This window comes from Perognathus longimembris, chromosome 28, assembly GCF_023159225.1.
Source record: "Perognathus longimembris pacificus isolate PPM17 chromosome 28, ASM2315922v1, whole genome shotgun sequence".
In the NCBI taxonomy this organism is placed as follows: Eukaryota; Metazoa; Chordata; class Mammalia; order Rodentia; family Heteromyidae; genus Perognathus; species Perognathus longimembris.
Window position 1 is genome coordinate 80,114,477 of NC_063188.1, and position 72,089 is coordinate 80,186,565.

Here is a 72,089-nt window from a genome sequence, read left to right on the forward strand (position 1 = left end):
AGAGAGCCAGAAGTGACACTGTGGCTCAAAGTGGTAGAGCTCAAGTCTTAAGTACAAAGAACTCAGGGACAGTGGTCAGTCCCCTGAGTTCAAGCCCCACAACTGATAAAAAATGAACAAGAGAGAGAAGAGAAGAGGAAAGGAAAGGAAAGGAAAGGAAAGGAAAGGAAAGGAAAGGAAAGGAAAGGAAAGGAAAGGAAAGGAAAGGAAAGGAAAGGAAAGGAAAGGAAAGGAAAGGAAAGGAAAGGAAAGGAAAGGAAAGGAAAGGAAAGGAAAGGAAAGGAAAGGAAAGGAAAGGAAAGGAAAGGAAAGGAAAGGAAAGGAAAGGAAAGGAAAGGAAAGGAAAGGAAAGGAAAGGAAAGGGGATGTGGCTTAGTGGTAGAGTGCTTGTCTAGCATGTGTGAAGCCCTCAAGTGGTAGAGCACTAGCCTTGAGCACAAGGAAGTCAGGGACAGTGCTCAGGCCCTGAGTTCAAGTCCCGGGACTGGCAAAAGAAAAGAAAAGAAAAAATGAAGAAAAACATTTGTATAAATGTGCTTAGATTTTCAGGCTCAGATGTTTCTGAATTGAAACAAGGGTCAAGTCTTCAAATGAAACCAAAACAGTGCTAAGCTTTATCTGTTTTGTGTGAGGATATATTAGTAAATTTCTTAAAATTAACCTGCATGTGTAGTACAAATGAAACTTATGGGACTGCTGTAGATAGAGCAGTATTTGAGGCCTATATGGTACCCTTAATACTAAATGTGACAGCACTGTGGTAAGTACTCAGAATGTTATAAAGCTCTTCTCCCTTGTACAGTTTGTGTCTATGAGAGTAGTGTGTGTGTGTGTGTGTGTGTGTGTGTGTGTGTGTGTATGTGCGTGTGTGTGTTACTCCTGGAGCATGAACTTAGAATCTGAGCACTGTCACTGAGATTTTTTTACTCAAACCTATTTCTCTACCATTTGAGCCACAGCTCTACTTGTGGTATTTAGGTGGTTAATTGGAGATCAGAATCTCATGGACTTCCTTGCCCAGAATGACTTTGAACAGAGATGTTCAGATCTCAGCACCTGACTAGTTAAGAGTAAAGGCATGAACTGCCAGCACCTGGCACAGGAGTGTAATTTTTAAAATGTAACAATACTGAACAAAAGCTCCATTCTCAATATATATTTTAAAATGTATGTCATTTTTTATTATGAATGCAAAATTAACTGTACAGGAATTTCACTGCACATATACTTCATGCAGCCATTACATCTATGCATCCTCCTCTGCTCTGACCTTCCTACCCCTTTCCAGCCACGTTACATATTCCCTAGTAATCTCTCGTCAAATATACACTCAGAGCTGGGTGCAGGTGGCTCAGGCCTGTAATCTTAGCTGATGGATCACAATTCAAAGCCAGCCTGGGCAAAAAGTCTTTGAGACTCTTATATCAACCACCAAAAAAAAAAAACCCCAAACAAACCAGAAGCAGCAGTGTGGCTCAAAGTGGTATAGAGCTAGCCTTGAGCATGAAGAGCTCAGGGACAGTGCCCAGGCCCCTTGTTTAAGCCCCATGACTGACAAAAGAAACTCAGAAAAAAATACAAACAAACACACTCAGGACTTGAGTGGCTGGATGATAATATACTTTTTATTTAAAAGACTTAACTGATATATACATATATAATCCAATATCTGCCCAATTTACTAAACTCCAGTAGACATACATGGGAAATGAGACTGGTGATGGCTATCTCCTGTGCTAGAGATGCCTGAGGTCTGCAAAGTCCACATTCTCACTTCAAATATTTTATGAAGGAGACAAGAACAATGACTGCTACAGATAGAGAATACATGAAAAGAATATTTTTCCCAAAGCCCAGGTGTTTCTGCTTCTAGGCAAATGACTACAAAGTGAAGGTTGAGCAAGAGGGCATTTCCTGACAGAAGATGGGAATAGGCACTCACCCTTTATTCCTCTGAAATTGCAGCCTTCTGTGTCTGGTTCAGCCTACAGCTGTGGTATCTTCCAAATCCAGTTGAATGTTCCCTTTGGACAAGGAGCTGGGAAGAGTAGAGAGCTCATCAGCTACATTTCACCCAAAGACCAGCATTTTAAGTATATGAGATAAGGGGTAACCCAAGATCTGCACTTTTCACCAATATTGCAGAGGTTGCAAGGTATCAAATATTCTTAGGAATATATAAGTCAAACAAAATTTTGCACAGGTTTTCTTTGTGCCCTAAGACTTGATTTGTTTTGGAGAATGATCCATATGCTTCTGAGAAGTAAGTGTATTCTGTTTTTTTCTGGGTGGAATATTCTGTTGATGCCCGTTAACTCTAGTTGATCTATGCAATTGTTTATTTCTGAGATTTCTCTGTTGAGTTTTTGGCATGTTACTTTGTCCAGAGTTGACCGTGGTGTGTTAAAGTCACCAATGGTCAATGAGTTTGGATTTATGTGTGTTTTCAGAGTCAGTAGTGTTTGTTTGATGAAGTTGGGTGCTCCAACATTTGATGTATAGATATTTAAGATGGTTATATACTCCTGTAGAAAAATCCCTTTACTTATACTTAATAACCTTCTTTGTTTAATTTGAAGCCTATTTTTTCTGATATTAAGATTGCAACTCCTTGGGGCTGGGGATATGGCCTAGTGGCAAGAGTGCTTGCCTTGTATACATGAGGCCCTAGGTTCGATTCCCCAGCACCACATATACAGAAAATGGCCAGAAGTGGCGCTGTGGCTCAAGTGGCAGAGTGCTAGCCTTGAGCAAGAAGAAGCCAGGGATAGTGCTCAGGCCCTGACAGGTCCAAGCCCCAGGACTGGCCAAAAAAAAAAAAAAAAAAAAAAAAAGATTGCAACTCCACCCTGTTTATGGTTCTGTTTGAGTGATAGATTCCATTCCAGCCTTTCACTTTCAGTATATGTTTGCATTTTGGGCACCATGTGTCTCTTCGAAACAGCAGAAATATGGATCTTGCTTTATGGTCTAACTTGTCAGTCTATGTCATTTAATTGGAGAGTTAAGTCCATTAATATTGAGAGTTAAGATTGAGAGGTGTTTCTTAGTTCCTCCCATTATATCTATCTTTTTAGAGGCTGTGCCATATCAATTCTTTCTATAATTATCTGGTTCTCTGTTTAGAGGCTATTTCTCTGCCAATATCATGTTCTTGTTGGTGTTCTTGTTGAGTTTTGAATATTTTCTGTAATGCTGATTTTGTGAAAATATAATTCATTTTTCCTTGATGTGTAAGGTTTTTATTTGTCCCTAGGTTATGAATGAGAGCTTAGATGGGTGTATTTGACTTTAGGGCATGGCATATATCATTCCACACTCTGTATACTTTCGTGGTCTCTGCTTAGAAATCTGTGGATATTTTGGTTGTTTTTCCTTTATAAGTGAGTGCTCTCTTCTTCCTGGTAGCTTTAAGAATCCTTCTCTTTGGTTGTGTTGATCCTGTGAGAATTATAATGTGGTGGTGGGATATACTGTTCTCATCTGGTCTGTTAGGAGTGTTAATGGCTTCTTATATCTGGATGAGACTTTCCTTTTTGATAATTTGGAAGTTCTCTGCTAGGATTCTGTTAAATATATTTCCTATTCCATTAACTTCCTTCTCCTACTTCCTCAATACATATTAGCCCTAAATTAGGGTTTCTTATTATATCTTGAAGCTCCTGCAGCATTAAACCACATTTCTTGGTTTTGTTTTCAATATTTGTGTGTTCTTTCTCTATAAAGTTTAAACTATCTTCTATTCTGGAGATTCAATCTTCTGCATCGTCCAATCTGCTATCAAGACTTTCTACCTGTTTTTTATTGTCTTTCCTACTACCTGGTCATTTTTGATGGTTTCCATCTCTCTATTGAAGCTTTATTTTAGATCTTGTATAGATTTCTTTACCTCCTTTATTTGGTTTTTAGTGCTCTCTCAAATCCTGTAGCTGAGTGGCCATACTTTCATTGGACTCCTTTTTCTTCTGTTGGAATTAATTCAGCTCCCTGTTCGTGGATTCCATAAATTCCTGTATTAAACGTTGGTTAGCCTAATTACAATCATACATAGCCAAAGGAAGGCTTTCAATCTTTTCATTTATCATATTTACCAGTAGTTTGTAGAGCATTTTGAGGACTATCCTCTAATTTTTTCATTGACTTCTCTGTTTCCTGTTTCATTTGAGTGGTAGTTGAGGTTCACTGACTTGCCACTTGTCTTGTGTTTCTTCTGCCCATTTGGAAATGAAAGCAAATCCAATAGCACACAAGAATACAATTTTAAGACACAAACCAAACCAGCTCAGATATCTGTAGTTGCTCATACTTCAGAGGTTCACAATCCTAGATAGGTATTTTCAGTCTCTCCTTTTGGGGATATATAAACAGATCCAGTATCACCACAGAACACAGTTTGAAGACAAAAACCAAACCACAAATCTGTAATTGTACCAATATTAAATGTTCAAAATAATAGGAAGTTATTCCCCTATCTCTGCTTTTCTTTGCTAGGGAAAGGGTTTGTGATTCAGGATTGGGGATTATATATAGTTGTAACCAGTGAACAATCCTGTCATGTCACGTGGTTCAAACCAATGTGGTCTGAAAGGTTAACTCCAGGTGCCACTTTCACATGAACAAAATGAATACAGTGTAGCTCAACAACCAACAACTAGGTATCAATGGACTAAGAAGATCCAAAAAGGAGTGGAGGACCAGAAATTAAGAGGCATAAAGAAAAGTACTAGGAGAAAATAAGAGTAAAGTAATGAAGGGAAGGAACAGAAGTAGAATAACTGAGATCTAAATTCAGTGAAAGGAAAAAGAACAAGAAAATGAAAAAATTAGAAAGAAATAAAAACTTTAAAATAATATAGCTATAAAGCATTAATACTAAAATGAAAGGTACTAAGTTTGAGAAATAGAGATAGGAGTAATCAATGTCTGAATTATTTATGTGCACAATGTAGAAGGAGGCCTAATAAACACTGTAGGATATGTATCTAGGAATGAACACAACAACAGTGAAGTAGAAAAAAAGCAAAGTTTAAAAAAAGGAGAAAAAGAAAAAAATGAAAAAGTAGAAAAAAATTAAAATATATGTATAATTAGAAAAAAAGAATTCTTCAATTTATTTGGGTAATCTTGTGTTTTCCTGTGTCCACTATTTCAGCTCTTTTCAACTTTTATATGCCTAATTTAATAGTAGGTTTTTGTGCACATTGCTTTTTATGAATGACAAAGTTATTAAATTGTATTTAATGTAACTTGTTGAATGCTGAATCATTGAAACAATAATTCATTAGATTCAGTAATTTTCATCATTCGTAAAGCTACTGCACTCTCTTTTAGTAAGCTTGAAGTTTTCTTGCTCTTCACAGAATATTCTTCTTAGAGAAGCCAAGTGACTGCCACATCGTAATTAAATGTTCTTTCAACTGTATCAAGTTCAAGTAAGCAGCTTTCCTCAGTGCTCCATGATAATTGTTTAAGAATATACCTCATTGCTTGTCACTTAGATGGAAAACTGACTAGTTAATGAATTAGAGTGAAAACTTGGGCCCTTTTCTCAAGAATACACAATCATTGCTTCTTAACTATATGGATAATTAGGTGTTAGATAAGGAGTTGACATAACACTTGGTAAATCTTATTTTGGGGGCCAATACTGGGTATTCAACTCAGGACCTCATGTGTGCCAGACAGACACTTTTATCACATGACCCACACCTCACCCTATTAAATGAATTGGTAGGCAGTTGAAAGCTGGGTGTAATAGTAGGTGGATACTGTGAAGAGGCAGGTGTGCACTTGAGACAAGAAATCTATAGCTGGCCTGAGACCCTTATCTCAAAAGAAAGAAGATAGAAGAAGGCATTTGATAAGGAGTTTTACAAACACATATGTTTGGGTTGTTGTTGTTGTTTTGCCAGTCCTGGGCCTTGGATTCAGGGCCTGAGCACTGTCCCTGGCTTCTTTTTGCTCAAAGTTAGCACTCTACCACTTGAGCCACAGCTCCACTTCTGGCCGTTTTTTGTATATGTGGTGCTGGGGAATTGAACCCAGGGCTTCATGTATATGAGGCAGGCTCTCTTGCCACTAAGCCATATCCCCAACCCGCTATCAAGTCTCTTGATGGAACCTCTGATTTCTTTGCAGTGATCAATTCTGCCTTACAGTTGTGGGGTCTTTGTGACCCTCCTCCCAGAGTAGTTTAGTAGGAGGGTGGTATGCTTTGCCAGTCTTGCAGGATGGAGGTGGCTGTTTTCTGTAGCTTGGACTCTCTTCTGCGGAGCTTGAGTGTGGGTGGGGATTGTGGCCTGTCTATAATCAGTGTCTTTTCCCAGAGGGGGTAGCTACTGAGACACTCCTTTTGCCCAGCCTTTACCCACTCTCTGCTTTTACAGCCTATCAGTTTTTTAAACTCCTGCAACCAGTCAAGCTACACTTCTGCAGAGGGGTAGTCTGCCCCTGGCCGTATTTACCTAAAGCAAAAAGCCTTCCGCCCCTGAGAAGCATGTCTCCCACCTGGGTAGGGCAACCTTCCCATGGGTGGAGCTGCCTTTCACTGCTCAGATTTCTTTGCTTGATTGAAAAATGGTGCTTCCTTGTTTCTTTGGGTGTGGCTCATTTCACATAGTATAATTTTTTTCCAAGTCCTTCCATTTCCTTACGAATGGGGCAAAGTCATTCTTTCTGACAGAGGCATAGAATTCCATTGTGTATATATATGTACCACATTTTCCTGATCCATTCATCTACTGAGGGGCATCTGGATTGGTTCCATATTTTAGCAATGACAAATTGTGCTGTGATGAATAATCAGTACATGTTTAGGCTAGTAATAGCAGATGATTGTAATAGCCCAATGACTGTACCCTTATGAACACATAAGATGATGCTAAGGGGAATGAACTCCACATTATGGAAACAAGTGTTATAACATTGGTGTAATTATTTTCAACATGCCATGTGAAACCATACCTGTTTTTTCCTCTCATATTCCATTCCTGTGGTTTCACCCCTGCTATTATTGTATCTGATCTTATTACCCTGGATACTATATATACGTGTATTAGAACTAGGAAAGGGAAAGGGAAGTCCAAAATCGAGAGACAGTGGAAAAAAGACAAATGATTCCAAAAACAATACTTATAAAACAATTTGGTATAAACCAACTGTACAACCCATGGTGGGGGGAGGGAAAGGGGGAAGGGGAAGGCAGTAGAAAGATGAAGGAGGAGGTAACAAGTTGAACAAGAAATGTACTCACTGCCTTACATATGAAACCGTGATGCTAAGTGAAATGAACTCCATGTTATGGAGACAATTGTTACATCACAGTTGTAACTACTTTCAACGTCCCATGTGTATCTGTAGCTTCTATTATTGATGATGTTCTTGTATCACCTTCCTGTGGTTGTACCTACACTATCTCTGTAATCTTATCTGAGTATATTGGAAACCATGTATACTGGTATTAGAACTAGGAAATTGAAAGGGAATACCAAAATTGAGAGACACAGGGTAAAAAAAGACAAACAACTACAAAAGCAATACTTCCAAACTGTTTGGTGTAAGTGAACTGAATACCTCAGGGGAGGAAAGGGTAAGGGGGAGGGGGAGAGGGGTATGAGGGACAAGGTAACAAACAGTACAAGAAATGTATCCAATGCCTAACATATGAAACTGTAACCTCTCTGTACATCAGTTTGATAATAAAAATTTGAAAAAAAAAAGAAACTGTAACCCCTCTGTAATTCCCTTCAACAATAAAGAAAAAAATAAACAACAAAAAGCTAACCAGAAGAAAAAAAAGAAAAATGGTGCTTCCAAAACTGATTCTCAGGCTCAAGTTATCTGCTAGCTGCTCTGGCAGAGTCTGTGCCAGTATCAAAGATGGCATTCTTCTACAGTGGTGGAGGAGGGGCTACCATCCAAACTGTGTTCTGTGAGAAGGAGTAAGAATGTCTTTTGTGGGGTACTCATGCTTTCCCTTTGTTTTTCCGGACTGTCTACAATCTGCACCTGTCTTCAGTAAGAAGGCTGAAGGTTTTTGCTCCTAGTCATCTGATGCATGCTGGAGTTGACTGGGAAGCTGCATGAGCTCTGTATTCACTACTTTTATCCTTATTTTATCTGCTGGTGTGGCAGCAGCTATTTTCGCTGTTGCCACTGCCACTGTCACTTGCATGTGCTTAAATCTGGTTTTTTTTTTTTTTCAAATTTTTATTATCAAACTGATGTACAGAGAGGTATACTTCATTCCAGGCTCTCCTTGCTTTCATGGTCTCTGCTGAGAAGTCTGGGGTAATTCTGATTGCTTTTCCTTTATATATGATTGTTTTCTTCTCCCTAACAGCTGTGAGTATTTTTTCCTTGCACTCTACTGAACCTGTTTTGATCACTATATGTCGGTGGGATGTCCTATTCTGGTCTGGTCGGTTTGGGGTTCTAAATGCTTCTTGTATCTGTATAGGCCTTTCCTTCTGAATATTTGGGAAGTTCTCAGCTAATATTTTGTTAAATAGGTTGCCTATCCCATTAACCTCTTTCTCCAAGTTTTCCTCAATACCTATTATCCTTAAATTGGGTTTCCTGATCGTGTCTTGAATCTCCTGTAGCGATCTGTTTTGTTGATTGGACTGGATTTGTATTGATTTTTGATCTTTCTCCATAGAATCTAAGGAATCTTCAGCTCCTGAGATTCGATCCTCTGCTTCAGTTAGTCGGGACTGTAGGCTAGCTACTTGATTTCAAATCTCTTTTCCTTCTGACTGGTCTTTCCTGATGATTTCCATGTCATTTCTTAGGTCTTGTATGGACTTCTTTACTTCATTAACTTCATTACTTTGGTTTTGAGTCTTGTCTCTTAAATCTTTAAGCTGGTTAGCTATCTTTTCATTTGACTCTTGAAGTTCATTTATCTTTCTATTTGTGGATGCCATGAAATTCTCCATTAATTTTTGCTTTGCCTCCTCATGCTCTAGAATAATTGACTGAAGAGATTCAAATTTTTCATTTATCATGTTTATCAGTAGACTTTGTAGAGCATTTTGGGGGTTATCTTCTATGTCTTTGATTGACTGCTCTGCTTCCTGCTTATTTTGAGTGGGGGATAAGACTTCATTGTTTGCCATCTTTCTTGTGTTCCTTCTGCCCATTTGGACTGGGAATGCCAATCTACAAGCACCTATGAGCACCGTTTAAGACCCAAAGCAGCCCCTACCAAGCACTGTTGTGTAAATTTTACAAGTTCACAGTTAAATACAGATACCCTGTATAGCTGTCTATAAAATTAGATTTGGTGTTCCTAAAGAATACAATTTCAATATAGCAACCGATCCTGGGCCCTGTAATCAGTAGTTACTTATTTGCTGTTACAACCCTATAAGCAATTCTTGTTTTCATATTAAGTTCTTTTAGGACTGGCTTTCTCTATGAACCCCTTTGATTTACTCAGATTAAGCTGGGAGACCCTCTGTCCAATAACCAGGAGTCAATGGAAACTGGAGGTCCAGGCAGTAAGTCAGGAGGGTAAGTTGGAGGTTGTAAAGAGAATAGAGTAAAATGTATTGGGGAGGGGCGTGGTTTTGGTTTAGTTTCAGTGACGTGGAAATGTGGAGAAGAGTAGAATCAGTAGAAAGAACAAGGTTAAAATGATTGACAATGGAGAGTTAGCAGAAAAGAGTGGAGGTGTTATTCATAGGAAAGTAATTTTTAGAGAAAGAGAATGCAAAGAGAGAAATAAAGTAAAGATAGTGGAAGACAGATGCACAAAACAGAGAAAAATTATTTTAAAAAGAAAAAAGAAATAAAAAGGAAAAAAAACAGAAAAGGAACAACCCAAACAAACAGCAAAGAAAAAAAAACTTGATAAAACAAACAGGTAAAAATGGAAAACAAAACAAACAACAACAAAAAAAACAACGACGACGTTTCAGAAGTGAAAAAAAAATGGAGTCCTCCTTGTTTGGGTGGTCTTTCCCCAGTCTCTGGTTTCCTCGCGATGGTCTGCAGTCTATTTTGCTGCTTGGCTGTTTTTGACTTGATTTCAGTTTGCAGGGGGTGGATCTGTTCTGATCCTTCACCTGTGTTGGTGCAATCCTGGGTCTCTGTGGTTTGCACAGCTTGCTGGCAGTCCTTGGTGTCCTCTGTAGATGGGGACTTGAGGAGTCTCAGGAACCGTAGCTCCTCTGTCTGCTGTGGGGCCGCTGCCTTTAAAGCCTGGCTATGGATAGGCTGTGGACTCAGCAGGGTGGGGCGCCTCTGGCCTGTTTTATCCAACTGAGAGTTGCTTGCCTGGGGGAGGCTATTCGCTCCTGGGCAGGGCGGCCTCCTTGGTGGAGGTGGCTATGGAGTGCAGCTCTGGTTCAGGCTGGGAATTGGGCTTCCTCTGTGACGGGACTGTTTAACTTTCTCAGGAACTGTTTGTTTCCCTGTCTGGTGTTTCCGTGCCACCAGGAGCTGCTTGCTGCATTCGCTTTAAATTTAGAAATTCCAGCGGGCAGGACGGGGCACCTCTGGCTGAGCCGTGGCCCAGGACACACCTCCCACCTGGGCAGGGGACGTTCTCCTGGGCGGAGCTGGCTCTCACTGGTCGGTCCCACTTGCCCTTTTCAAAGATGGCAACTTTGACCTCACTTTCCCCAGGCCTGCTTTAGTTCCAATCTGGTCTGACCCAATGCCAGTGGCAAAGATGGCACTTTGCTCTGGTGGTGGGGGAAGGGCTGCCTTCCAGAAGCTGCTCTGTGGGCGCGAGTGGGAATATCTTTCGTGGGGTACTCACGCTTTCTTTGCGATTTCAGGTTGTCCGTGCTCAGCCACCGTCTGGAGTATTTCTCCCTGGTCTACTCTGTGTGCTTTAGCTGCGCGGCTTGCAGGTTGCTGTGCCGGGCCCTGTGCCTGCGCCGGCACTGGCTCTGCGGTGGGACACTGCCTGGAGCTCAAATCTATGTTTTCAGATGAGCAAAGTCGATTTTTCCTTCCTGGCCAGAATCCCTGTACTGTTAGAACTTACTCTGGCTGTCTTTCTAGGCGTAAAAGTCTTAAATCTGTTTTCTTAAGCAGGCTTCCTAAATATATCCTCTCTGGACACAATCTCTGTGGATTATGAGTTACTTGGTGCGACCTTCTAGCTGTGGACTTTTTGCTTGAAAACTAAAACTAGTTTCTTGGCAAGAGCTCAATTACACCCCAGCTGCATAACTACCATCTTCCTCCTGAATCCTGAAAAACTAATTTCTTTGGCTGTCCTCAAACCACAGTCCTAAAAGTCTTTACCTCCAAGGGTAACTATGATCACAGGAATAAGCACAGCAGGGGAAAAATCAGGTTCAAACCATAGAGGCCCTAAGGAATCATAAATCCATAATGTCACATGAGAAATATTCAAAAATATGATGAATTTGCTGATGCACACCTGTTAATCCCCAAATCAAGAAGGCAGAGGATGAGGTATACAGAGTTCAAGGCATACCTGGGCTGAAATAAAAGCTTGTTTTAAAAACAAGAAATGGAAGCTGGACCCTGGGGGTTCATTCTTTTAACCTTACTTTTCAGGAGGTTGAGATCTGAGGACTACCATTTAAAGCCAGCCTTGGCAGGAAAGACAATGCGACTCTTCCCACCAAGCAAATGCTCAGATTAAGTTAGCCTTGTGTCAAAGAAACTCAGGGACAGCAGTCAAACTATGAGTTCAAGCGCCAGGGCTCAAAATAATGAGAATATATAAATTCACTTATACAACTTGATTATTTCTATTTTTCTTTTTAGGAATCTGTGCCTCTATTTGCTGTTTCATTATGAAAGTTTTATTTCTGGAAAATATTACATATGTACATAAAACAAAAATACAGATATTGATTTTTTTTGGTGGGGGGGTCAGTCCTGGGCCTTGGACTCAGGGCCTGTGCACTGTTCCTGGCTTCTTTTTGCTCAAGGCTAGCACTCTGCCACTTGAGCCACAGCACCACTTCTGGCCATTTTCTGTATATGTGTTGCTGAGGAATCGAACCCAGGGCTTCATATATACAAGGCAAGCACTCTTGCCACTAGGCCATATTCCCAGCCCCCAGATATTAATTTTTTTTAAAAAGATCTTCCCATTCCATTTTGAAGCTACATCTGGGTGGAAGAATTGTACTCCTCTTTTAAGGTGATGTTAATCTTAATTCAGATGAGAGACACATTGGCACCAAGGAGCCTGAGATATTTTACTAATTCACTGGCTGCCATTTTAAGGCAAGAGTCAGTCTGAATGCCAATTTTTACCATGTATGAATGGAGGTATATACTAGATATCTGCTTAAATCATTAGATAGCATGGAAGGAATCATGACTGCTTAAGCCTGGATCCCACAGCAGAAGGAGGTAGCCACATGAAGCACTTCAAACCTACTCCCAAAGATACACTTGTCAACCCCCACATACCAACTTGTGAAGATCACCAAAACACCAACACTCGGGGTGGGGGGAGTAGCAAATGGATAGGAGGAAGTTCCCTCAACCTCAATGGTACCAGAGGATAGCTCCTCTCTGGACAAGACCTCTGGCAGTCCCAATGGTGATTTATAGAAAATGCAGGTAAGGACCCACCACCACATTAACCCCATTCCTCTCCCTTTAGGAAGAATTCAGAAGGTCAGATTTGTACACTGTGTGCCATCAGTTACTCCTGCCATTCACACTCCCAATTAGAGAAAGGAAACAATCCTACAGAAGGAGAGGAAAATAGATGCTTTAGGGTTCTTACTGATGAGCCAGCACTTAACCACTCTACCTACACCCCTAATCCTTTTAGGTTGTATTATACTTTGAATAAGTTCTCACTATTTCCTCTAGCAGCCTTGGGCTTCTAGTCCAGTGAAAGGCACAAAAGCATATTGTACATGTGTGTCTTTCCATGTCTATGACTCTACTCTTTATGGGTAATTTATCCAGGAATTCTACTCTCACTTGTCTTTCCTCCTTTTGGTGTTTGTTTTATTACTTGGACCCAGCCTCCAGCTCAACACCCCTTTTCTGGAGAGGATGAGGCCATGCCATAGCCTGGACTAGCCTCAGACAAACATCAACCCATGGCAACATTGATCCCCAAATAGCTAGGATAAGGTGAATGGTCACCATAGCCATTGAAAACACCAGTTGAACACGAGGCCCTATTGAAACATAATGCCACCCTGTCACTACCTACTCAATAGTGAATAGACACTTCAGTTTTCTTTAAATGATTATACCAGGTGAAATCAGAATCTTCAGTCCTCTCTTAGAGGCTGAAGCCTAGTAGAGGAACCTCCTTCCTCATCTCAGAGTTCACTAGCTGAGATTCAGCAAAAAATAAATTTAAATGAAAAACCCACAGTGGCAACCAAGAGATGGGCCATACTTTTCTTCTACTCTTGTCTGGCAGCCTCATGCACCAGCAACCTGAAGCCCCAACTATACCAGCCTGAAGCAGGAGATGTATTCTGCACAACTGGTGACATCAGTCAAAGTTCAGAAAAGAATATTTCATCCTTGAACCCAGGAAACCAACAAGCCAAGGAAGCCATAGTTAGCACTTTCAACCTGTTCCCTAACTTCCTCTTATCATTCCTTCTTTGCCAAGAATTTGATACTATACCTTGCTAAGCTTCAGATATCTAGGCAGCTATTTTATCTACTCCTATACTGGCAGTGGAGATGTCCTGATTGGTTATGACCTCTAGTGCCTCCAGAAGGTGTCAGGAGACAATGTATGAGGAAGCATACCACCAAAATCCTAACATTACCACCCCCCATCATCCCTTGCTACACACCATGCTGACACTGCATAGAATTTAAAAGTCTGTATTTTCACATAATTGGGTAGCTTAACTCATGACTCTAACCCTACAAATTGGAATGATGAAACACAGAACAGATCAAAGAAAAATGAATTTTAAAGGACAAATGGGGTATTCTGGTTTGCCATTACACAAAACTATATAAGTAGAGCATTTACAGTTTGGGTAGGGTTTCACTAAGGTCTCACATTTATTTCTAATCAACACTAGGTTTCCATTATAGGAAGAAGAAAATCAGTACACCAGGCTACACTGGTTTTGTGCTGGTCCTAGGATGTGGATTAAAGAATTCATCTTCTCTTGCCTGGGTTTCTCTTTTTGGGGAGACAGGTGGGACTACCTTCTCTCATGTGGGCTATGGCACCAATACTTTAGCCAGTGTTTTGTTTGTTTGTTTTTATAATCTTAAGCCATGGTAAATTTCCCATACCCTGTCCTCAGACAAAGACCCACCAAAAACTACGTTTGATCTGCATTAGGTAAACTAGTAGAAACAGACTACCACATCATTTTATACCAAGAGGCCCTACTGATGCATACTGCCACACTTACACAACAAAATCTATAGGAATAGAGACATTAGCCCTCTTCATGAAGCTGTAAGCAGGTGGATGAAACATGTTCCTCCTCTCAGGGTACGTTAGCTGAGATTACGAGGGGAGGTCTAGTAGCATCAAGGGCCTTGGGGCATACTTTCCTCTTTCTATGACACCAATGAAGAGTGAGGGTTGCATTTGGATCAGGCAGGAATTAGAGTCACTCTGCCCAATAATCCACATTACCTGACCCAGGATCATGCAAAAGAAGTAACTAGAGTTAGCACTGAAAATCTGCAGAAATAACTGGGCACAGCTGGCTCAAAACTGCAATCCTAGCTACTCAATAGGTACAGATCTGAGTATGCAGGAAAATGTCAGTGAGAATCTTTCTACAATTAAATTCCAGAGAATGAGAAAGTGGAGCAGGGGTGTAAAGTGGTAGAGCTTTAGCCTGGAGGTAAAAAGTGTAAGAACAACACCTAGGCCCTAAGTTCAAGACCCATGACCAAACAAAACCCTGAACTAAAAGGGGTTCTTGTCATCAAATTTTATCTATCTGATGGCAACTACCAAGGGCCACCTGAGGACCAGATCAGTGGATACAGCAAGGACGTGAATAGCCAGTTGGCAATGTGGTCCACACTAGTACTGCCAGGGGTGACCTCGGATGACTTTATGGCCTTAGTGTTCCTAGACAACGGCATCTGTGGGTGGATGGCCAAGGAGAAGCAGTATCCATGCAATGTCTCTACTCACTGCCTTCCCTTGCCCCACATCTTCCCTCCTTTTAGGGTGTATTCGCTGAGGTGAACCAGGGTCCCCACACAGCCTAGCTACATCCCTTCCCCTCCACTGCCTGACGGCTCCATCCAAGGGTAAGTCTCACCCCAATGGCACCAGGCTGAGGGGAGAGATGTATTCTCCCTACTGCTGGCATCGGGGGATCCCCTGACAGGAAACCGACAGCCTGCTTGCCCCACAGCATGAGAATGGAGTCACCATCACCACTGTAACCCCGCTCCCAAAGAACCACTTGTCACCCCCTCTTCTCTCCCTGCCCGCATCTTCAAAGGACCCGTGGAACCGACAGGCAGCAAACAGCCAGGCAGCAATTTTCTCAGCCCCGGGACAGCCCAGGACCACCATGAAGACCTTTAGGACCTCCAGTGGCTCCGCCCTTGCCTGCGCACTATGCCAGCCAGGGTCATGACCCCACGCACACACACACACACATTGTCCTAACCCTGTGGACAATGTAGATGCCCCGATTGACACACAGTCTTCCAGCACCAACTCCTGCCACTCAGCCTACCATGCACAGTGAGGGACAAATCACACACAGGAGGAGGCAGAGAAATGTGGGGTTGATATTTGGCCGGGAGATTTGGGGTATTTACTCACAACCCAGCACTGCACCAGTGGAGACACACCCATATCCTTTCATGTTTCCTTAATATTTCTATAATAGCTGATAATTAATGCTGTGCCACCTTCTGCTTCCCTTTGAGCAAGAGTTGCTCCATCATGTCAAGCCATTGTGTATGTGCTGTGCGGGATTGGGGGCTCCAATACAGGGCATTTGCTGTCTTCCTATTAGCAGACGTTGTTGTAACTTGGCCCAAGTAAGCAATGCACACCACCTCTATTTTCAAAAGACTACATCCAGACCCCGTATTTGCCTGGCCTCGCCCCAAACAAGCAATTACACACACACACACACACACACACACACACACACACACACACACACCTGTGGCCCCCTATTAGCTAAGCTAAAATGAGTAAGCATCACAGGCACCAAAATAACCATTTTGACAATACAGGCAATATTAAAATACACTGCTACTCTGTCACCACAAATTAATTTCACCCAGAGCCTTCTGTCCCCATGTGGAGCTGCAGCCAGGTGAAGGAACTGCATTTTGCCTCTCAGGCTGCATTTGCTGAGTTTTTCAGCTTGGAGTTCCCATGGCAACACGTACCTAGGCTCATACCTCATCCCTCACTGGCTGGTGGTATCACTTCAGGGAGAGGGTACCCAAATACAAAAGGGAACAGAATGAGAGGGATTTTTCACAACCACTGGCACCCTTAGATAATGAAAGAAGGCTCCATATTGCCTGACTCTGGACTTAATAGCATAAGAGCAGATACAACTTCCATTCTGCTCCCAAGCATGCTGTGGTCTTCCCCTTCCTCATCACCTGGTGGCACCACCAATAAACTGAGGACAGAATCTCTGGATCCTGCCACTGGCACACAGCTAGGAGGCTATTTCATGCTGCCAACTCAGAACTTGTGTGTGAACAAGGCTAATAGTGCTCAAAGAAGGTATCTGTACACTTTTCTGGTGGTGGTTCAAACCACAAAACATGGCCTTGCTCTCCCAAAGTGTTTTGGTGCCCTAAAATTCAAGTAGTCAACTAGAAGCAACACATGCCCCTCATCTTCCCAATTAGGGCAAGAAACTAAATGCAGAGAGGAAGACAGGAAGAACTTAGTGTGACATTTTGTAGGAGTATGTGTGTGTCAGTGTGTTGTTAAATTTGTACTCATAAACTCACCCTTTACCCTACATGCCAGCCATTTGTCTAGAATTATATTTTTAATGAGGTATCACAATTTTCCCTAGGCTATCTGGACCTTTCAATACAGCAAGAGGAGCTCCACCAGACCCAGATGCTTGGTGTTTCTGGGCTGGTACTAGGACTTAGATACAGGCATTCACCCCACTGTAAATTAATTTCTGGATTTTGGGGTCATTCTATTCCTTGATTTATGCCATTGGTACTCACAGACAATCTAGCAGGAGATTGAGGACATGACAACTTTTTAAGTGGGCATAGATAAAAGCAAGGTTCACCCAGCTTGGCCTTTAATCACAAAATAGCTAGCATACCAGGATTGGGCATCATAGCCATAAGAAATACCACGTGAACAACACAGGCTTTACTGAATCAAAATGCCACCTGACCACTACATAATCAGGAGGTACTAGAGACTGGATGCCTTTTGGTAAATTCAGCTTGGTGCAAGAAACATGTTCCTCTCAGATGCATTAGCTGAGATCAAGTGGAGCCTGCTGGCCTGGGGAATACTTTCCTCCTGAACTGACTGGCCTCCACATTCAATAACAAGTTGGAACCACAATTATACCAGGCAGGAAGGACAAGCATATTATGACCAACTATTGGCATCAGTTAACAGCTAGAGAGGAACTCAGAAGGCTTTATCTAAAGAACCCACAACAGAAACAGGTGGACACAGGTGGGACTTTAAGCCTGCTCCCAAACATCAATTTTCATTCCACTCATCTTTACCTGGTGGCCTCATTATAAGAACTGAGAATCAGAATTGTGGACCAGGTCACAAGACAAAACACTAGGTTGCAAATCCCTCTGCCCATTGTGGTACTCCTGTGCATTTTGGACTTACAAATCCCTCAGCCAGCATCAGCAGACACTACAGGTGAGAGCCCACACACAAACTCAGCCTTCCCCTGCCCCTATGGAGTCTTTAGTGGTCTGGGTTTTCCCATAGTGCATATGCAGTGACATTGGTCCTCCACTTCCAACTTAGGCTTTTCACAGTAAGTAGGACAGGGAGAAATATGGTATTTCATAGTGGAGGGAGAAAGAAATATTTCCATTTCTATTCTTAAGCCAGGATTGTACCACTGGACCTATACCACAGTTCATTTTAGGTGGAGTTATATTTTGAATAAGGTCTCAGAATTTTTTGCTCCATCAATTGTTGCTTCCAATCGAGCACAACATGCAACACCACTCTGGCATCCATTGTGTTTCTATGTGTTGGTGTGTGTATCTGTGCATGTGTAAGTGGGGAGATTATCAGATTCTTTCTTAGGGATTAATGCAATTGAATCTTGTTTTCTTGCTCTTGGGGAACACTTTGTCACCTTATTCAAACCTCTAATTTAATCAATTGTTTTTTTCATTGAGATTGATGTCATTCCAACTCCCTCCATGGGCTGTGTTCATATTATGAGTCTCTGATTTTGTTCCCTGATGATCTAGCATAACAAAATTGCACCTCTATACCTAGAAAAAACATATTTTGACAACAGTGGTGCTACAGAACAATGATACCAATGTGTCATCAAACATTAAATGGGGTCCCTAGACTACAGGCACCATTCCTAGCTGTAAGCATGCAGAAAACTGTAATGGGGAACCTGGCCTCTTCTCATAGGACTCACTAGCTGAGATTGAATGCAGAATCCTGTTACAGAAAGAAGCCAGGAGAAATATTTCCTTCTGCACTGCTTGATGGCATCATTCAACAGGAAGGTTGAACCAGAGTACACAGGTGTACACTACTAGTTATTGTCATGAAGACTTACTCAAAGAATATTACAGCCTGCCCCATCCCACACCCAACACCACAGCAGAATCAAATAGGTAGATTTGGAACTTTAAAACTGTCATCTACCACATTCCTACCTGGAGGAACTATGACAAACAAGATTTAGACTGCGGAACTCTAACACCGAAGCCATTGGTTAGGATTCTGTTTTCTCTGCTAGAATGGTGCCAGAAGAAACTCATGTGTGGTTGGGATCTTAATTATCTACTGATGCAATACTTAAGGGTAATACTTCCATCCATATTGCTCTTAGGCAGAGTGCTCAATACCCAGACTATGACCCAGTGTGCCCTAACACTCAAAGTCCACTGTCCTCGCAATGAGAGTGATGAAACACATGTAGACTGGATAGCACAGAAAATTCAAAGGTTTTTCTCTTATCATTGGGAGGTGGCAGGAGGCCTTGTGTATGTTGAATTTATGTGCAGGCAGAGTACCATTGGAGTTTTATTCCTAGACATTTTTGGTTTACTTATACTTTGAATAAAGCTGATTGCCTTTCTATAGGCCAAGCCTTACATTTCCCAGGATTCATGAGCTTGTAGTATCTAGATTCCAATACTCAGTGCAGGAATAAGTCACTACAGACACTTTTGAATGTTGACAGAGTTTTGCTTACCTTGGTAAAGAAAAACAATTTGCCTTAATTTTTTCACTTGGGTTGGAGGAAAGTTTTGGTAATGAGAAATAATTTTCACTCAAGACATTTTGCAAACAATCAACTGTATTTAGATAGCAATGTCAGAGGCAAGAAGTAAAGTTTGAGGCCAGATTGGCTACCTAGCTAATTTAGACTAGCAAATGCTGCTGGTGAACCTATTTTTTAAAAAAAAGAAAACTAAACCTGAAATTAAAAAAAAAACAGAACAGCAAAACCAGTAAGAGGGATATGACTCAGGGGTACATATTTGCCTAGCATTTGTAAGGATATGATTTTTGATACCCAGAAACTCTAAGCAAGTAAAACCTCAAAAGATCCCCAAAAATATTACTGTATTTTGTGTACACACATATACAAATCAACAAAAAATTTAAGATATTCCTTCAACGATGAATTAAAAGGCAAGTGGTTTGGTTAAGTCAGGAACACAATACTGCCTAACATTTAAAGAAACTTGGTGTCGAAAGAGAGGATATATATCAAAGAAGCAAGTGTTCTCTGAAAATAAAAGCTGCTACAAAAATACTTTATTATATTTGTTCAAAGTAACCAGTGTTATTGAAATAAAAGCAGTATCTCAACAAAACCTTCTATACTGCAGTCACAACCAACTTATAAACTTTATTTTATTATAAGGAAGTTATTGTTTCACAACTTTAATTCCAGTGTAAGACTCAAATTATACATACCTAATAACATATAGATAGAGATACAAATGTATACATACATGTACACATGTATATATAAACATATCAGATGATTACCTAGCTTCATCTTGTGGAGAAGAAGTCCAAGTTATTATCTCTTCATAAAAAGCAATTACAATCTGAGGGCATCTCACATTAGCCTCTTTTGCTGGCACCAACTAAACTTCATCTGAATCTTTCCACTTCATCATAAACATCAATCCTCCACTACTTTGTTCAGCACCAATTATCTGTTCAGGTCCTCGACCCCTAGCAAAGCCCCTTGTGTTTTCACCTGCATTTCTTTGTTCATTTGATGTGCTACCATCAGACAAACTAGCATTGTGAGAATTTAGAAAAGTCTCAATTAAGTCTGGACAATGTATATTTTTTTCTACTTCCCAGGTATTATCAGTATCTGAATATCCCTTCCATTTCAAGAGATATTCTACCTTGCCCTCTACTACACGTCGGCCCACTACTTTCTCCACAGCAAATAGTTTAGCCTCTGCCTTTGGACATTTTATATGCTTGCCATATGGTGTCAGTCTTCTTTTTGGTAGTATCCTTTTCTTGGGAGCCATTTTGAATTACAGATGTGAAGAGCTATTATTAACCAAGTCAAATGCTGTGGGTCCCAATCCTGCAGTGACTCTGGCCCACGGGCCTCAAGCTCCAGATACTCTCAAGTGGATACACTTTAATATTTTCTAGTAAGTCCTGGAAAAACAAAAAAAAAGTCTGATTCAAATGGGAACCTTCCTAAATCAGAATGCCTTCAGAATTGAAACTGTACATCAGTGTGCCATCTTCCTTTGCTTCACTTTCGCCTGTTAGAAATAGAAAAACTAATCACACCAGAAAAGCACTCCACAGCGTCAAAAGCTAAACTGTCATTCTAAACAAAACCACAAAAGTAGGTCAGGCAAGACTGAAAAATATACCTACCAAGAAAAATCAAAAGCAACTTAGGAAAACTAAGATTAAAAACAAAACCTCCTGAGGAAAAAATTTGCATAGACTGTGGAAAGGTTTCACCATGTCCCAAAAGAAATGTACTCATTACCTGGCTTATGAAATGGTAAGCCCTCTGTACAATACATTTACAATTACAACAAAAATATCTAATAAAGTGACAAACAACTCCCCACAGTAACTACAGAGAAATACTCACGATTACCTAAAGAGGAACATTGATTTAAATTGTACCATATGTCTCCTCTGAATGCAGAAAAATCTGGAAGGTAGTGGTATATATTACCAAGAGTAAAGTAAAGAGCTGTCAACACTGAATTCCAGTTTCAGGGAAAATACCCTTCAGGAATTGTGGAGAAATAAAGACAGACTTGGATAACAGAACATTTAGGATCATTTCACAAACAGATGTAGCAATACTGAGGAAGTTCTACTTATGAAAAGGAAACAATGTCATAAGTAGGCTTTGGACTTTAGAAAACACCCAAGAAATATGTGAAAATCATGGTGAATGAAATAGACACATCTTTCCTTGTGCAATTTTAAACCATGTTCAAAGGAAAGATGGTAATGTCTGATACTGGGTTCCATCTATATAAAAGAAATTGATGAGAAATTTATATTCTCAGAGCTAGATGTGTGGATAAGGGCATATTAACAACTGCTACAAAACACAAACCTCTGAGCTCAAATTTTAGTATAACTAAAACCAATCACATTGCCAAAGTAGGAGGATTAAAGAACAACCTAAATGAAAATAAGTTCTCTACATGTTAGTACCAAAAATCTTGATAAGAAAGCCAGGTGCATGTGACTCACTCTTGTCACCAGAAAATTCATAGGCAAAGAGGATTTGTCTCTGGTCTTGATGGGTCAGGAAGGGGAGGACCCTTGTTCCACTCTCAGGATACATTATTTGAAGTTCAGAGGTGGGGCCCAGTAGAACCCAGAGACCAAGACTATACTTTCCTCCTCCTATGACACCAAGCAACAGCAAGAGGGAATGTCAATTGTAAGAGACCGGAAGTAAGGTTATTTGCCCCAACTGCAGGCATTAGTGGATACCCAGAGAAGATTTCAGATCACCTGAGCCAGGACCCTGATGCAAAACAAAGATCCACAGGTAGCACTTAAAACCTGCTCCCAAAAAAGCACTTGTCATCTCATCTCCCCTACCTGATGGCAACTTCAAAGGACAACCTGAGGACCAGACCTGTGGACTCAGCAAAGTGGCAAACAGCCAGGTGGCAATGTGGACTGCACCAGTACTTCCAGAGGAATCCTCGGGAGCCGTTAGGGCTTTTGGGCCCCCAGCCAGCGTCGTCTGTGGATGATGAAGTTGGAGAATCAGCGTCCACCCAAGGTCTCTATACCCAGACCTCACACACACACACACACACACACACACACACACACACACACACACACACACAACACACATCTTCCCTCTTCTCAGGGTGCATTTGGTAAGGTTACCCAGGGTCCTCATGTGGCCTAGTGACATCCTTTCACACTCCACTGCCCAGAAGCTCCATCCAAGAGCAAGCTGTACCCCAATGGCACCAGGTGGAGGGGGGAGATGTATTCTCCCTATTGCTGGCATCCTGGGATCCCCTGACAGGAACCCCATGGCCTGCCCCATAGCACAAGAAGGGAGTAACCCTCACCACTCTAACGTCGCTCCCAAAGAACAACTTGTCAACCCTGTTCTGTCCCTGCCCGCGTCTTCAAAGGACCCACTGAAGATCAGTCCTCTGGAGCCCCTTAAGTGGCAAACAGCCAGGATTCAATTCCCTTAGTGTCAGGACTTCCAGTGGCCACCACAATGATTGTTAGGACCTCTGGTGCCCCTTCAATGCCTATGCATCATGCCGAGTAGGCTCTTGACCCCAGGCACACATTTCCTCTTAGCCGTGTAGACAATCTAGATGCCCAGATTGACACAGAGTGTACCAGCACCCACTCCTGACACTGACGATACCATGCACAATGAGGGCCCATTTACACACAGGAGGAGGCAAAGAAATGAGGGTTTGACATGGGGCTGGGAGATATTCAGGTGTGTACTCACAACCCGGCACTGCACAGGTGGAGACACACCCCTGTCCTGTGTTTCCTTTATGTCTTCCAATTACCCCTGTACCAGCTTATGTTTTTCTTTCAGCGAGAGTCATACCACCATGCCAAACCACTCTTTGTGTGCTACACTGGTACGGGGACTCTGATTCAGGGTTTCACCAATTCAGCGCTGCTTTCTTCTTTCTAATTGGCACTATTATATCTTGTGACATGAAAACAATACACAGAAGCAGTTTGTTCAAAAGAGTGATTCCAGACCAATATTTGTATGGCTTTCCCAGCCCATGGCAACACCTATGTCAAAGTATTAAGTAGGATAAAAGGATTGGGTACCACAGCTTCTAGATTCACCACTTTAGCAAACCCAGACCATGATAAAATGCAATACTTCTCTGTCAACAATTAATTCTGGCTACAGACTTCTGTCTCCATTTGGTGATGAAGCTCAGTGAATGAACTGCATTCTTCCTCTCATGATGTGTTTGTTGCAATTCTGGGCAGGGGGGGGGGGCATGGCAACAAGTGTCCTGTGCTCATAATTGCCTCCTTCACTGACTGGCAGCTTTACCTTAGGGGGTGCAGTAGCCCCAAAGGCACCAGACAGAAGAGGGAGGGATATTTTGTACAACTACTGGCACACTTAGATAACCAGAGAAGATTCCACATTGTCTGATCCTGGACGCCAGAGCAGAAGCTAGTAGCCATAGTTGGCACCTGCATCCTTCTCCCAAACTTGCACTCATCATCCCCTTACTTTCCACATGGTGGCACCACCAACAGACCCAGGAAATGGCTTCTGGAAAACAGCAAAGAGGCAATTTCCTCTCCTGTCTCATTGCCAACTCAATACCTGTGTGTGGCTGCCAATTCTAGTGCTCAATGCAGGCACCTGCAGACAGTGCAGGTGGCTGCTCACATCCCAAACCACCACTCTAGCACAGAAGCTACAGCACACTGTCCTCATGTTAAATTATAATTTGAATAAACTAATCAACACTTCCCTTAGACCAATTTATGCTTCCACCCTAGCACAAAGGACCCTGCCACTCTGACACCTTTTGTGTTTGAGTTGCCTGTGTGTTCAGGTGTTTGTGAGTGTGCATGGGTGTATATGTATTTGGGGGGATATGAGACTAGGATTTATGGATTAATTCAATTACATTTAACTTTCTTGCTTTTGGGGGGAAATCTGTTACCTGAACCAAATCTCCAGTTAAAAGACCTGTTTGTTTTTTGTTTGGGGGGGGGTGAAATCTATTACCTGGACCAAATCTCCAGTTAAAAGACCTGCTTATTGGGCTGGGGATATGGCCTAGTGGCAAGAGTGCCTGCCTCGTATACATGAAGCCCTGGGTTCGATTCCTCAGTACCACATATACAGAAAACGGCCAGAAGTGGCGCTGTGGCTTAAGTGGCAGAGTGCTAGCTTTGAGCAAAAAGAAGCCAGGGACAGTGCTCAGGCCCTGAGTCCAAGCCCCAGGACTGGCCAAGAAAAAAAAAAAGACCTGCTAATTTGTTGAGATTGATGCTAGCACAAATTTTCCTGAGAAGTTCACAAACTGAGTCTCTGATTTTGTTCCATGAATAGCTAAGCTAATGAGAATGAAACACCATAACTAGCGGAAATCTTTTTTTTTTTTTTTGACAATACAGGCCGTACAGAACAGTAATGGCAACATCAAAAGTTAAATAGGCTCACAAGTCTTTCAGCAACTTTCCTGACTGCTTCTAGCAAGGGAGTAGTTGTGGAGAATCTTTTTTTTTTTTTTTTTTTTGTACTTGGGCTGTCTCTCTAGGAGTAAAAGTTTCTCTGGAGTGCTAAAACTGGGATGTAGGAGGGAGCTTAGCTAGGGCTCTGCTGCTCCTCCACCATCTTCCCGGAAGTCAAAAAAGCCATTTTAACATGATATCTCCACACATCTATCCTAATGACTATATGGTGAGAATATAAAATATTGAGAAACATGTGACTCTCATTACATGCTAGTAGGAATACAAAATGGCAAAGATAGTATGGAAAAGTCTGGCAATTTCTTTTCTTTTTTTTTCCTCAAATTTTTATTATCAAACTGACGTACAGAGAGGTTACAGTATCATACGTTGGGCATTGGATACATTTCTTGTCTTTAGCTTTCAATTCTTGCATATCTTTTCCTCTTTCTTCTTTCATTGTTTCTTGCTATTTCTTTCTTTTTCTCTGTTTTTCTGTTTCTCTATCTCTGTCTCTCTCTCTTCCTCCCTCTCTTTTTTCTTTTTTCTTTTTTTATCTTTGCCATTCCTTCCTTCTTTCCTCCTTTCCCTTCCCTCCCTCCCTCCCTCCCTCCCTCCCTCCCTCCCTCCCTCTCTCTCTCTCTCCTCTCTCTTCTCTTTCTTTCTTTCTTTCTTTCTTTCTTTCTTTCTTTCTTTCTTTTCTTTCTTTCTTTCTTTCTTTCTTTCTTTCTTTCTTTCTTTCTCACTCTTCCTGGAGCTTGAACTCAGGTTCTGAGCTCTTCCCTGAACTTTTCAGTCCAATCATATAACTTTACAATCCAAATTATGCTATTGGAAAGAAGAGAGTCACAGGGGCACTCAAACTGTAATCCTCAGATATCAGCTTCCATAACAGTAAAGATTACACACCGGAGACAACAGGAACCCAGCTTTACTCTCCTCTCTCTCTCTCTCCTCTCTCTCTCTCTCTCTCTCTCTCTCTCCCTCTCTCTCTCTCTCTCTCTCCTCTCTCTCTTTATTGTGGTGTTGTGGTGTAGCTAGTAGGGCTTGAAATCAGGCCTCATGCACTCTCTCAGGTATTTTTTTCTCTGATAAGTGATTTTCTATCACCTGAGTCATGCCTCCAATTCCTGGCAATTTTGTTTAACATTGAAAATATACTCTTCAGCGAAGTGTCAGTGGCTCAGGCCATAATCCTAGTCACTCATTAGACTGAGGTCGGAGGATCGAGGTTCAAAACCAGCATGTTCAGAAAATTATCCATGAGACTCTTACCTCAAATAAACTAATAAAAGTCAGAAGTGGCATTGTGGTTCAATTATAGAGCACTAGAGAAACTATTCTTAACCAGTATGAGGTTCACAGACATCACCCAGGCCCTAGCCTTCAAGCCCCAGTATTGGCAATAAATAAATAAATAAATACATACATACATACATACATACATATATATATATATATATATTTCACAGAAAACCCTAAACTTATAATTAATGTCTGCTCAGCAGTTGCAATACTGGATATTTATGGGTATTTACCAAGAGAAAGTAAATTTATGTTAAATGGAAAATTCTTCGAATATTTACACTCCTTTTTCTTATTTATTTTTGAAGTACTGGGGCTTAGTGCTTCAACTATATCTTAGCTATGCACTTACACAGGCTTTCCTACAAGTGAGTCAAAAACTCAAGTCCTTTGTGCTGAAACTGTTTTCTTTTGTTTGTTGTTGTTGTGGTTGTTGTTAGTAGTAGTGGTGGTGGTACCAGTCCACGGGTATGATCTCAGGACCTCAAATTGTCCCTGAGTTGTTCTGCTCAATTCTAGTGTTCTACCATGTGAGCCATAACTCCCCTTTCATACCTTAGTGGTTAATTGGAAACATGAGGGTGTCATGGACTTCCCTGCCCAGGTTGTCTTCATACTGCCATCCTCAGCAATGAAACTCCTTTGTTGTTAGGATTGCAGGCATTAACCACCGGGTGTGCCTCTGCTGCAGATTTTCCTGTCCAAGGGCGCACTTGTGCTGTGATGATCACATTTTAAGACTTCCTAACCTACTTAGAATAACAGGAGTGTACCACCAGGTGGCAGCTCTCAGTTGAGTTCTCTAAAAATGTTTCTGTACTCGCTGGCCTTGAACCATAATTCACCACATCTCAGCTTTCCAAGTAGCAATGATAATACATATAAGCCACAGGCATCATGCTAGAAGTTTTATTTTGCTTTTGTGTATGTGCATGCCTGGGAATGTGTGTGCATGTGCTGCTAGGTTTGTGAATTTGTGTGGTTGTACACATATGACCTTAAATTATCACTCAGCTTTCTTGGCTGGCACTCTATCACTTGAACTATGCCTCTAGTCTGCCTTTTATTTTGGCAGTTAATTGGCGATAGGATTCTTGAAGACTTTTCTGCCCCAGCAAACTTCCAAGCTCTGTCCTCCATATCTCAACCTCCTGAGTAGTTAAGATTATAGGCATGGACTACCAGCACCTAGCTCATTTCATTAGTGGATTAAAATGTGGAGCATATTTGAGAATCAGTAGCTCATACCTACAATCCTAGTTATTTCCCTAAGAAATATTTCTGAGACTCCCAGTTCAAAGCCAGCTGCAAATTTAAATCCATGAGACTCTTATTTCCATCCAACAAGCAACAAATCTGAAGTGGGGCTTTGGCTCAAGTGGTAGAGGACTTTCCTGAGCAAAATGGTAAGGGACAGTATCATACTACTGAGTTCAAGCTTCAGTACTAGCAAAGTAAAATAAAATGGAAACAATCTAATGTGCTTTAATGGGTAGTTGAACTGGCACATCCATACTATAAAATTTTACTTAACAGTAAAAACATATGAACTGATGTACTTCTGCAAACCTCAAACAGATATTGCTCAGTGAGTAAAAGAATATCCAAAAAGTAAGATTTCAATTTTCTAATATTCCCAAATGAAAATATTACAGAGATGGGGAACATGTTGGGGTTGCCAGGTGACTGTGACAATAATTGTGGCAAGAATGATTGTGGTAGAGAATCTACACATGCAGGAAAATTGCATAGAACTATGTACTCAGTTCCAGATAGGAGTGCATGAATTCTAAATAAGTGCTGTGGTTTGTACTAATGTCACACTCTTGGGTTTGTTATTGTATTCTAAACTATATATGATTTTTTGAGGAAAACTAGGTGAAGGCTACATGAGACCCCTCTGTACTATACTACTATTTTTTTTTTACAATTACCTACAAAATAAATATAATGAAGTGAGGGAAGTCACTTAGAACTCACATATTAGCATATTGTGAAATGGAACTACATCTTTAATATGGAAAATAGGCAAAATACAAAAGAGTCTAATGATATCATGAAACTGTTAATGATATCGAGTGTATGTGAGATCTTCACAATAGCATCAGCTACATTCACAAACCCCTCCATTTCTCTTTGTCTGTCCCTGCTGGAAGCAAATATTCTTTTCTGATAAAGAAAGGAACTCCAGAATGCCTTATTATATTTGATGCAAAAAATATCCAAAGTATTACAAATACTACTCCAAAACCAACACATCAAATTTATTTTATTAGAATTTAGTTATTCTTTCAAATATTGATGCAAAACACAAGACTAAGATTGTACATAAATGTTTAAATGAATATATAATATGCAAATGCACACATATATTATATATATATATATGAATAATTACTCTTTCATTTTGAGGGCCAATAGAGCCTCCGTTCATAAAAAGCAGTTACAAGTTGAGGGCAGTTATCATTAGCCTCTTTTGCCAGAACCAACTCAATTTTAGAAGAATTTTTCCACTTCATGAAGAACATCATTTCTTCATTATGGTCTGAAACACCAAGTATTCGTTCAGGCTCAAGACCCCTAGCAAAACCACTTGGATTTCCACCAGCATCTCTTTTAACATTTGCTGTGCTATCATTAGATTCACTGCCAGATGAACTCACTCCTTGAGAATTTATAAAAGCCCTGATTAAGTCAGGACAATCTAAACTTTCTTCTGGTTCCCAGGTATTAACAGCATCTGAATATCCCTTCCATTTCATGAGATATTCTACCTTGCCAGCTACTACACGCCGGCCCACTATTTTCTCAACTTCAAATACCTCAATCTCTGCTTCTTCAATTTGTTCACAATTTCTAGTCTGTTTCTTTCTTCTTTTTGGAAGTGTGGTTTCCTTGGAGGCCATCTTTTAATTGCAGATTTGAGGAGCTATTACTAACCACTTCAGAAACTCAGGTCTTGATTCTGCAGCAACTCTGGATAGTGAGCCTTAAGCTCCAGTCGACTCCGATGGAGATATTTGTTAAGTTTTTATGGTAAGTACTGAGAAAAGAAAAAACAAATACCAATCTGAATACATTGTGAAACATTCTAAATCATCATGCCTACTAGTTCTGAAAGAAATGTCCATATCTATGGCATGTTCCTCAGCTTTTAGCTGGGTTCTAGTAATAGACAAACAAAGCAGAACAGACAAGCACTGACAGGGCATAAATGCTGAATTGTCATTGGAACCACAACCACAAAGGCCAGGCAAATCTTAAAAATATCCATTACAAGACACACCATAAGCAACCTATGAAAATAAAAATTTTTAAAAATTCTAATAGCATTTAGAGAGAAATATATTACCTACAAAGGAACACTGAATTAAATGCTAGCATAGCACATTTCTCTTATGAAACCAGAAAAGTCTGCAAGGCAATGGTATGTTTTACAAGTATAAATTACTGTCAACTCTGAATTCCAGGGTCAAGAAAAATATGCTTCTGCAATTGTGGGAAATAAAGACATACTCAGATGACAAAAAAATTAGGAAGTCTTCTCTAGGAGATGAAACAATAATGAGCATCTAAAGGAAGCTCTCCATACAAACATGAAGCAATAGCAGAAGGAGTCTTCAAACTCATAAAAGAAAACCATGAAATATGTAAAATTCAGGGTGACTATAATAGACACGCATTTCCTTTTTCAGTGTTAAATCAGATTGAATTGTTGAAGGAAAAGTTGTAATACTATCTGATATTGGGTTTTATGTATAGAAAAGAAATAGATGAGAAATGTATATTCCAAGAGCTGTACCTGGGGATGAAAGATAGAACAACTGTCTAGCAAACACCAAGTGCTGAGTTCAAATATCAGTACAACCAAAATATAATACATTCTACTTGTAGGAGAATAAAAACCTACCTATATGAAAATAATTCCCTCCACTTTAGTTGAAGTAAAAAATAATGACAAGAGTAGAGTAGGACTAATTAGCTACATATATTTTCATAGCTAGAATGACTATGAACTAAACTGTACAAAGTGTACTGAAAATGCCTAAGTCCAAGTATTTGATCACCCCACAGAAAGGCAAAAAGGAAAACAGGAGTGAGAAACAGAGAAACTGGCAGAAAACAAAAATATAAACTATTATACTTAATATAATTTTCCCCAAGTCTTTCCGTTTTCTTACAAATGGGGCAATGCCATTCTTTCTAAGGGAAGCATAGAATTCCATTGTGTATATATACCACTTTTTCTTGAGCTCTTTGTCCCCTAAGAGACATCTGAAGTGATTCCATATCTTAAATCTGGAAAACAATACTGCAGTGAACATGGTTGTGCAAAGCAAAGTAAGCCAAACCCAAAGAAACATAGGTTGCACGTTTTCCCTCATTTGTAATAGTTACAATGTTACTATAAATGGACAAATAAGCCCAATGGATAGTAAAAGACATTGAACTGTTGATGTTTCTATTTTCTGTTTTATTTTTACCTTTTGTTGCTGTTGTTGATTTCTGTACACTTTGTCTTGTAAGTAAACTTATCTGATTTGGGGAGGGAAGAGAAACACAGATATGGTGGAACAAAGGATGAACTAATACAGTAGTGATATTTACTAGACACGATACTGGAAATGAAATATACAAATGGGGTGAGGGTGTCGGGAGGAAAAACTGGGAGAAAATGAGGGAGTGAGTGGAACTTTCCAAATATAAATGTTCTCATTACCTGACTTATGGAACTGTAACCCCTATTTCATCACATTTACAATACAAATTTTAAAAATGAAACAAAAAAATAGTATGTTCAAACCTGAAAGAAAAAAATATTAGACTTCTCAGGTGCAAGTGGTTCATGCCTTTAAACTTGTGACTGAGATTGTGGGTCTTAGTCTGTGGTCAGCCCAGAAATAAGAGTTCTAGATTCCATTCTCAAAACACCTAATAAATATTAGGGCAGGTAGAGTGGTTCAAGTGCTAAATGAAGCATCAGCCAAGCAAACATAAAGTTCTGTATTCAAACCCAGTACTACCAAAAAAATACTATACCTAAGCCCAATAATTATGTTCAAGTAAAATGGTGAAAATACATGCATGTAAAGTTATTCACAAAAGATTTTTTTTTTTTTTTTTTTTTTTGCCAGTACTCAAGGTCTGAGCATTGTCCTTGGCTTCTTTTTGCTCAAGGCTAGCACTCTGCCACTTGAGCCACAGCACCACTTCTGGCCATTTTCTATATATGTGGTGCTGAGGAATCAAACCTAGGGCTTTACATATATGAGGCAAGCACTCTTGCCACTAGGTCTTATTCCCAGCCCTCACAAAAGATTTTTAAGCCCCTGCAAGACTGGTTGTCTTCCATTTGAGCCATCCTCGTAGTTCATAAAATAAATTCTTTTAAAATAGTAATATATACTGTCTCCAAGAAACTTACCTCAGGACTAATAGCACAGTGAAGGAAAGAATTGAAAGGCAGAGAACAATATATTATACAATCCAGGATTTGCAAAAACAGGACTGGCTACTGTTTTTATTAATATCAGATTTCCAAGAGGTTTCAAACAGCTGAGCCATCTAGGATATGAGATTTCTCCAGCAACAAATCCTAACAACAAAAGTGAAATGTTGTTTATCAGAGAAGCTTGCTAGAAATTCAGAACTGGTCACATGGAAACATTTGCTTAGCACCTGACAAAATGTCAGACTCCTAGGAGGAAACCACAGCATAGACACACTGTATGTACAAATGGCTTGAACTCAGATTAACAGTATTATAAATCCTAGTCAGATTTTATGGGAACATTCTTTAAATCTAAGTTACACACCCATCCAGAGATTTGCTTTGCCATGAGGCCTTTCTAAGTCAAGCTGTCAGGTCTGCTGGGTTAACTCTTTTCTGTTCGGTTGGAAATCAGGAGACTTCTTATCCCATGATTAACCACATTTATGCAAACAAATTATGCAGAGTGAGCCACTCTGACTAGTACTACCAATGGTGAAACTCCTAAAATCAAGTTCCTAAATGTTCACAGAAGCTTTGCTCTCTTAGTTTGCATAAGTTTTATAGTATTTTGTGACTTCAGAATTATCCTAACTCCAATACCAAAGACAAAACTGTACATATTTATCTTTCATCAACTTTCACACAATATCTGCAACAAAATATTAGTAGTAAACAATCTGTCAAGGTCTGAAACTCAATTTTACTATTTCTACACAGATTGTATTGCAATCTGTGCAAAACAGATCAAAAAGTCAGTTTAGTCAATTCAATATTCTACACGTTAAGGAAATTACATGTGATAAAACTCAGCCTTCACTTATAATTTTAACAACTCTCAGGAAACTATGCATAGAGGATTCCTTTCTCAAGTTAAGAGACCCTACTAGAAAAGCTATAGTTAGAGTTGAAAACTTGAGTGAGAGTAAGCAAAGGGTGCCCTGTCTTATTTAAGGAGGTGAAGAACTATCTTCCCACTAATAAATACTATATACACACATCCCAGGAAGCATGTAGACAGGGGGTTCACACAGACTCCACAGGCTGCTGAATGACAGTGACAGTTTGGGACCCTGGTAATTGCTTGAATATGTAGCCCTGTCATTTGGAGCCTGCTGAGCTTGAACCTTCCAGTCTATCTTGTTGGGTTTATGAGTGGAAGGAAGATCAGACGTGGTTCCACCTTTTGACCTAAGCCAAGTCAGTCCTCTTCTTACAAGCTTCCCAGACTTATCTACAGCAATAATTACTAATTGGTCCACTAGGAATGGCTAGTGGTGGAAGGTGACTGCCTGGCAGGGAACTCTCCTAATATGGCTGAGCTGCAGCTGCTTCCAAACTCAAGGCCCCTCTTCCATCCTCCTCCACCCTTGCTACTTCCTCATACATATTACACACCTCTGGGCTTTTTCATTTGGGCCTATAGAGGTGGAGCAAAAATTTGAAAATAAATTTCTGCCTAAAGAACTAATAATATGTGCTAGCTCTAAATGTTTCCCGTATATCCCTTTAATGAATTTATGTACAGTGAGTTTTCCCAAAGAAAGCATTAGGCTAAAGATCAAGTTTCCGTTTGGCTAAATCCAGAAGTGATTGTGAATTTTCTGAAGTTTATCCAACTCTGCTGAGTGACTTTAAGGTTTGCCTTTTATCTTCTCTTTTTTTTATTTGTGTCAGTGGTGCCTGAAATCAGAGCCTCAGTCTCTACCTTAGGTTATGCTCAAGAAGGAAATATAACACTTGAACCCTGCCTCCAAATCCAAAATTTCCAAATCTTGAATGGCTAAAATATACATATATGTATTCATATATATAAACATGTGACCACATATATGTATAAATATGTATATACATAAGTAAATATTTTATATGCATATATTTTATAAAAGTATGTGAAAATATAAATATTTATCACATGTATGTGATGAGATGTGACCTACAATATGTATATAAAACTGAATTTCACACAGCCTTATTTCTATGACCGGCTGCCTATCTCAGGAATTCATGTTTGACATTCTTCCTTGTCACATTTTAAAATTGGCAATGTCTGGCTCATTCCCAAGAGCTTTGGCTGTCTCACTTTCCATTATCAGATTTCTTGAGCATCACAGTAATTTTTATCGAATGGTGATCCCACATTTACAGTCTACTAAAGAAGAGCAGCTAAATTATTCTCAGAAGATAAAATCTGGTATACCTCCCATTTCAAAAATACTGTGTTTCAAGATGGGTGTCTCTGGCTCAATCCTATAATCTTAGCTATTCAGGTGGCAGATGTAAGGTCTGCAGTTTGAAACTAACCCTGGGTAGGAAATGCTATGGGACTCTTATCTCCAATTAATATCCCCAAAAAGCTCAAAGTGGAGCTGTGGATCAATTGCCAGAGACCAAGCCTTTAGCAAAAGTGCTCATGGATAGGCCCCAGGCCTGGAGCTCAAGCTCTACTCACCCACAAAAAAAGTTTGCTATGACTGTGATAGTTATTCATATGCTAATTGAAATGGACTTACTTCATATTTGATATTTGAGTTGAAATTCTGAGAGATAGTTTTATTTAAATTATACTGTGTCTTCCAATGTGTTTGCTTGTTTGTTTGATTTTTGCAAGTCCTAGGGGTATGTACTCAGGGCCTGAGCACTGCCCATGCCTTCTTTTTACTCAAGGCTAGCACTACCTCTTGAGCCACAGCTCTACTTCTGGCTTTTTCTGTGTATGTGGTGCTGAGGAATCTAACCCAGGGCTTCATGCATGCAAGGCAAGCACTTTACCACTAAGCCATATTCCAAGACCCTCTTCCATTGTTTTTTTTAAACCCTGCAGCTAATATTATTCTGGTAAAGAAAAAGGAAATGAAAAAATATTTGCCTTATGATTGGAGCAAAGGAAGGGTGCTTTCTAGTACTGCTAAACAAAAGCCTATTTAAATCTAAGAGACTTCCAATTCAAGGTTTCCTTTGTGTATAACAGTCACATTTCTCTTTAAGGGATTATCTGCTAAGATTAAGCATCTTTCTTCTCAGCATTTAAAAAAGAAATAACTGTGCCATACATTTCAGATTATGTACATGTTCCTTATTTTTAAGTTAATATCAAATCTACCAAATCTACTTCCTCCTCTCTTAGCCCATAATGAATGCAGAAGTATTGAAAGTGTAGGTTTTGTTTTATAAATGGCACAGATAGTTTTTACTTGTGCTTATAAATGTTCTATGTGTATATTAGGAATATTTGGAGCAATAGGAAGAAAAGAACTCATAGCATAGTAATAAAATGACTTCTTATTTGATAATTCTTGGTGTCAACAATTTGTTCTCTCAGAAGTTATTTTAATGGCTCTCTTATAGAAAAAGAAAGGACTCGTGTACACATTAAAGAGCATTTTTTTATTTTTTGATTATTTATTTGTTGTGAGCCAGACCTAGGGCTTGAATTCAAGATCTGAGCTCTGTCCCTGACCTATTTTGCTCAAGACTACCACTCTACCACTTGAGGCACAGCTCCAATTCTGGCCATTTTGTGATTCATTGGAGATCAGAATTTCATAGAGTTTCTTGCCTGGACTGGTTTGGAGTCATACTCAGATCTTAGCCTCTTGAGTACTCAGGATTACAGGTGTGAGCCACTGCCACCCAGTTAACACATTAAAGTTTGATAGGCTCATCCTACACTGTTAGGTCTCCAAGCTCTAGGATCAAGCTTTCTTCAAAACCCATTCTAGAAAATAGTTTATGTTTTAAAATAGAACACTGAAAAAGCTAACGTTCCTGTGAAGTTCAGCAGGCCTAGGGCCTACACAGTCCATATTCTAATTGTGAATCCTCCTGTATGAAGTTGGATAATCAGTGCTAGAGAAAGAGATAAAATGGAAAGAATTTTTTTTGATGAAATCTGGGTGCTTCTAGGCATGATTACTACAAAGGGAAGACTGAGCAAGATGGCATTTCCAGACAAAAGGTGAAAACAGTCACTCTTTATTCCTCTGAAAGTTTTACCTTCCATGACTGTGGGTCAGCCTATTGCTATGGAATCTTCCCAATCCAGTTGAATGTTCTGTTTGGGCAAGGAGCTTGAGAGAACAGAACTCCTCAGCTGTCTTTCCCCTGAAGACCAGCATTATCAGTGCCTGTAAGTATGTGAGATATGGGGTACCCCAGTGTCTGCACTCTTCACCATGACTACAGAGGGAGCAAGGTATCAAATGCTCTTGGAGTGTACCTAAATCAGGACGTTAGAAAGCCTACAGTTGTTAAATATAAAATCGTTGAAGTTGAATAAACAGATCAATGTTAGGTAAAATGCAACTAAAAGACCAGGAGATTCTTACAGCCAAATAACTGGAAGGGGGTTGTGGCTCCAAGAGAAAAGAGGCCACCTTCAGTGAAAAAGCAAGTGTGAGCTCAAGGCTATAAGTTCAAGCCCCCAGTACTACTAGCACATACAATAAATAAGAGTGGAACAGTAGGACAACTACAGAAAAGAACAGAGATAGCATGTGGGATTAATTTTGCCTAAGAACTAATGAGAATATGAGTCAGAAACCAAACATGTGCCTGTAGGAGGCAACTTGGGGTCAGAACTGGGAATGACAAAAATGAAAGCTTCCAAAACCACCAGGGCAAAAGAAATGGGAATGGAACTTTTTACCTATTATAGAATGGTGGTTTTTCAACTGGGTAGGTAGATCACCTTTTGAAATGAAACAGAAAAAGTAGTGGGAAAGCAAAAGAGAAAGCACTCTCAGTGGGTAGGAAAAGAATCACAGGAATAGTTCTCCAAATACTATTTGGAACCAAATTAAAGACAAGAAAGAATTATTATCCTCTCTTCAAGGACAGCTGGCATGATTTGACCATTGGCCTAATACTTAGGCTGGCCTTGGGGCCCAGGGTGGAAGTTTCCTTGCTGACCAAAGGAGTTGAGGGAGAAGTCTACCTTGGTTAAGGGACTGAAGCAACAACACATAGCAAGTCATCTGGCACAACCTTCATGCATGCATTCCCATGTGCATTCCTCTTTCTTTTCTCTCAGGAGAGTGCTATCTGTGTCCATGCCACCTACACATCAGATGGAGGCTTCTAAATCTTGTCAAGGTCCTTCAGTGTTTTATTTTTGTGTTGTATGCTAGTACCTGGAAGCTGATTTTGAACTCAGGCCCACACAATTGTTAGGCTTTATCACTCATTGACTAGTGCTCTACCAATAGAGTCATACCACAAGACCTGCTTTTACTAGTTAAATGCAGATGGAAATTTCTTCCCCCTGCTGGCTTGAAACCTCTATTCTCCTGGTTCAGCCTCCTGAGTAGCTAAGAATACAGTTGTGAATTATTGGTCCCTGATTGATAGATGAATATTTTCCCTGTAGCATTTTTCACAGTGAATTACCCATGTTCTTCAAAATGCCCTTCCTATCTAAATGGTTGGTAATAATGAAAGCAGTGACCCACCATTAATGAATTCACTAATTACTGCTTCTTACAGCATGTTCTATGACACACTCAGCTTTCCTACTTCTTTGAGGCTAGGACACAAGAGACCAGCTACACATTCTCAACTCCCTTATTCCTCCCTTTACCTCATGTGACATTATGGTATAATATCCAATCTTGCCTCCTCTACTTTATCTCTATGCTTTGTCCTTCTATACATTTTTTGTGTGTGCTGATGATGGAGCTTGAACTGAGAGCCTAGATGTTGGTCCTAAGGATTTTTTAATGGTAGCAATCTATCACATTAGTCACAGTTCCATTTATGGCCTTTTGCTGGTTAATTGGAAATAAGTGTCTCATGGACTTTTCTGCCTGCCCATGATAGTTTCAAATGGTGATCCTGAGACCAGAGCCTACTGAGTAGCTAGTATTTAAGGCCTCCACTACATACTCACAGCCTACATATTCATTTTATTTATTTTAAACACATTTTCATTTCAAACGTGTAATAAGCATTCATTATAATCACTGAACTAAGAAATCAGCATAATTTGTGCCTGACAAGGTGCACAAAATCCATCATGTTTTCTTTTGACAGAGAGCATGGAGACTTCAATAAATAACACGTTCACTCATCTAGCACCACAAATCCAGATTTGGGAACTCCAAAGAGATGGAAGAAATATTGGAAGGCGTGAGCATGTTGGAAACATAAGGATTGGTTTGCTCTTTTTTCCTCCCTCTTTTCCTTCTTTCCTTCCTTCATTCCTTCGTTTGTTCGTTCGTTCCTTCCTTCCTTCCTTCCTTCCTTCCTTCCTTCCTTTCTTCCTTCCTTTCTTCCTCACCTCAAGGCTATTGCCATGCCACCTGAGCCACAGCTCCATTTCTGGATTGTTTGGTGGTTAAGCGGACAGAAGAGTCTCAAGGATTTTTTTTTCTGCCCAGGCTGGCTTTGAAGCACCATCCTTAGAGTTTAGCCTCCTAAATAGCTCAGATATACCAGTGAGTCACCATTCTCAGCACTAAGGAATATTTTAAAGTAATGGTCCCAATTTTGTTCTGGGGCACTGCTGGATCTAGCTTAGGAAAATGGAGCTGTTTCTCTACCATTCGTCCTCCCCTTTTTGTAGCCTTAGCATCCATTCTAGGTCCCACTAGCCCTTCTTCTATCATGCTACTGAGTTGAGGGATTTTCTACTTACTTCCTCCTTAGCATCTTCCATTGCATGGTAAAGAGTACCCATGAGCAGAGCAGTCTTCAGGGGTTGTTCCATTATCACTACTCTTCAATCATCTTGTGACACTTTCTTTGTTGGAACTTTCAAGTAAATGAAATGTCTCCCTAGCTACATCATCAGCTTTCTGGATAATCTAGATGACAAACCTCTTCATTTTGAACAAAGAAGAATCACTATGTTAAAGATAAAAAATATGAAAGATGCCAAGCACTGGTGGCTCATGTTTTTAATCCCTGCTATGCAGGAGCCTGAGATCTGAGGATTTCATCTCAAAAGCCAACCAAGACATGAAAGTCCATGAGCCTCATATCTCCAATTGACCACCAAAAAGCAGGAATTAGATTTGTGGCTGAACAGGCAGAGCATAGTCCTGAACTAAACAAGCTCAGGGACAGCATTGAGGCCCTGAGTTCAAGCCCCAGGACAGGAACAAAGAAAAAATACACAAAAAGTGGAATAGGGAGCTGGGGTGTAGATTAGTGAGAGGATGCATGTTTATAATATAAAGACCTCAAAAACCTAAAGTAGAGAGAGAGATTATGGTGGGGGGGAGACAAGAAGAGACAGAAGAAGAAGAGGGAAGTCAGGGGGAGGTGGCAATGGAAGAGATAGGAGAAAAGAAATGAAAGGAGAAGGCTATGGAAGAAGAGGAGGAAAAAAGAAAGAGAAAACAGAAAAGGGTAGGAAGAGAGGAGAGAAGAAGAAGAAGGAAAATGAATAGGGAAGACAAAAAGAGAAGATGGAAAAAAAATAGGAGCTTGAAAGTAAGAAAGGAGGAGGGAGGGAGCTAAAAAGCCTACTTTTATAGCAACTGAATGCCTTGTACTTTTGCCCAAAAGAACATATCCTACATTGATTGCTACCTCAGAACATTGAGTTGTCAACAGATATTTAGTTATTTACAGAACACAAACTTCTCTTTTAGCAATTTGGCCTCCTGATTTCTGGATAGGATATAATCCATGAAATCTGATTGATGTTTCTGTTCATTTCCATGTCTGGTATTCCTTTTCCAAATGCCTGCTCAAAGCTTTAAATTCTGGAAATCTTCCAGGATTAGTCAGGGCAGAGCGAGAAACACTAAGGGTGAATCTGGGAAGTATCACACATTAGGTTGGCTGAAGTCTGCTACTACAAACCACCTATCAATGCTTCTACCAGTGATCTAATGACTAGTTTCCTTATCTGCTCTCAAATCACCATGTGCATTCTAGAAAAAACTACTAGCCCCGTGATACCTCTCCTTTAATTATGTAAAATCTGGAACGGTTGTAAGTTTTTTGGCTTTGGTGTGTGTGTGTATGCACACACACACACGCATGCACAATCTGTTGCTCTAACTAGGCTTCCATGCTCACCTGACACTCTACTACTTGAGCCATAACTCCAGCCTGAACTATTTCTTCTGAATAAGATGTAGAATCAGGAGCACTTTTTTGGCTGGTTAGGATCAGACAATACTGCCAAATCTCAGCCAACTCTGTAGGTAGGATGACAGGTATGAGTCATTCAGACTTGCCTCTGAAGTCTTTCTTTTCTATGTCTTACTTTTCCAAATGAGCACAAAGTTTTTGTGGACTTATAGCAAGACTTCCCTAGCCACCTCATTTTGTCTTCAGGCAAATAAGTGATTGGATTAATGCAAAGATAAACCTGTTGGAAGGGACTCCACTACCCTTATGACACAGAATGCTGAGCCTGTACTGAACACTGAGGGAGGGAGTTGGAAGGGAGTAGAGGATATTCACCTGAGGCCAGAAAATGAGCAACATGCTGGTCATTCTACATTGCAATCTCTGCAGCTCTGCAGTGTCTTCAAAGTGCAAGGCTCCTATTATCTTCCTGCTCTGTCCTCTTTTTTTATTCCTCAGAAGGCTAAGCATAGAGCTCCCCTATGACCTAGCAGCCCCACTTTTGGGCATCTACCCAAAAGACCACAAACAAGAACACACTAAAGCCACCAACACAACAATGATCATAGCAGCACAATTTGTCATCACTAAAATACAGAACCAACCCAAATGCTCCTCAGTAGATGAATGGATCAGGAAAATGTGGTACATATACACAATGGAATTTTATGCCTCTATCAGAAAGAATGGCATTGCCCCATTCGTAAGGAAATGGAAGGACTCGGAAAAAATTATACTAAGTGAAGTGAGCCAGACCCAAAGAAACATGGACTCTATAGTCTCCCTCATAGGGAATAATTAGCATAGGTTTAGGCTGCTCTGTCCTCTTAAACCTGTGTTCTCTTCGTGCTGCTAAGGTAGCTCTCTGCTCACTACTAACTGTGATGCAGGTCAATAGACAAATGCCTGACATGTGTGCCCAATACAGTAACTGTCTTAGATTCCAGTAGCAGAACATTCTCACATCTTATAAGCCAGAGCTAGGTCAAGTTGGTATCCTCATTTCAAGGGAGGCTAGAAGGTGAGCCTCATAACTACGGAAGTTGAAAATTTGAGGCTGTAATGGAAAAGACAGGAAGAATGATACCAGGCAAGCAACTCTTATTAATTCCAACATAAAGCTTACAACCTGTTCAGTTTACAAATCCCCTCAGACAAGTATCAAACATCAGGGCTTCAGGATAGAGAGCACCCGCTGTCCCACATACATGTGTACCCCATTCTTATTTGCCCTGCAGATGTCTACTGTAGATCAACATTCAATGAAGATTCTTGGTCTCTGCATCCCTGCTTCTGCCTATCTCCACAGGACAAAGTAGGTTCCCTAGAAAAGCATTAAGGAATAGCAAGATTGATTATGTGTTGCAGTTGTAGATATAGTCTTCCGGAGATAGGAGAGGAAAAAAAGAAATCAGTAGTTGAAATTCATTTCTATCTGAAAATATCTCTCTCTCTCCCTCTCTTCTCTCTCTCTCTCTCTCTCTCTCTCTCTCTCTCTCTCTCTCTCTCTCTCTCTCTCTCTCTCTCTCTCTCTCTCTCTTTCTTTCTCTCCCTCTCTCAAAGTCTCAAGGACTTTGCTGGCCAAACTGGCTTTGAATCTGCATTCTCAGATCTCACCCTCCTGAATAGATGGGATTACAACTATGGAACACTAATAGTACTTGGTAAGCCTAGCTTTTTAGTTGCTATTGGAAGTGGAGGCTCACAGATTTTTCTGCCTGGGCTTACTTTGAACCTCAAATCTCCAGCTCTCAGCCACAGGAGTATCTAGGGTTTCTTTTCATTTTATGTCCCACACATCATACACTGGGTGCTGAACTTGCAATCTCAAGCTCAATAAGATCAGATAACAAAAGAAAACACAATAAAACAAAACCAATGAAAACTCTCTTTGGGTCCAAAACAATGAGAAACTAGAGAGGAAAACAGAACTGAAAAGAGAAATCCTGTTGCTTCTTCTTGATGCTTTTCCATTTTTTCAATAACAAGAAAGGAACTTAGAGACAGGCATGCTACAAGTAAGGACAGGTATCTGGTACTATTTGCTATACTGTGTTTCCCAAGTTACTCTCTAATTTCCCCAGGTTAGCTTAGAGAATCTCTCCCAATATGCAGTTCTGCATTGTTCCATTTTATATTGTGATAAGATCTGAAAAACTAATTTTTTTGCATGACCTCAAACCACATTCCTTGGGATTTTCAACTAAACTAAAGAGTAGCTATTATAACAGAAGTAAGTCAATCAGTTAAAAATAATGAAGCTAAAAACCATGCAGGCCCTAAGGAAGCATAAACCATAATGTCAACAGAGATTAAGGGTGGTATAGAAACTTGCATTTCCTTTGGACCCTGTATTCAGGTAGAAGAACTGTTCTCCTCTATTCCTCTATTAGTTTCAAATGAGAATCCCAGTGGCTTGAAACAGCCTAGATAATATTTTCCTAAAACACTGGCTGCCATCATCAGCCAAGAGCCAGCCTGAACCCTAATAACAACATGCATGAGAGGAGGTATATACTGCACAACTGCTCAAATCATTAGATAGCACAGGAGTAATCCAGACTTCCTGATACCAGACAACACAGCAGAAGCAGAGAGCCACCCTTAGCACTTAAAATCTTCTCCCAAAGACACCCCAATGATACCAGAAGATAGCTCATGCTTGGTAAAGACCTCTGGCACTCCCAGTGGTGGTCTACAGAAAATGCATGCAGGTTCACACCATCCCCAACACAAACCCTATTGCCATAATAGGAAGAGTAAAGACTGTACCCAGACTACCATCTGTGACAGGAATTCTGGTGCTTTAGGCTGCATTCTCATGAGCTTGCACTGGACCTACACTCCAATTCCTTGTAGGTTGCATTACGGTTTGAATAAGGCCTGACAATTTTCCCTAGGTAGCCTTTGGGCATACTGTCTAGAGAGAGACAGAACACATTGTATGTGTGTGTGTGTGTGTGTGTGTGTGTGTGTGTGTGTGTGTGTGTGTCTATTTGTCTGTGTCTGTGTTTCTACAGGTCATGGGTAGTGTAGCCAGGTCTTTCTTAACTACCACTTGTCTTTTGTCCCCTTTGGTGGTTGTACTATCACTTGGGCCAGATCTCCAGTGCCACAGCCACTTTTCTGGAGTGGCTGAGGCTATGTCAATATGTGCTTTCATTATCCTCAAACAAACATCAACCCACTACAACTTTGCTCCACAATTAGCTAGGATAACAAAAGTGGGTTACAATAACCACCAGAAGCACCATTTCAACACCAAAGGCCCCATTGAAGCATAATGCCACCCTGTCACTACCTACTCAGCATTCTTCAATAATGCCATCTCGCTTCCATAGAATAGGAGAAACTAGAATCTTTGGTCCTCTTTTGAAGGCTGAAGCCTTGTGGAGGAACCTAATTTCTGATTTCAGAATTCATTAGCTGAGATTCAGAAGAAAATACTAGACCCAGTGTCACCAAGAAACCTGTGGCCATACTTTTCTCCTCCACTACTTGGCAGCTCCATGCATGATCAAACTGAAGCCGCAGCCTCACCAGACTGGTGATGTATTCTGCCCTAATGCTGACATCAGTAGAAACTTGAGGAGGAATACTATTCACCTGATCCCAGGACCCCACAGAAGATCAAGGAAGCCACAGTTAGCACTTAAACCTTCCCACCAAGAAGCACTCACTCCACTCTTTTTTGTTTGGTGGCACCATCAACAAACCAATCTAAGAACTGAAGTGGTAGACATGTACATCATGCAAACTGCTAGATGACAAATTGTTCTGCCCTATAATGCCAGTGACCTGGTGAGTGGTTAGGGCCACTAGCGCCCCCAGCAGGTATCAGGAGACTCTGCAGGAGGAGGCTTCAGCAGCATCATCCATACCCCCAACCCCTCCCGCCTAGACACTTACCTTCTCCACACTGCAGAGAATTTATAACTCAGGATTTTCAAACAATTTGTGAGCAGGAATTCCTGTCTGTCTGCCTACCAATTAAAATGAAGGACTACACAACAGGACGGGGAGCAAAGAGTTTTGGGGTTTTGGTTTGGGGTTTTGATTTGTTTGTTTGGAGGATATTTTTTTACAGGGGAAGGGGGTGTATTTAGTTTTGTACCAACTGAGACCTATACTAATAAGGCTATATCCACAGGACTTTACTGTTTGGATATAGTTTAAACAAGGTCTTATAGTTCTACCTTAGAAAAGTTGAGCTCCCAGTGTCAGGAGAGGAGAACCAGTACACCAGGTCATATTGGGTGTGTGCTGGTCCTGGATTGTGGATTCAGGGGTTCACCCACTCTCACCAGGTTTTTCAGGTTTTTTTTTTTTTTTTTTTTGCCAGTCCTGGGGCTTAGACTCAGGGCCTGAGCACTGTCCCTGGCTTCTTTTTGCTCAAGGCTAGCACTCTGCCACTTGAGCCACAGCGCCACTTCTGGCCATTTTCTGTATATGTGGTGCTGGGGAATCGAACCCAGGGCCTCATGTATATGAGGCAGGCACTCTTGCCACTAGGCCATATCCCCAGCCCCAGGGTTTTTTTTTTTTTGTTTGTTTTTTGGCCAGTCCTGGGCCTTGGACTCAGGGCCTGAGCACTGTCCCTGGCTTCTTCCCGCTCAAGGCTAGCACTCTGCCACTTGAGCCACAGCGCCACTTCTGGCCGTTTTCTGTATATGTGGTGCTGGGGAATCGAACCTAGGGCCTCGTGTATCTGAGGCAGGCACTCTTGCCACTAGGCTATATCCCCAGCCCCCCAGGTTTTTTTTTAAAGGAGGAATTATATCAATTGTGGTGTGCCACCAGAACCTAGGGCAGTTTTTGTTGTTGTCGTTGTTATTTAACGCTAAAGGCATGCTAAATTTTGCCAAGCCTGCATAGCCTTGAATAAAGATGCACCAACAACCACATTTGCTACCTGATCAGCTAACATAAGAAGCCACCACAGCTACCAAAAGCATTATTTTGATACTCAGGCCCTACTGAAACGTAATCCACCTTGACACAGCAAAGGATCATGTTCCCCCTCTCAGGGTATCTTAGCTGAAATTCAGATGAGAGGCCCAATAGCACCAGGGGGTATGGCACATACTTCCCTCCTTCTATGAAACCAAATAAGAGTGAGGGGAAATGGCAATTGGAACGGGCAGGAAATACAGACTTATTGTGCCTAACAGCTGGTACTAATGGATTACCAAAAAAGGACCCAGATCACCTGACCAAGGACCCCCACAGCAAAAGAAGTAACCACAGTTAACATATAAAACCGGTTCCCAAAGATGTACTTGTCATCTCGTCTTCCCTACCTGATAGTGACTTCAAAGAACCAGACTTGTGGATTCTGATAGACAGCAAACAGCCAGGCGGCAATGTGATCTGTGCCACTACTGCCAGGGGAGACCTCGGGAGCCCTTAGGGCTTTTGCACCCCAGGCCAGCTGCTTCTGTGGACGACAAAGATAGAGAATCTGCATCCATACACTGACTGCTCTCCGACCCAGACATGCATCTTCCCTCCTCTCGGGGTGCATTCAGTGAGAGGCCCTGTGCCTCCACGCATCCCAGGGCCATCCTTTTCCTTCCACTGCTGACCGCTCCGTCCAAGAGCCAGCCTCACCCCAATGGCACCCGGCTGAGGGGCGAGAAGTATTCTCCCTACTGCTGGCATCCGGGGATCCCTTGACACGAACCCGACGGCCTGCCCCGCAGCACGAGAAAGGAGTCACCCTCACCACTGTAACCCTGCTCCCAAAGAACCACTTGTCACCCCTGTTCTCTTCCTGCCCACATCTTCAAAGACCCACTGAAGATCAGACCTGTGGAGCCGACACGCGGCAAACAGCCAGGCGGCAATTTCCTCAGCGCTGGGATTGCTCGCGGCCACTACGCCGACGGTTAGAGCGTCTAGTGTTCCAGCCTGCGCCTGCGCACTATGCAGGCAAGAATACCGTCCCCAGGCTCACACATGCGCCCTCCAGACCCTGTGGACGATCTAGATCCCCGGATTGACACACATTCTTCCCACACTAACTCCTGCCACTCACCCTACCAGGCACCAATTACACCTGTGCTGCCTTCTGCTTCTGTATGAGCAAGAGTCAGAGTACTATGCCAAGCCGCTCTATGTGTGCCACGCTGGTGTGGGGACTTGAATGCTGGGATTTGCCACCTCAGCTTTGATGTCTTCCTATTAGAGGCTGTTGTTGTAACTTGGCCAACACAACCAGTATATACAATAGTTTTATTTGATAAACTGAATCCTGACCATATATCTGCATGGCTTTGTCCCCAAAACACAAATACACACACGCACACACCTGTACTACACCAATACAACACTGTTCAGTCCATACCAAAATATGATGCCACTATATCACCACTAATTACTTCTGGCTAGAGCCTTCTGTCACCACTTAGTGGCTGCAGCCAGGTGGAGGAGCCCCCTACTTCCTGTCAGGCTGCACAATCTAAAATTCATCAGGGAGACTTCATGGCACCAAGCAGCCTGAACTCATATTTTCCTCCCTCTCTGGATGGTGGACAGAGTGGAAAACACAAATGAACCAAGCATGAAGGGCAGAGGTATTTTTCACAACCACTGTCATGTTTAGATAATCAGAGAAGAATTGAGATTGTCTAAGCCTAAAACCAACAGCAGAAGCTGGTAGCCACAGTTAGAAATAGCATTCAGCTCCCAAACATGTACTGGTCTTCTCCTTCCTCTTTAGATGGTGGCACAACCGGGATTGAATCTCTAGACCCTGCCTCTGGCACACAGCTAGGGAGCCTATTTCTTGCTGCCAACTTAAAGCTTGGGAGGTGATATGATGTGTAGCACTTAAAGTACACATCTGCAGACCATGTAAGTGGCATTTCAAACTACTCACCATTGCCCTGTCTTTACACAACATTTAGATGCTCTAAGATTCAAGTAGTTGTCCAGCAGCAATCCCTGCCCCATATCTTCCCAGTTAGGGTGAGGTACCAAATAGGGAGAAGAAGACAGGGAGTACTGACTGTGGCTTTTTGCTGGTGGGTGTGCATCAGAGTATTGTTTAGATTTGTGCTCAAAACTGATCTTGTACATATACCCTGGTCATTTGCATTGCATTATATTTTGAATGAATTCTCACAATTTTCCCTAGGCTACCTGGAGCTTTGAGTCTAGCAAGAGGAGCTCCACTAGACCCAGAGGCATGACATGTCATTGCTAGTCCTGGGACTTGGATTCAAGGATTCACCCACTCTAGCACAGATTTCTTGCTTTGGGAACTATTCTATTTCTTGATCCGTGCTAACAGTACTCAGCCAATTTTGGGGGGAGACTGAGTCCATGCCAACATTTTACTTGGACATAAGTAAAAGCAAGACTCAACTCCATTGGCCTTTACTTGCAAATTAATTAGGATACCAGTATTGGGCTCCGAAGCCAGGAGAAATACCATGTGAACAACACTGCCCCATACTGTATCAAAATGCCACCTAACCAGCACATCCTCAGGAGGTTCTCAAGACTTTAGTTGCCTTTTGGTGTATCAGCCCAGTGTAGAAACCATGCTCCTTTTTGGTGCATTAGTTGAGATCAAGTGGTATCCACTGTACTGGAAAATACTTCTTCAACTCCACAATCAAAACCAAGATGGAACTACAACTGCGCCAGGCAGGAGGGACAGGGATATTCTGATCAACTACTGGCATCAGTGGAAACCTATAGAGAAACACAGAAGGCCTTAGAAATCCACAGCAGATGCAGGTGGCCACATTTAGACTTTAACCCTGCTCCCCCAAAGCAGTTGTCATCCCACTCATCTCTACCTGGTGGCCTCAACATGAAAAGTCCTGAAGAACAGACTTGCAGACAAAGTGACAGGACAAAATACTAGGAGGCAATTCCCTCTGCCATAGTGGTGCCAGAAGAGATCTCCTGTGTGTTTTGGACTTAAGAATCCCCCAGCTGGCATCAGCAGACACTGTACGTGAAAGCTCACACCCCCACCCAGCTTTGCCCTGCCCCTACAGAGTCTTTAATAGCCTGCATTTTCCCACAGTGCACAAGCAGTGTCATTGGTCCTTACCTTCCAAAGTAGGCTCTTCACAGTAGTACAGGGAGAATATAATATTATTTCCATCTCTATTTATAAGCCAGCATTATAGCACTGAAGCTACACTACCATTCATTTTTAGTGGAGTCATGTTTTGAATAAGGTCTCATAATTTTTCCCACCATCAGTTATTGCTTCCAATCAAGCACAGCATGCACCACCACTCTGGCACCCTGGCATCCACTGTGTTTGTATGTGTTGGAGTGTATGTCTGTGCATATGTCGGTGGTGTAATAGGACTTGAAAATTTCACCATATTAGAGTTTACTCTTAGCTTCTATAACTCCATTTCATTTCTGTGATTCTGTCTCAGAGGGCTGCACTGCCACCTGTGAGACTAGTCCCTCATAGTTTGACATTTAAAGATATATGTAGCCTTTGCTCCTTTCTCATTCTAGACAGCAACCATAGTAATGAGTTGTGGAAATGATCATAATAATGAGTTATAGAAATGATTATATTAGTGGTTATAGAAATGCCATGGTAACTGTCAGGTTGCCCCACTTATGAATGCTTGCAGCATAGTTTTAGTCTTCTCATGTTTGCTTAGAATATTGTTTTAGCTTGTGTACCCTCATGCTTGGCTTGCACCTGCAGGAAAGAACCATTAATTACTTTCCTCCCCTGAGCAAATAAAAGGGGCGGGCTTTCTGCTTTAAAAGGGACCATGAGAACAGACTGGGCACTGCACTTTCTTGTGGGCACCCTGACTGTCCAGTGCAGTCCCAGACAGTAATAAAAATTTACTTTGGTTATACTATGTGTCTGCATGTTCTTCCCTGGTGATCATCCCTTCGATAATTTGTAGGCCCCAGCAAGATTCCAGGAGACAAGACCCCAGACCCTAAACCCCAGGTTGTCTCCATAGGGAACCATGCACCAGGGAGATAGATTGAGTAGATTCCTAGGGGAGGGACCCCCAGAAATGGTACAGGTCCCCAGAAACTGCACTTCTCTCCTCCTTGCTTCTTTAGAGGCCCCTGAGGCTTCCACTCCAAATTATTTTTTTAGCATTGTAGAAAGTTGCTTGTTCGTGGAGACCTCCAGAGGTAAGTTTGTGTGAGGTACCCTCTTGTATAGGACATTGTGGAGAGCCTGGACACAGCTGTCAATCCAGTGTCCTAAGGCCATATGAGCTGTCCTTTGTAACTGACCCAAGTATTGGTCAGGATTCTCTAGCTTGATTCCTGGTGTGTGTGTGTGTGTGTGTGTGTGTGTGTGTGTGTGTGTGTGTGTGTGTGTTGGCCACCTAATGTGTGTTCTATTATTGTTTCTGTTAGTGTTTGTCTTGTTTGTGTCAGCTGTTTTAAAACTCCTTTAAAGTGTATGCTTTTATTTCACAGGCAAATAGAAATTAATTGAAAGTGCCATCAATATGGTGGACTCCCCAGGAGGAGGCTGCCTTGGTAGGGAAAGTGAGATGTGCTCTGAAGGAAGTTCTGGTGTGCTGAGTGGGAGTGGCCTCAGCTTAAAACCCTTTGGTTTTTGTGTTTATCTTGTTGTAAAAATTAGTACCAGCTTAAAATGTGGATCTTTGTTTCCCATGTCTTTATTTTCCATTCGAATATCTCTGGGGGAATAAAAATGTCAGCCTTTAGCTGGGCCTGGTGGTGAGCCTGCTTTGCCCCTCTCAGTGGCAGTTGCAGGTGGTAGGCAGAGATGAAGTAATTGTTTTTTGCTAGCAATCTGTCTGAGACTGCAGCCTGCTCAGTGGAGAGAGTTTAACTACAGGTAATACCCTCCCTTCCTCCAACAGAAGATATTCTAAAGGTTAATTGGTATGCTAATAATGTGCCCTGATAAGCAAACAAGCTCTTGAAAAAATGAGTTTGGGGGAATGTTGACGTGGTTTATTAATTTGTTAACAAAGTTTTGTCTTAAATAATGGTCATCTGCAAGAGTAAGACTGGCAAAAATCTCTTGTCATTAAACTTCCTAAAGATATATGGCCGATGTTAATTTTTGTGCACATTATGATCTTTGGGCACAAAAGTGTGTGTGTGAACATGTTCAAGATAGAAATGTCAGTATGTGGGAAATAATGGATGAGTTTATATTAAAACCCCAAAATACTGTTGTAAAAGCATCCTTTAATTTCCAAGTTAGAAAAAAAACCTGGTATTTTAATGCATAAAATGTTTAATCTGTAATCAAGAGTTATCTGACTTAACAAAATGTAAATTTTTGAAGACTTGGAACTTATTTCCCTCCACTTAAAATTTGGGGCTATGTATCAGAAAATCTGTGTATGAAGGTTTATTACTGTTAAAGACATCACCCACCAACTCCTCTTAAGATCAAGAGACACCAGAAGGAAAAATCACCTAAACCCAGGGAAATAGAGCATCAGATCTGGCAGCCTGGGAAGTGGCCCTAGTACCAGATTCTGGTGATGATGCCAGAACCAGATCTTCCTACCAAGCCCCCCAGAAGAGAGGGAATGGGCAAAGTAGTTGGGCTTTGAGCAAAAAAAAAACAACAACAAACAAAAACAGGTTGGCTGGTGGTGCCAGATGGGAGATCTATTCTCTCAACAGCTCCAAGGGGAATAACAATTGATGACTCAAATCCACCATACTCCCACACTATGTCTCCAGAGCAGAGATTACTGATCACTTCCTTCTCAAGTCATTATAGGCCCTCCAGTTCACTCAGAAGGCTATTCACCAGGCAATCAGAGGAAAAGAAAGCAAGGCTGCCTTTGAGCCAATCCACAAGTTCCAACCAGGGGATTGATGTCAGTGAAAAGAGTTCCTGCTAGGACTTTGGAACCAACCTAGAGAGGATATTATCCAAGGGCCTTGAAGGTAGCTGCTGTTCCTTCCTGGATCCACCACACACACACACCTGAAGAAAGTGGCAGACAACAGGTAAAAATGGACAGTAACCCAAATGTCCAATCCACTAAAGATAAGACTGCAATGGGTCCATTAACTGTTACATTTGTTCTATGGATTCTTTTCCTCCCTAGTGGACAGGTAGCATATAACAAACACCATCCCAAACATGGGAGTAGCAACTCAGAAAGATGGGATGGGAGATTCATTGCAAATGCAACAAACCAAAGAGATTATTATTGAGCTCCCGAGACCACCTGGTTAGCATGCACAAATGGATTAACTAAGTACATAACATCTAATTTATTAAAAAGCCAAGCATGGGGAGCTCTCTGTGCATTGGCTCAAGCCATTCCTCAAGTATACATCTATAGTGGGGAAAGAAGACGAACCCATATTAACCTAGATGAGGGACTTGTTAGAACTCAAAGGGCCATCCAAATCCTCCTTCCCCTTTTGGTAGAGGAACAGGAATTTCTGGATCAGCTGCAGTTGGGATATCTGCATTAGTTATAAGACATAAAAAATTTAGAGAACTAAGTACTCAAATAGATACGGATTTAGGACCTTTAGAAATGTCCCTTTCCCAAATAGAGAGCCAAGTAGGGTCTTTCAAAACTGCTGAGGACTGAACCTTGTCTTCATGAAACAAGGAGGCCTTTGCATGTCCCTAGGGGAGACTTGTTGCTTTCCTGCTAATCAGTCAGGAATTAACAGAGAAAGCCTTGTCCTAGTTAGAAATAACTTAAGGGCGAGAGAGAAAAGAAGACATAATTCTGACTATTGGTATCAGTCCCTGTTTACCTGGTCTACCTGACTTATGACCTTAATCATAGCCCTAGCAGGCCCTTTGGCGCTCTTGCAACTAGCCTTAATAGCAGGACCGTGTTTGGTTAACTGCCTTACCAATTATACTAGAGAAAGTAAATGCACTAAAGCTAATCATCATAAGAACTATAATCACTTGCCCCAGTGTGACTCCACAATTTGAATCAGTCACATAGAACCAGTGGGGAATGTAATAGGGCTTGCAAAATTTCATCATTTTAGAGTTTACTCTTAGCTTCTATAACTCCATTTCATTTCTGTGATTCCATATCAGAGGGCTGCACTGTAACCTGTGAGACTATTTCCTCATAGTTTGACATTTAAAGATATATGTGGCCTTTGTTCCTTTCTCTTTCCAGATATCAACCATAGTAATGAGTTTGGGAACAACTATAGTAATGAGTTATAGTAGTAGTTATAGAAATGTCACGGTAACTGTCAGGTTGCCCCATTTATGAATGCTTGCAGAATTGTTTTAGTCTTCTCATGTTTGCTATAATACTGTTTTAGCTTGTGTACCCTCATGCTTGGCTTGCACCTGCAGGAAAGAATTATTAGTTACTTTCCTCCTCTGAGTAAATAGGGGGGGTTGGGTTTCTGCCTTACAAGCAGCTATGAGAACAGACTGGGAACTGCACTTTGGGGGGGCACCTCAACTCTCCAGTTTAATGCAGGTAATGAAGACTTTCTTTTGCTTGTACTCTGTGTCTGCATGGTCTTCCATGATGGTCTTCCCTTCAACAGGGGGAGATTATAAGACTGTTTGAGGGATTGATGCAATTGAATCTTGATTTCTTGCTCTTGGGGGCCAAGTTTTCATGTTCTCCATACCTCAAATTCAATCACCCGCTTTTTTGTTGATATTGGTGTCAATCCAACTGCCTTCATGAGCCATGTTCACGTTACGAGTCTCAGATTCTGTTTCCTGCGGATCTAGCATAACAAAATTGAACCTCAATTCCTAGCATAAAACATATTTTTTCAACACAGGTGCTACAGAACAATGATACCAATGTTTAATCAAACATTAAATGGGGTCCCTAGATTACAGGCACCATTCCTGGCTGTAAGCATGCAGAAAACTCTGATGGAGAACCTGGCCTCCTCTCGTAGGAATCACTAGCTGAGATTGAATGCAAAATCCCAGTGACATAGCAGCAGGAGAAATATTTTCCTTATGCACTGCTTGATGGTATCATTCAACAGGGAGGCTGAACCAGAGTACACAGGTGTACACTACTAGCTATTGTCATCAACACTTACTCAAAGAATATCGCAGCATACCTCACTGCACAGCAAACAATACAGCAGATTCAAATAGACAGATTTAGCACTTTAAAACTGTCATCTACCACATTCCTACCTGGAGGAATTATGACAAACAAGATTTAGACTGCGGAACTCTAACACCGAGGCCATTGGTTACGATTCTATTTTCTCTACTAGAGTGGTGCCAGAAGAAACTCACATGTAGTTAAGATCTTAATTATCTACTGATGCGGAAGCTAGGGATTGCTCTTAGGCAGAGTGCTCAATAGCCCAGACTATAACCCAGTGTGCCCTAACAATCGAAGTCCACTGTTCTCTCAATGAGAGTGATGAAACACATGTAGACTGGATAGCACAGAAAATTCAAAGGTTTGTCTCTTATTGTTGGGGTGGTGGTGGCAGGGAGGCTTTGTGTATGTAGAATTCATGTGCAGTCAGACTAATGATGGAGTTATATTCCTAGACATTTTTGTTTTATTTATACTTTGAATGAAGCTGATTGCCTTTCTATAGGCCAAGCCTTGCATCTCCCAGGATTCATGAGCTTGAAGTATCTAGATTCCAATATTCAGTATAGGAATAAGTCACTACAGACACTTTTCAATGTTGACATAGTTTTGCTTACCTTGGTAAAGAAAAACAATTTGTCTTAATTTTTTCACTTGGGTTGAAGGAAGTTTTTGGTAATGAGAAATAATTTTCATTCATTACATTTTGCAAACAACCTATTGTAATTAGATATCAATGTCGGAGGCAAGAAGAAGTAAAGTTTGAGGCCAGCTTGGCTACCTAGCAAGTTTAGATCAACAAATGTTGCTAGTGAACCCATTAAAATACTAAAATTGAAATTTAAAAAAGACACAGAAAAACCAGGAGTGATATTACTCAGGGGTATATGTTTACCTAGCATTTTTTTCAAGTTACATAAGAGATTTATTAGTAAAATATTTCTACATGTCAAGTAATGTCTGATTTTGGTACCTAGCAACTCTAAGCAAGTAAAATCTCAAAAGTATCACTGTGTTTTATGTACACACACAGATAAATAAACAAAAAAATCAGGATAGCCCTAAAACAATGCAGTAAAAGACAAGTAGTTATGATTAAGTCGTGACACAATACTGCCTGCCATTTAAAGAAACCTTTTTTTCAAGGAGTGGAAATATATCATGGAAGAAAACATGTTTTTCTGAAAGGCAAGCTACTACCAAAAGCCTTTATTATATTTGTTCAAAGTAGCCAGTTGTGTTGATGCAAAAGCAGTATCTCAATAAAACCTTTGATACTGCATACAGAAACAACATATCAAACTTTACATTATTATAAGGAAGTTATAGTTTCACAAATTTAATTCCAATGTAAGACTCAGATTATACATACTTAATAACACACACATATATACATATCTATACATACATGTACACTTGTATATATGAACAAATCAGATGATTACTGAACTTCATCTTCTGGAGAAGAATTCCAAATTATTATTATCTCTTCCTAAAAAGCAATTACCATCTGAGGGCATATCACATTAGCCTCTTTTGCTGGTACCAACTCAGCTTCATCTGAATCTTTCCACCTCATCATAAACATCAATCCTCCACTACTTTGTTCAGCACCAATTATTTGTTCAGGCCTTTGACCCCTAGGAAAGATCTGCATCTCTTTGCACATTTGATGTGCTACCATGAGATAAATTTAGAAAGTCTTGATTAAGTCTGGACAATGTAAATTTTCTTCTGCTTCCCAGGTATTATCAGCATCTGAATATCCCTTCCATTTCAAGAGATATTCTACCTTTCCTTCTACTACATGTTGATCCACTACTTTCTCCACAGCAAATAGTTTAGCCTCTGCCTTTGGATATTTTATATGCTTGCCATATGGTGTCAATCTTCTTTTTGGTAGTATCCTTTTCTTGGGAGCCATTTTGAATTACAGATGTGAAGAGCTATTATTAACCAAGTCAAATGCTGTGGGTCCCAATCCTGCAGTGCCTCTGGCCCATGGGCCTCAAGCTCCAGATACTGTCAAGTGGACACTCTTCAATATTTTCTAGTAAGCCCTGGAAAAACAAAAAACACAAGTCTGATCCAAATGGGAACCTTCCTAAATCAGAATGCCTTCAGAACTAAAAACTGTACATCAGTGTGCCATCTTCTTTAGCTTCAATTTGGCTTGATAGAAATAGAAAAGCTAGGGGCTGGGGATATAGCCTAGTGGCAAGAGTGCCTGCCTCAGATACACGAGGCCCTAGGTTCGATTCCCCAGCACCACATATAAAGAAAACGGCCAGAAGCGGCGCTGTGGCTCAAGTGGCAGAGTGCTAGCCTTGAGCGGGAAGAAGCCAGGGACAGTGCTTAGGCCCTGAGTCCAAGGCCCAGGACTGGCCAAAAAAAAAAAAAAAAAAGAAATAGAAAAGCTAAGCAGGCCAGACAAATACTCCATAATGTTAAAAGCTAAATTATCATTCTAAACAAAACCACAAAAATAGGTCAAACAACTCCCCAAAATTATACGTACCAGGAAACATCAAAAGCAACTTCTGGAAACTTAGACTAAAAAGAAAACTTCCTAAGGAAAAAAACTTGGATACATTTTGGGAAGGTTTGACCATGTCCAAAAAGAAATATACTCATTACCTGGCTTATGAAAGGGTAATCCTTCTGTACAATACTTTTACAATTACAAAAAAAATCTAATAAAGTGACAAAAACTCCCCACAGCAACTACTGATAAATACTTGCAATTGCCTAAAGAGGATCATTGATTTAAATGGTAGCATATGTCTTCTCTGAATTCAGAAAAGTCTGGAAAGTAGTGATACCTATTACTGAGAGTAAAGATCTTTCAACTCTGAATTTCCTGAAGGAAAATATCCTTCAGGAATTGTAGAGAAATAAAGACATACTTGGATAACAGAACATTTAGAAACATTTCACTAACAGATGTACCAATATTGAGGAAGTTCTCCATATGAAAAGGAAACATTGTGATAAATAGGCTTTGAACTTTAGAAAACACCCAAGAAATATGTGAAAATCAGGGTGTGTGAGAACCAATGTAGCCCTTCAGAGCTCCTAGAAACAATAGGGCTTGTAAAATTTCACTCTTAGAGTTTACTCTTTTCTTCTATAACTCAATTTTGGTGACTCCAATGCTAGAGGGCTGTAGCCTCACCCGTGAGACTAGTTCCTCATAGTTTGACATTTAAAAATATATGTTGTCCTTGTTCCTCTCTGTATCTAAGTAGTAACCATAGTAACAGATTGTAAAAGTGATCATCATAATACAGAAATAATCATAGTAGTAGTTATAGAAATGCCATGGCGACTGTCAGGTTGGTCTACTTATGATTGAGTACAGGTTTTAGGCCCCTCATGCTTGATTATTTGGTATTATGGAAACATGTTAACAATTGTTAAAATAAAGTTATTAGATCAGCCTGACCAAAAATTTCTGCTTCTGTAAATGGCTTGCTTAACCTGTTTGTGATTTGCTTTACCCCCTGCGTTGACCCCCTGCAGCTGTGCTAAGCAACCACCTGCTATAGAAAGTGTAGCATCTACCTTTAAAAACCCAGCTCTTTTGGGTAGATGCCAAAAAGTGGGGCTGCTGGGTCATAGGGGAGCTCTTACTTTCAACATGTGATGTGAAACTGTAGCTTCTATTATTGATGACCCTCTTGTACCCCCTTCCTGTGGTTGTACCTGCACTATCTCTGTACTTTATCTGAGTACATTGGAAACCGTGTATACTGGTATTAGAACTAGGAAAATGAAAGGGAATACCAACATCGAGAGACACAGGGTAAAAAGACAAACGACTACAAAAGCAATACTTCCAAAACTGTTTGATGTAAATCAATTGAACAACTCATGGGGAGAAAGGGAAAGGGGAGGGGATAGGGGGGAATGAGGGAGGAAGTAACAAACAGTACAAGAAATGTATCCAGTGCCTAACGTATGAAACTGTAACCTCTCTGTACATGTTAGACAATAAATTTTTTTTAGAAAACAGCCCTGTGGAGGCTCATTGCTGTTCCTTACCATCCTGATGGTGGAGAGCAGATGCTGTACACAGCTTAATAAAGTTTCCTACCCCAATTGAATGAATGCTGTTGATTTGACTGTCATGAGTTCAAGTTCTGGGTGACCAGGAAAATGCAGGTGAATAAAATAGATATAACTTTCCTTGTGCAATTTTAAATGTTGTTCGGTGGTCGAAGGAAAGACCTCTGATGTTGGGTTCCATCTATATAAAAGAAATCAATGAGAAAATTATATCCCAAGAGCGATGTGTAGATAAAGGCATTCAACTGACTGCAAAATACAAATCTCTGAGCACAAATCTCAGAAAAACTAAAACTATTCACGTTGCCAAAGTAGGAGGATAAAAGAACAACCTAAATGACAATAAGTTCTCTACATGTTAGTAGATACCAGAAATCTTGATAACAAAGCCAGCTGCACCTGACTCAGTTTTGTGGCCAGAAAATATGTATGGGATAGAGAATTTGGATCTGGTATTGATAGTTCAGGCAGGGGAGGACCTGTGTTCCCCCATAGCTGATATTCACAGGAAGGTCCCTGTAGAAACAGTAGATAGGCAATGTTCTTTCCTCCAAGCAAGAGCAAGAGGGAATGCCAACTGGAGCAGACAGGAAGTAAAGTTGCCCAACAGCTGGCATTAGTGGATACCCAGAAAAGATCTCAGATCAACTGACCCAGGACCCTATAGCAAAAGAAATAACCATAACTAGCAATTAAAAAATGCTCCAAAAGATAGGATAAAGTGTAAGCCAATGTAATGGCAATACTCACAAGACAAATGCTGGAAATTAATTGCACAACTTGGATGGGGTCATTGGGGAGAGGGGCGGTGGAAGAAAATTGAGGGAGGGGAGAACAAGTATGACAAGAAATATACTCACTACCGTACATATGTAACTGTAACCCCTCTTTACATCACCTTAACAATAAAATTGAATTTGAAAAAAGATGAAACAGTAGTTTCAAAGATTCAGGTCTGATATTGAGGTCTTTGATCCATTTTCAGTTGATCTTGGTGCATGGTGACAGTCTTGGGTCTACTTTGAGTTTTCTGCATATGGCTGCCCAGTTCTCCCAGCACCAGTAATTGAAGAGGCTATGTTTATTCCATTGTATGTCTTTAGCTCCTTTGTCAAATATCAGCTGACTGTAAGAGTGCGGTTTTATTTCTGGACCTTCAATTCTGATCCACTGGTCTTCGGTCTGTTTTTATACCAATACCAGGCTGTTTTTGTTATGATGGCCCTATAGTAGAGCTTGAAGTCTGATATTGTGATACCTCCTGCACTGATTTTTTTTTGCCTAGAATTGCTTTGGCTATTCTAAACTACTGAAGGACAGAGTAGGAAAGACGTTAGAATTATAGGCACAGGAAGGAACTTCCTGAATAGAGTCCCAGGGGCACAACAAATAGGGGAGAGACTCAACAAATGGGACTACTACAAATTAAAAAGTTTCTGCACAGCTAAGGACATAGCCACCAAAATAGAAAGACAGCCAACCATATGGGAAAGGATCTTTACCAGCACAGCAACAGACAAAGGCCTAATATCTGTCATCTACAGAGAACTAAAAAAACTAAGCCCCACCAAGCCCAATAAACCAATTAGGAAATGGGCAAAGGAGCTAAAGAGAGACTTCACAAGAGAAGAGATAAAAATGGCAAAGAAACATATGAGAAAATGTTCAACATCCCTGGAAGTAAAGGAAATGCAAATTTAAAACAACCCTGAGATACCACCTCACTCCAGTTAGAATGGCCTATACTCTGAACTCAGGCAACAACAAATGCTGGAGGGGGTTCAGGGAAAGAGGAACCCTTCTCCATTGTTGGTGGGAGTGCAAATTAGTACAACCACTTTGGAGATCAGAATAGAGGTTTCTCAAAATGCTCAATATAGACTTACCCTATGACCCAGCCATACCATTCCTAGGCATCTATCCGGAACAGCAGGCCCCAAGATATCAAAAAGACATTTACACTTCCATGTTTATCGCTGCACAATTCACAATAGCCAAAATATGGAAACAACCCAGATGCCCCTCCACAGATGAATGGATCCAAGAAATATGGTACCTATACACAATGGAATACTACATAGCGAATAGGAATGGTGAAATATTGTTATTCACAGGGAAATGGTCAGAACCTGAACAAATAATGTTGAGCGAGACAAGCCTAGAACACAGAAAACAAAGGGACATTATCTCCCTGATATATGACTGTTAAGATGGGATGAAGAGGAGACAGTAGAGACCAGGTCTGTGAAGCCAAAAACTGCTTGTCAAATGGTATTTCCCACAGGATTGGGTCAGCAACCCAACATTATGTAGCTAAAACCAAACAACTACTCAACATATAAAGGTCAAAAATTGACCTCTCAGTGAAATTTTCTTTGGCGTAGGCCACGTGGCTACTGTATATGTTCTTGGTACATTGTGGATTGTATATATGTCTACCTGACCTAGGGAAGGGAAAGAAAAACAAGGTGTAAGATATCACAAGAAATGTACACACTGCCCTACTATGTAACTGTACCCTTTTTGCACAACACCTTGTCAAAAAATTGTTTAATTAATAAATAAATCACAAAAAAGATGAAACTGTTGTCATCTCATCTTCCATACTGTGATGGCGAATTCCACGGACCACCTGAAGACCAGACTTGTGGACTCGGAAGCCAGCAGACAGGCAGCAGTGTGTTCCTTGCCAGTATGGCCTGGGGAGATGTTGGGAGCCCATAGTGCCTTTTGCACTTCCAGCCAGTAGCGTCTGTGGATGATGAAGGTGGAGAATCAGTGTCCATGTAATGTCTCTACTCCCCATCTCCACATACACAACTTCTCTCCTCTCGGGGTGCATTCTCTGAGGTTGCCCAGGGTCCACACATCGCCTAGGGCCATCTTTTCCCCTCCACTGCCCGACGCCTCCATCCAAGAGCTAGCCACACCCCAATGGCACCAGGCTGAGGGCCGAAATGTATTCTCCCTACTGCTGGCATCTGGGGATCCCCTGACAGGAACCTGACGGCCTGCCCTGCAGCACAAGAAGGGAGTCACCCTCACCACTGTAACCCCACTCCTAAAGAACCACTTGTCACCCATGTTCTCTCCCTGCCCGCGTCTTCAAAGACCCACTGAAGATCAGACCTGTGGAGCCCACACGCAGCAAACAGCCAGGTGACAATTTCCTCTGCAAGGTCATTGCCAGGGACCACCACCCCAAACATTAGAACCTCTAGTGCACACACTAGCAACTGCCCACCATGCCAGCCAGGCTCAGGATCCCTCCCCCCATACACACGCACATTTGCGAGCCAGTGGACACACACTCCCTCAGCACCAACTCTTTTCACTCTCCATATGCCTCACAATGAGGGATCAATCACACACAGGAGGAAGCTGAGAAATGAGGGGTTGATATAGGGCTGAGAGGTATTCAGTGTGTACTCATAAGCCACAGCCACAGCAGTGGATGCACACTGCTTTCCTTTCATGTTTCCTTAGGGTTATGTCACCAGTTATCCTAGTGCTACTTTCTGCTTGTCCTTGTGCAAGTCATACCAACATGGCAAGTTGCTCTGCATGTGCTGAGCTTGTGTGGTGGCTCAGTTGCATGTATTCACTGCCCAGGCTGTGCTTTCTTCCATTTTCTGAGAGTTATTGTAACTTAGTGCATGCAACTACTTCACACACTTTTTTTTTCAAATTTTTATTATCAAACTGATGTACAGAGAGGTTACAGTTTCATACATTAGGCATTGGATACATTTCTTGTACTGTTTGTTACCTTGTCCCTCATAACCCCCTCCCTCCTCCCCCTTTCCTTCCCCCCCCCCCGGAGGTGTTCAGTTCACTTACACCAAACAGTTTTGCAAGTATTGCTTTTGTAGTTGTTTGTCTTTTTTTACCCTGTGTCTCTCAAATTTGGTATTCCCTTTCAATTTCCTGCATCCAATACCAGTATACACAGTTTCCAATATACTCAGATAAGATTACAGAGATAGTGTAGGTACAACCACAGGAAGGTGATACAAGAACACCATCAATAATAGAAGCTACATATACACATGGGACGTTGAAAGTAGTTACAACTGTGAGATGATGCTAAGTGAAATGAACTCCATGTTATGGAAACAATTGTTATATCACACACTTTTTGGAAGACTGATTCTAGACCATATATTTGCCTGGCCTAACTCCAAGCATGTACATACATGCACATACACATTCTCCCCCACACCCCCCACACACCTATATCCCAGGATTTTCTAGAATAAAAGTAGTGGGCATCACAGTCATTCGTTTTACTACGTCTACAACACAGGCCATGCTAAAATAAAATGTCATTGTGTCACCAAAAATTAATTCAGCCTAGAGCCTTTTCCTTCATTTAATTGCTGCAGTTGGGTAGAGAAATAGTTCTACTTTTCAGGCTGCATTAGCTGAGATTCAGCATGGGAGGCCCCTGGTACCAAGCCTCCTGGGCTCCTACTTTCCTCCTCCACTGGCTATTGGAACCATCCCATGGGGAATGGAAGCCCCAAGTGCACCAGGCAGGAGATGGAGAGATATTTTGTCCAAGTGCAGGCCTTCTTCGATAGCCAGAAAATAATCCAGACTGCCTGACCCTGAACCCCACATCAGAAGCTGCAGTTATAGTTTTCATTCTGTTCCTAAATATGCAATGATCTTTTCCTTCCCCTCCACTTCATGGCACCACAAACAGATCCAGGATTGACTCTCTGGATCCTGACACACAGGTAGGAGGTAATTTCCTGCTGCCAACTCAGAGCTTGTGCTTTGCTATAAGCTGTAGTGCTCAAAGCAGACATCTGCAGACCATGGAGTTGTTAGTTCAAAACACAAAGCATGTCCTGCCCTTTGTTTTGTTTTTGCTTTTACCAGTTCTGGAGCTTTAACTCAGGGTCTGAGCACTGTCCCTGACTTCTTTTTGCTCACTGCTAGCACTCTACCACTTGAGCCACAATGCCACTCCTGGCTTTTCCTGTTTATGTGGTGCTGAGGAATCAAACCCAGGGTTTCATGCATGCTATGCAAGCACTCTACCACTAAACCACATTCCCATCCCCATTGCCCTGCCCTTTGAAAGTATTCAGATGCCCTAAGATTCAAGTAGTTGACTTGCAGCAACCTTTGTCCCTCACCTTCCCAATTAGGAGGAGAGACCAAACACAGATGGACTGACAGGGAGAACTGACTCTGGTTTTCTGTTGGTGGTGTGTGTCAGAGTGTTGTTTAGATTTGAATGCATAAAATGACCCTGTACCTACACCCTGGCCATTTGCCTTGGATTATATTTTGTATGAGATCTCACAATTTTCCCAAGACCTTCTGGAGCTTCGAATCCAGCAAGAAGAACACCACCAGATCGAGATACTTGGTATGTCTTGGCTGGTCCTGGGATTTGGGTTTAGAGATTTCTTGCTTTTGGTGGGTCATTGTATTCCTTGAGCCATGCCATCAGTACTCACAGCTGTTTTTTTGTGGGGGGGGTGACTGAGTCCATGCCAACGTTTTACCTGGATTTGTCTCCAAAAATATCTAGGATATCAGGATTGGGCACTTATAGTCATCAGAAATACCATGTGAACAATTAAGGACCTACTGAATCAACTGAATCAAAACTCTGCCTCACCACCACATACTCAGGAGACACTAGAGACTTTGACTGCCCTTTGGTCTATTCACCTTGGTACAAGTACCACATTCAGCAACAAGGTAGAATCCTAATTTTATCAGGCAGGAAGAAAAGGGGTATTCTGACCAACCAATGGCATCTCTGGACACCTAGAGACAAACCAAAAATGCCTGACCTCAGGAACCCACCGCAGAAGCATGTGGCCACAGCTGGTACTTTAAATCTGCTCCCAAATAGCAACTGTCATCCTATTTATCACTACTTCATGGTCTCATCATGAGAAAATATGAGGAGCAGACGTGTGGACCAAGTGACAAGACAAAAGTCAGAGAGGCAATTCCCTCTGCCATAGTGGTGCCAGAACCAACCTCCTATGTATTTTGGGCATATAGTAATTCAGGCAGGCATCAACAGACACTACATGTCAAAGTTAACACCCCCACCCCAGTTTGCACTGCCCTTATAGAGTCTTTAGTAGCTTGAATTTTCCTACAGTGCATAATAGTGCCACTGGCCCTCAACTTCTCAATTAGGCTACTGACCATTCAGAGATGGTAATATAGGGATAAATACAGCCTTCTGTAGGGGAGGGGAAAGGAAATATTTCCATTTCATGTCCCTAAACAATCTTCATTCTACTGGAGCTATAGAACTGCACATTTTAGGTGGAGTTATATTTTGAATAAGGTCACAGCTTTTTCCTTTAATCAACTGATTCTCTTGGTTGAATACAACATGTACCGCCACTCTGGTATCCATTGTGTTTGTGCATGGTGGTGTGTATGATTATGAAAATGTAAGTGTGCATATTGTGAGACTCTGATTCAGGAATTCATGCAATTTCATTTTGCTTTCTTGCTCCTTGGGCCAATTGATTACCTGGGCCACAATTCAAGGTTGATCAATGGATTTTTTTTCTTGAGATTGAGGCCAAATCAACATTTTTCCTGGACTGTGTTCACATTCTGAATCCTTGATTTTGTTGCTTATCTAGGATAACCAGTTCCATCCAAAATACCTGGCACTGAACATATTGTGTCAACACTGGTCCTAGAGAAGAATAATGCATCTGAGTCATTGGACATTGAATGGACTCTCTAGACTTTGGGCACCTTTCTAGCTATAGTCATTCAGAGAACAGAGCAGGGGAACCTAGCCTCTTCCTTTAGGAATCAGTAACTGAGATTGAGTAGAGAATCCCAATGACACAAAGAAGCTAGGGGAACTATTTCTTTCTTCACTGGCATCATCCAAGAGGGAGGCTGAACCAAAGTACAGAGATGTACTCTACAAGCTATTTGCGTGAACCCATACATAGAAAGGATCAAAGCTTCACATGGCAGAATCACATAGATGGATTTCATCTCCCACATTCCTATCTGGAGGAACTAGGTTCTGACCAAACAAGGACCAGACCTCTGAACTCTGACACAAAGGCCATTGCTTAGAAGCCAGCTTTCTCTGTTAGCATGGTGCAAACAGGAACTCATGTGCAGTTAGGACCTCAGTCAAGTACAGATGGTGTATTTGGAGTCATACTTTTGTTCATATTGCCTGAAGAGTGCTCAATACCCCAGGCTGTGACAGAGTGTGCCATATCAAATCGGGCCCATTGCCCTCCCAATGAGAGTGATGATCACTCCCAGATTGGTTGGCAGAATAATATCAAATGGTTTGTCTTAGGTTTGGGGGGTGGTCAGGAGGCCTATGGTAGGTTGCATTCTTATATAAGCATACCACTAGTGGATCTATATCACCAAGGCAGTTTGGTTTACATATACTTTGAATAAATCTGACTGCATTTCCACAGGCCATGTCTTAGGTTTCCCAGGATTTATGAGTTTGTAGTGTACAGATTCCAATATTTTTACTGGAATAAGCCACTAGAGATAATTTTCAATATGCACTGAGTTTGACTTACCTAATTAAACAAAACAAATTTGTCTTATTTTCTCACTTGGGTTGGTGAAGTTTTTGATAGTGAGAAATATTTTCATTTGGGACATTTTGTGAATAACCAACTACACTGAGATATTTATGGCAAAGTCAGGAAGAAGTAGAGTTTGAGTCTAGCTTTCCCATCTAGCAAGTGCTGCTAGTGAGCCTATTTTTTAAAGCCCCAAACCAAAAACAAAATTTAAAAAAGACAAAAGGCAAGGATGTCACTCAGTGATACATCATTTGCCTCCCATAAAGAAGGTCCTGGGTGAAGTGCCCAGCATTGCTATAAAAGCAAAATTCCAAAAACTGATAACTGTCACTGTATTTTCTGAATACAGACATACAAATAAAGGAAAAATTCAGTTGCATCATCAACACTTCAGTTAAAGACAAGATGTTCTGATTAAATAATGAACAAAATACTGCCTAATATTTAAAAATACTTGCTTTTTTGCCTGTCCTGGCACTTGGGACTCAGGGCCTGAGCACTGTCCCTGGCTTCTGTTTTGTCAAGGCTAGCTCTACCTTTTGAGCCACAGCACCACTTGTGGCTTTTTCTGTTTATTATGTGGTGCTGAGGAATCGAACCCAGGGCTTCATGCATGCTAGGCAGGCATTCTGCTAAGTCACATTCCCAGCTTAGACTTGCTATTTTAAGAGAGGAAATATAAGGGAAGAAATATAATTCTCTGATGATGGAAGCAACCACCAAAACCTTTCATTATATTAGTTCAAATAGCCAGTGGTATTGATGAAAACACAGTATCTCAACACCTCCTCCAATCCTATGCTCAAAACCAACATGTCAAAGTTTATTTTACTTTAAGGAAGTTATAGATTCACACCATTAATTCAAAACATAACACTCATATACATATATGATCATACATATATATATATACATATGAGTGTGTATATGTACATATACAAACAAATCAAGTGATTACTGAGTTTCATCTTCTGAAGAAGAATGACAAGTCATTCTCTCTTCATAAAAACAAATACCATCTGAGGACATATCACATTAGCTTCTTTTGCCGGCACCAACTCAGCTTCATCTGAATCTTTCCACTTTATTATAAACATCAATCCTGCACTGCTGCCTGTGGCACCAATTATTTTTTCAGGCTCTAGATCTCTAGCAAAGCCTGCTAGACTATCACTTGTATCGCTATTCTCAATTGATATGCTATTTTCAGATTCACTGGTAACTTCTTGAGAATTCAGAAAAGCCTCAATTAACTCTGGACAATTTAAATGTTCTTCTGGTTCCCAGGTATTATCAGCAGTTGCATATCCCTTCCATTTCAAGAGATATTCTAACTTGCCATCTACTTCACGCAAGGCCACTATTTTCTCCACTTCAAATTTTTCAGGCTCTGGTTCTTTAATACTTTCAAGTTCTCCACACTCTGTCTTTCTTCTTTTGGGTAGTCTAGTTTCCTCTGAGGCCATTTTTAATTGGAGATGTGTAGATCTATAATTAACCACCTCAGATGCTGCAGGTCACAATCCAGTAGCAACTCTGGCTCTGGAGACTGAAGCTACAGTCACCTCCAAGGGGTTTGGTGTGTATTTCTATGGAAAATCCTAGGAAAAGAAAATAAACACCACCAATCAGACTTTCCAAATCACCATGTCTACAGGTTCAGAAAACATACATCTGTGTGGAATTTTCCTCAGCTTCAACCTGGCTTCTGAGTAATAGACAAACAAAGCAGACCAGACACACACTGGCAAGGTGCTAAAGCTAAATTGTCATTGGAACCACAACCACAAAATCAGGCCACTGAACCTGCAAAATATCCATCTCAGCACATCCTATAAGTTATTTATGAAAATTAGGAGGAAAAATAACCCGCTCAGAGCAGCTAGATAGAAATACTCACATTACCTACAGAGAAGCACTGATTTAAATGCTAGAACATTTCTTCTCTGAATCCACAAAAGTCTGGAAGTTAGTGGTACATTGTTCAAATGGTGAAAGTAAAGTACAGTCAACTCTGAATCCCAGGTTCAGAGAAAATATCCTCAGGAAAAGTGTGGAAATAAAGACATTCTCAGATGACAGAAAATGTAGAAAAGTTTCACTAGTGATATATCAATAACGACCAACTAAAACAAGTTCTCCATATAAAAAGCAAACATTACTAAAAGGAGGCTTGGAACTTTAGAAAGAATAACCAAGAAATATGCACAAATCAGACTGAATATAATAGACAAACCTTCTCTTGTGCAGTTTTAAATCAGGCTGAAGGAAAAATTATAATACCACCTGATAAAGGGTTACATCTATATAAAAGAAATAAATGAGAAATTTATATTCCAGGAGCTGGTTATGTGGGTGAAGGTAGAGAACAAATTCTGACTAAACACAAAGCTCTGAGTTCAAATCTAAAGACTACCAAAACAACACTCATTCTCAAATAGGTGGATAAAAAAACTCTACCTAAATGAAAATAGGTTCTCTCCACTTTAGTAGAAGTAAAATTTTGATAACAATCCAGGCACTGGGGACTCATGCCTTTAATTCTAGATACTGAGGTGGCTTAGATCTGATCATAAGGTTCAAACCCAGTCAGAGCAGGAAACTGTGACACTCATTACTAATAATTAAGAAAAGGCTGGAAGTGGAGCTGTGGCTCAACTGGCAGAGTGAGAGCCTTGAGCAAAAGAAGCCCCGGGACAGCAACAAGTCTGAGTTTCAGCCCCAGGACCAATATAAAATACTGATCGTAGTAAACTATAATTTATTATTCCTATATTTTAATATCTAAAAGGCCTATTAAAATATACAAAGAGCATTCAAAACACTAAATAAGTCAAAATATAAAAACACGCCCCCCCCCCCTTTGCAGGCAAGACATTGAAAACAGGAAAGAGAAACTGAAAAACAGAATAAGAAAATGTTAAAATTTTCCAGGTGCCAGTGGCTCACTCCTATACTTTCAGCTACTTAGAAGGCTGAGACCAGTTGGCTCTGCTTGAAGCAAGCACAGGATGAAAAGTGCTCTAGATTCAATTTCCAAAGTAGCCAGCAAAAAGCTTAGCATTTAGAGTGGCTTAAGTGCTAAAGCACCAGCTAAGCAAGCATGAGGTTCTGGAATCAAACCTCACTCTGCAAAAAAAAAAGTACAGAAGAATTATAATTAGGTTCAGATTAAATGGCCAAAATAAATGAATGTAAAGATGTTCACAAATTATTTCTTCTTTTTAGCACCTGCTAGACAGATGTTATGTAGCATGACACATGTTCTCATTCCATAAAATTTACCTTTAAAAATAGTATATGCTTTTTTATCCTTTGTCTCTCGATTTTGATTTTCCCTTTCACTTCCCTAGTTCTAATACCAGTATATACAGTATCCAGTGTACTCAGATGAGATACAGTGATAGTGCAGGTACAACCACAAGAAAGGGGCAATACTTGCAAAACCATTTGGTGTAAACCAACTGAACAACTCATGTAGGGAGGGGAAAAAGGGGAGGGAGGAGGGAGGAATGAGGGAGGAGGTAACAAACAGTACAAGAAATGTACCCAAGGCCTAACATGTGAAACTATAACCTCTCTGTACATCACTGACAATAAATAGAAAAAAATAGTATATTCTGTCTACAAGAAACCAGTTCCAGTATAAAATAATAAAAGGATAAATAATAAAAAAACATAAAACAGTATCCTATACCAACCTTTATTATTAGAAGCAGGAGTGATTATATATTAATATTATTACACTTCCAAGGGATCTCTCCCTGTAGAGTCATCAAGGATGCACTACTCGTGCCGCAACAAGTCCTAAAAACACAATGGAAATGTTGTTTGTCAGGGAAACTTGTTAGAAATTCAGTTTTTGAGACATTATTAGATCATGTGGACAGCTCTGCCTAGCACTTTACAAAATGTCACACTCCTAGTAGAAAACCACAGCATAGCCACACTGTACTAATGGCTTGAACACAGATGATAAATCTTATAAGTCCTAGTCAGATCTGATGGGAGAATACTCCAAATTTAATTTCCATACCCATCCAGAGATTTGCTTTGCCATGAGGCCTTTCAAAGTAGAACTGTCAGGGCTGCTGTGTCAACATGCTTTTGCACAGTTTGGAAACCAGGAGGTTTCACTTCTCATCCCAGGAAAACTACATTTTTGCAAACCAATCATGCACAGTGAGCCACACTGACCACTTCTGCAAATGAGACTCTGATAAAATTCAAGTTCCTAAATTCCTACAGGGGCTTTGCACTCTAACTCTTAGTTTGTATAACTTTCCACGGTATTTTAAAATAACAGAATTATCCTAACACCAATATCAGACAAAAGTGATACATTTGTATCTTTTATCAACATTCACACAAAATCTATATATAAAAACGTTAGTTCAAGAGAATCGGTCCAGGTCTAAAAATCAATTTTCCATCAGTACAAAGGTTGCATTGCATCTATGAAAAATTCATTCAAAAATAATATTTGGTCAATGAACTCACTACAGGTTAAAGAAATTTCATTTGATAAAATTAGCATTCACTTAGGATTTGAAAAAAAATTCTCAGGAATTTCTGAATAGAAGATTCCTCTCTCAGATTAAGAGACTCTACAAGAAAAGCTACAGGTAGAGTTGATAACTTGGGTAATAGGATAAGCAGAGACAGTACCCCAGTGTTTCTTTTTTTATTTGGTGGAAATCCATCTTTCCAGCAAAAAATATTACACACTGCTCCCCTCTCCCTCCCCTCACCAGGGTGCATTAGGTGGGAGGGGGTCACCCACCCTGTCCAAGAAGCCAGACCAATTCTTGTCTCTGTGTGGCATCCAGGGATCCCCTGCTACGAATCCCCAGGGTCCCCACAGTGGTCTAGCAGCATCCTTTCCCCTCCACTGCCCGACAGCTCCATCCAAGAGCCAGCCACACCCCAATGGCACCCAGCCGGGGGTTGAGATGTATTCTCCCTACTGCTGGCATCCAGGGATCCCCTGACAGGAAACCGACGGCCTGCCCCGCAGCACAAGAAGGGGGTCACCCTCACCACTGTAACCCTGCTCCCAAAGAACCACTTGTCACCCCTTTTCTCTCCCTGCCCGCATCTTCAAAGAACCACTGAAGATCAGACCTATGGAGACGACCTGCGACAAACAGCCAGGCGGCAATTTCCTCAGCTCCGGGACTGCCAGCCGCCACCACGATGAAGGTTGAAAATTAGGACCTCTAGGTACCGCCCACGCCTGCACACTATGCCAGCCAGGCTCACGACCCCACGCACACACATGGGTCATCGTGACCCTGTGGACAATCTAGATGCCCGGATTGACTATGCGCACTTCTCCAGGACCAAGTCCTACCACTCATCCTACCACACACAGTGAGGGACCAATCACATGCAGGAGGAGGCGGGGAAATGAGGGGTTGATATGGGGCTGAGAGTTATTCAGGTGTGTACTCACAAACCAGTGGTGCACCAGGAGATGCATCTACCTGTCTTTTTATGTTTCCTTGGGGTTTCCATAAACACCTTATAACCCTATGCTTCCTTCTGATTCTTTTGGAGTAGGAGACACATCACATGAAAAGGTGCTGTGTGTGTGCTGAGCTGTTCTGTGGACTAGGATGCAGGGATTTGCTCCATCAGCTATGATGACTTCTTACTAGAGGCTGCTGTTTTAAGTTTTGCCACCAAATCAGTACACACAAACACTTCTGTGGAAAGACAGTTTCCAGACCATATATTTGTCTGGTCTAGACCCAAACACACACATATACACAGACAGAGACACAGACCCATGCACATATGCACATACGCACACAGAAACCTTTGGCCCAGGATTAGGTAGAATAAAGGAGTGAGCATCACAGTCACCCTAATTACCAGCTTAAAAAAAAAAACAAAGGCCATACTGTAATATAATGCCACTGGGCATTACAAATTAATTCTGGCTACAGCTCTCGGTCCCCATTTGGTGGCTACAGCTGTGTGGAGGAACTGTGTTCTACTTCTCAGTCTGCATTATCTAAGATTCAATATGGAGACCTTGTGACAACAGCACCCTTGGGCTCATACTTTCCTTGCGCACTTTTCTCCTATCATCACCCGAAGAGAAGTGGGAATCCCAAAAATACCAGGCAGTAAATTGAGAGGTGTGTAGCCTAATCGCTGGAATCCTTAGATACCTACAGGACAATCTAGATTGCTTAATCCTGGAAAACACAAGAGAAGCTTATGGCCATAGTTGGGACTTGCATCCTCCTCCCAAACATTCACTTGTCTTCCCCTTCCTTCTGACCAGGTGGCACAACCAACAACTAGGACGCCACTTCCTCTGGTGTCTTGTTGCAAACTCAGAGCTTCTGCCTGGTTATGACATCTCACACTCAAAGTCATCATTTATAGACTTTGTGCAGGTGTCCAGCCACATTCCAGACCTACTTTGTCCCATTGGAGCTTCTCCACAGTCTTTTATAGGTTTAGTTACATTTTGAATAAGGTATGAAGATTTTCTCTAGGACAATTTTTTCTTGCAATTTAACATAAAGTGCACCCTCATAGTGACACTCTTTTTAGTGAGTTGTCTATATGTTCTTGTGTTTGGATGTGTGTGGCTGTGTATGTGTTTGTATGTTATTGGTGATTGTGATATTTGGATTTATGGATTCAAACAATTTCACATTACTTTCTTTTTTGAGTGTGAAAGTTTTATATGTAAATTATATATAGTTTATAAAATGTACATTATAATAAATGTCAAAATGAAAATGGCTAAATACTAATTTTTGAACTGCACATTTGTACGATAAATTCACTCTAATATGAGCCAAAATTTGACAATTTTTGTGATGATCCTTTACCTTGAACGCAGGTTCCTAACTCACTGTCCCAGTTCAGGGAGTTCATCTGTTCCTCAAGGCTAGTGCTCTACCTAGACAGTCACAGCCAGCAGATTTGTGGGGGTATTTTATAATACCCCCACATGTATAAGCATGAATCTCATGGACTTTCTTGCCCAGCCTTGCTTTGAACTGTGATCCTTAGATCTCATTTTCCTGAGTACCTAGGATTACAGTTTGAGCCAGCATGTCCTGGCAAGTGTTCCCAAGCTTCGTGATTTGACATTTTGTCTAATCTTTAAAACACCACAATATAATGTATTATGACTTCTGGTAATAACAAAGTGCTATTTGATGGGTGTGTGTGTCTGCATACCTGTGTATGTTTGTAAGAATATGATCATATGTGTATGAGGAGAGAGTTATTGAGGGGATACAAAGTAAGGTTAAAAATAACATCTATTTTCATGCGCTGGTAGTTCATGATTCTAACCTGGGCTGTTCAAGAGGCTGAGATCTCAGGACTAAGTTTTGAAACCAATCTGGGCAGAAAAGTCCATGAGATTCTAATCTCCAATTCTCTAGTAGAAAGTTGCATGGGAATTGGTAGCCAAGTAGTTAATGCCAGCCCTAAGAAACAAATGGTTAAGAGACAGTGCTCATGCCGTGGGTTCAAGCTCTGGTCTACACATAAAATTCACTTGTACATGATCATGAGTGCCAGATTATGCACAACTATACACATGTTTTTGAAGAGGCTCCATACCTTGCATAGTTAATATGTAGTAATAAAAATGAAACAGAAAAACCTTGTTAGTATTTGAGATGTATATGAGTAGATAAGAACTTACCTAACATTCC

The 72,089-nt window shown here is 41.0% G+C and overlaps 1 protein-coding gene and 1 pseudogene across 1 annotated transcript; both read right to left on the reverse strand.

The window, feature by feature from the left end:
• Nucleotides 1-28,548: 28,548 nt before the first annotated feature.
• LOC125343149 (chromobox protein homolog 3-like) lies at nucleotides 28,549-29,052 on the reverse strand. The gene has a single exon (XM_048335420.1). The coding sequence runs from the start codon at nucleotides 29,050-29,052 to the stop codon at nucleotides 28,549-28,551; it is 504 nt and encodes a 167-aa protein (XP_048191377.1).
• Nucleotides 29,053-65,349: 36,297 nt separating this feature from the next.
• On the reverse strand, nucleotides 65,350-65,861 carry LOC125343151 (annotated as a pseudogene).
• Between the last annotated feature and the right edge of the window lie 6,228 nt (nucleotides 65,862-72,089).

Excerpts from the sequence above, each read along its gene's own strand:
- LOC125343149 (XM_048335420.1), bottom strand. The coding sequence starts at position 29,052 with ATGGCCTCCAAGGAAACCACACTTCCAAAAAGAAGAAAGAAACAGACT.